General features: G+C 42.4%; 1 protein-coding gene and 1 pseudogene across 1 annotated transcript; one reads left to right on the forward strand and one right to left on the reverse strand.

Moving 5' to 3' along the window:
- The first annotated feature begins 48859 nt into the window (after positions 1-48859).
- Positions 48860-53042, forward strand: LOC111541577 (chondroitin sulfate proteoglycan 4-like). The gene is made up of 3 exons (XM_023210449.2): positions 48860-49377; positions 49641-49679; positions 52881-53042. Exons 1-3 carry the CDS (start codon positions 48910-48912, stop codon positions 53040-53042), a joined length of 669 nt encoding a protein of 222 aa, XP_023066217.2. The 5' UTR covers positions 48860-48909.
- A 3173-nt stretch (positions 53043-56215) lies between these two features.
- LOC111541555 lies at positions 56216-57549 on the reverse strand (annotated as a pseudogene).
- Between the last annotated feature and the right edge of the window lie 6479 nt (positions 57550-64028).

Here is a 64028-nt window from a genome sequence, read left to right on the forward strand (position 1 = left end):
CAGTGGAAACTTAATGAAGACTTTCTGCTTCTGTGGATGCAGACGATGGCAGTGAAGAGGATGATCATCATCAAAGGTCATCTCACATTTGAAGGTCAGTGCACTAAAGGGCTGTTGAGGAATGCAAGGATTCAGCCATTTTCCTGATGAAGCTCTTGGGAGGTCTTCTCATGTCTAGATTCACTGAGGAGTGGACAATTATTTTCCACCCATCTGGCTCTACTCTTTGGCTTTCCAATTTACTGCCTGACTACAGAGCCAATCAGCAGATATTTGCAGTGGAATCTCACGAGTTGGCTGAACACTGAGTCTGAAGCTGTATTTGGAGTGCCACAGGCAATTAACCACACATCTCTCTTTCAATGAACCAGTTTTCCAGGGACTCAATGGTGGGCTGATACCTTGTGAAATAATCTTGTGGATTTGGACAGAGGGTAATGGGCCACATCTCATGATTCAAGACACATGACCCTCTTGAATGTACAGTCATATTTCCAGGCAAATAACCAGAAGTGTCTTAGGGGAAAGTCAGGTGAAACAGGATAGTCACTTCATCATCAAGCAATACCAACCCAAGGCCTGTTTGACATCTCTGGTTGCAGCTAAAGTTCCTGGAGAAAATATATTGAGCTTTTGATGTTGCCAGGGTGCAATTTAGTAAGTTGTTAACATATTCCAAGAAATTACCTAGTGTTCTATTGACAATTCACATGTAGGGATTAGTTTAATTCTTGTCTTATTTTAAAGCAACCTTTGTTTCCCTAAGAGGTACAGCAGGGCTACAGTGATAATAAAATACTAATCTGTGATTCAGCATCCACAAGCAAAATCACGAGGTCCTTAGCAGTGCCCATTGCCACAGACTGAAAAATAATCCTCTCCTTTTTCCAAAGGCATCTAGGATCTGACATTTGCTCACTAATGGTTCATGCTGCTTTCTCCTTCTACCTCTGCCACCCTCACTGGGGCTGCCAGTCTCTAGGAGATGAGGCTGCTTGGTGTCTTGGCCAAAGACTGGCCCAGAAGTCAGAAGATGGATTTATCCCCCAGCTTGGCTGTGTGACCCTGGGTGAACCACCCACCTAGTCTTTCTGTGTCCAAGGTTGGTGCCCTGTCCCTTTCTCTCATCATGTTCTTGCCCTTGGCAGTGCCATAGTTATAGCTGTTAGTCTGCACGGGCTCGATAATTCAACACTCATTCAACAAATATTTACTAACTGCCCACTGTGTGCTAGACGCTGTTTTTAGTGCTTGCTGAAAAAACATATACACTCCTGTCCTCATGGAACTTCTAGATGCAGGAGGTGGAGTGTACACAAGTAAACAAAATACATAGAATGTCAGTGGGGAGGAAAGCAAAGCAGGGAAAGGAGAGCCAGTGAGGGGTGGGGTCACTGTCATTTTAAAGAGAGGATTAGAAAAGCCTTCAAGGAGAAAATGACATTTGAGCAAAGCCCTAGAGTAAGGAAGAGCATGAACCATGAGGATTAGGGGAAGGAAGCTTTCCAGGCAGAGGTTACAGTGAGGGCTTGTAGGTTACACCTCACACTGGGTGGGGTGAGGCTGGGGGCTCTGCAGTGCAGCCAGGAGGCTGATACTGCTGAAGCCCAGAGAGCCCGGGAAGAGGCAGTGGTGGAAGAGGAGTTCTGACAAGTAGGAGTGTGGTACAGAGGTTGGGCCAGTGCCCACCGGATGGGCTGTTCAAGCCCTTGTCAGGACTTTTTCTCTGAGTGTGTGTTTGGTGGGGGGTTTGTGTGGGGATGATGGATGGCAGGGATTTAGCTGAAGAGAGGTCTAAATTATGTTTTAAAAGATCATGTTACCTGCTGTGTTGAGAGTAGACTTGGAGGAGAGGGTGGTGTTGCAAAAACAGAAACAGCCAAACCAGTTAGGAGGCATCTGCCATAATCAGGACAATACGCAATGGTGGCTTGGACCAGGGTAGCAGGGTTAATAGTCAGATTCTGGATTATTTTTAAGGCACAGCAAACAGCATGGGTAGGACAACTTCCCAAGTCAATATTTCCGGTTGACCACTCTCCCAAGGGCCAGTCTAATGGTGTTAAACCACTACTGGACCACTCCACCTGAAGGGCTTTGCAGAGCTTCAACTTTATCATGCCCCAAACTAGCACCCTCTAACACTGCTCCCACCCTAGCCAACTCTCTTCTTATTTTTTTCTGGACATTGCTGTTTAGAATCTTATGAGTCTTCCTTACTCTTCATGTAGAATAGTTGACGCATTCTAAAGATTATTTCCTCATTGCCATTTGAATCCAATCTTTTCTAATTTCTTTCTAATTCTACTGCCATAACTGTAGTTAGACTTCCCTTATCTTGCTCCTCAAGACTCAATTTCACAAATCCTGAGTAGCTGTTACGTGCAAGACACTGCTGGAAGTGCAAGGAGTCAAATACAACCCCAGTCCTCAAGGTGGTTAGCTAATAATGAGATGAGACCATAGTGAGAGAGGCAAGCACCAAGCTGGTCACCAAGCAGCCACCTCAAGGCATGGCTCTCATTCCCGCAATCACACCACAGAAGGGGCTGGTGCTCATACCACCCGTGAATGCTGACCTGGAAGGGGACCCTAGCCCTATCAGGTTGCTATTGCATCCAAGCTCTGGCTGAGTGCTTCCTTGGTCTGCAGCTTAACAGACCCGCAGCCATTATCCCGGAAGACAGAACTGTAGTGCAAGGACCACACCTCTGGATTCACCTACATCAGGACTTGACTGTCAGCTCTGTCATTCATTCCCTTCAGGTCTTTGAGTGGGTTGCTTACTTTTCTCCAAGCAAGTTTTCTGATGCCTAAGGACAGTAAATATAAAGTGGCTCGCACAGAGTTGGCATTTGACAAACAGTAACTAATATTAAATGTCACTGTCTTCCCCTTCTGATCTGCCTTTTACAGTGCCACCAGGTTCATTTGCCTAAAACGCAGGTCTTACATTATTGTATTGTCTGCATGATAATTTACCATAAAAAATGCCTTGATATAAGGAAAATGACTTGATATAAGGAATGCGATGCATGTATGTTAGTAAATTTTAACCCACATCTCTTTCTGAGTTTTTGACATCCTTAAGCATTTTTACTAATAGAAATCATCTAATCTTCTCTTAAAAATAAGCAAATGGTAGGAAAAACTTTTTTTCTTTTCTTTTTAGATTGATCAGTAAAATCTGAAAGTATTTATTATGTGCCTGATAGGTCCATGGACTAGGCAATAGAAGATAAGAAAGATATAATATTTGTTTCCTGCTTTTAAGGGCTTTTTAAGTTGAATGGGAGAGGGTAGAGTCATATATAAAATAATTAGAACAATATATTAGAAAGAATAAAAGGAGTTTCTATGGGAACCATGAAACTCACACTGTGTACTGAAGATTGGATAGATTGAGATAGGTGGAAGGCAGAGAGAGGAATTCCAATTTGGATCAATGATGCTGTAGTCCAAACTTGTCCAACCTGCCCACATGCAGCCCAGGACAGGTTTGAAAGTGGCCCAGTACAAATTTGTAAACTTTCTTAACATTATGAGCCAAATAGGAACAGCTCCAGTCTCCAGCTCCCAGCGCCAGTGACACAGAAGATGGGTGATTTCTGCATTTTCAACTGAGGTACCAGGTTCATCTCACTAGGGAGTGCCAGACAATTGGTGCTGGTCAGCTGCTGCAGCCCGACCAGCGAGAGCTGAAGCAGGGCGAGGCATTGCCTCACATGGGAAGTGCAAGGGGGAAGGGAATCCCTTTTCCTAGCCAGGGGAACTGAGACACACAATACCTGGAAAATCAGGTAACTCCCACCCCAATACTGCGCTTTACCAACGGTCTTAGCAAACGGCACACCAGGAGATTATATCCCACACCTGGCTGGGAGGGTCCCATGCCCATGGAGCCTCCCTCATTGCTAGCACAACAGTCTGCGAACTAACTGCAAGGCAGCAGCAAGGGACGCCCGCCATTGCTGAGACTTAAGTAGGTAAACAAAGCCACCAGGAAGCTTGAATTGGATGGAGCCCACTGCAGCTCAAGGAGGCCTGCCTGTCTCTGTAGACTCCACCTCTGGGGACAGGACACAGCTAAACAAAAAGCAGCAGAAGCCTCTGCAGATGCAAACGACCCTGTCTGACAGCTTTGAAGAGAGCAGTGGATCTCCCAACATGGAGGTTGAGATCTGAGAACGAACAGACTGCCTGCTCAAGTGGGTCCCTGACCCCTGAGTAGCCTAACTGGGAGACATCCCCCACTAGGTGCAGACCGACACCCCACACCTCACATGGCGGGGTACACCCCTGAGACGAAGCTTCCAAAGCAAGAATCAGACAGGTACACTTGCTGTTCAGCAATATTCTATCTTCTGCAGCCTCTGCTGCTGATACCCAGGCAAATAGGGTCTGGAGTGGACCTCAAGCAATTTTGAACAGACCTACAGCTGAGGGTCCTGACTGTTAGAAGGAAAACTAACAAACAGGAAGAACACCCATACCAAAACCCCATCAGTACATCACCATCATCAAAGACCAAAGGCAGATAAAACCACAAAGATGGGGAAAAAGCAGGGCAGAAAAGCTGGAAATTCAAAAAATAAGAGCGCATCTCCCCCTCCAAAGGAACGCAGCTCATCGCCAGCAATGGATCAAAGCTGGACAGAGAATGACTTTGACGAGTTGAGAGAAGAAGGCTTCAGTCCATCAAACTTCTCAGAGCTAAAGGAGGAATTACGTACCCAGTGCAAAAAACTAAAAATCTTGAAAAAAGAATGGAAGAATGGATAGCTGGAATAATCAATGCAGAGAAGGCCATAAATGAACTGACAGAGATAAAAACAATGACACGAGAAATACGTGACAAATGCACAAGCCTCAGTAACCGACTCGATCAGCTGGAAGAAAGAGTATCAGCCATTGAGGATCAAATGAATGAAATGAAGTGAGAAGAGAAGTCTAAAGAGAAAAGAGGAAAAAGAAATGAACAAAGCCTTTAAGAAGTATGGGATTATGTGAAAAGACCAAATCTACATCTGATTGGTGTGCCTGAAAGTGAGGGGGAAAATGGAATCAAGTTGGAAAACACTCTTCAGGATATCATCCAGGAGAACTTCCCCAACCTAGTAAGACAGGCCAACATTCAAATTCAGGAAATACAGAGAATGCCACAAAGATACTCCTCGAGAAGAGCAACTCCAAGACACAATTGTCAGATTCACCAAGTTGAAATGAAGGAAAAACTGCTAAGGGCAGCCAGAGAGAAAGGTCGGGCTACCCACAAAGGGTAGCCCATCAGACTAACAGCAGATGTCTCGGCAGAAACTCTACAAGCCAGAAGAGAGTGGGGGCCAATATTCAACATTCTTAAAGAAAAGAATTTTGAACCCAGAATTTCATATCCAGCCAAACTAAGTTTCATAAGTGAAGGAGAAATAAAATCCTTTACAGACAAGCAAATGCTTAGAGATTTTGTCACCTCCAGGCCTGCCCTACAAGAGACCCTGAAGGAAGCACTAAACATAGAAAGGAACAATCAGTACCAGCCATTGCAAAAACATGCCAAACTGTAAAGACCATCGATGCTAGGAAGAAACTGCATCAACTAATGAGCAAAATAACCAGCTAATATCATAATGACAGGATCAAGTTCACACATAACAATATTAACCTTAAATGTAAATGGACTAAATGGTCCAATTAAAAGACACAGACTGGCAAATTGGATAAAGAGTCAAGACCCATCCATTTTCTGTATTCTGGAGACCCATCTCACAAGCAGAGACACACATAGGCTCAAAATAAAGGGATGGAGGAAAATCTACCAAGCAAATGGAGAACAAAAAAAAAAAGCAGGGATTGCAATCCTAGTCTCTGATAAAACAGACTTTAAACCATCAAAGATCAAAAGAGACAAAGAAGGCCATACATAACGGTAAAGGGATCACTTCAACAGGAAGAGCTAACTATCCTAAATATATATGCACCCAATACAGGAGCACCCAAACTCAATCAAAACTGCTCAACTACATGGAAACTGAACAACCTGCTCCTGAATGACTACTGGGTACATAACGAAATGAAGGCAGAAATAAAGATGTTCTTTGAAACCAATGAGAACAAAGATACAACATACCAGAATCTCTGGGACACATTTAAAGCAGTGTGTAGAGGGAAATTTATAGCACTAAATGCCCACAAGAGAAAGCTGGAAAGATATAAAATTGACACTCTAACATCACAATTAAAAGAACCAGAGAAGCAAGAGCAAACACATTCAAAAGCTAGCAGAAGGCAAGAAATAACTAAGATCAGAGCAGAACTGAAGGAGATAGAGATGCAAAAAACCCTCTACAAAATCAATAAATCCAGGAGTTGGTTTTTTGAAAAGATCAACAAAATTGATAGACCGCTAGCAAGACTAATAAAGAAGAAAAGAGAGAAGAATCAAATAGATGCAATAAAAAATGATAAAGGGGATATCACCACCAACCCCACAGAAATACAAACTACCATCAGAGAATACTATAAACACCTCTATGCAAATCAACTAGAAAATCTAGAAGAAATGGATAATTTCCTGGACACTTACACTCTCCCAAGACTAAACCAGGAAGAAGTTGAATCCCTGAATTGACCAATATAGCAGGCTCTGAAATTGAGGCAATAATTAATAGCCTACTAACCATAAAAAGTCCAGGACCAGATGGATTCACAGCTGAATTGTACCAGAGGTACAAGGAAGAGCTGGTACCATTCCTTCTGAAACTATTCCAATCAATAGAAAAAGAGAGAATCCTCCCTAACTCATTTTATGAGGCCAATATCATCCTGATACCAAAGCCTGGCAGAGACACAACAAAAAAAGAGAATTTTAGACCAATATCCCTGATGAACATCGATGCAAAAATCCTCAATAAAATACTGGCAAACTGAATCCAGCAGCACATCAAAAAGCGTATCCACCATGATCAAGTGGGCTTCATCCCTGGGATGCAAGGCTGGTTCAACATACGCAAATCAATAAAGGTAATCCAGCATATAAACAGAACCAAAGACAAAAACCACATGATTATCTCGATAGATGCAGAAAAGGCCTTTGACAAAATTCAACAGCCCATCATGCTAAAAACTCTCAATAAATTTGGTATTGATGGAACGTATCTCAAAATAATAAGAGCTATTTATGACAAACCCACAGCCAATATCATACTGAATGGGCAAAAACTGGAAGCATTCCCTTTGAGAACTGGCACAAGACAGGGATGCCCTCTCTCACCACTCCTATTCAACATAGTGTTGGAAGTTCTGGCTAGGGCAATAAGGCAAGAGAAAGAAATAAATGGTATTCAGATTTTTTTTTTTTTTTTTTTTTTTTTTTTTTTTTTTCCCGAGACGGAGTCTTGCTCTATCGCCCAGACTGGAGTGCAGTGGCTGGATCTCAGCTTGCTGCAAGCTCTGCCTCCCGGGTTTACGCCATTCTCCTGCCTCAGCCTCCCGAGTAGCTGGGACTACAGGAGCCCGCCACCTCGCCCGGCTAGTTTTTTGTATTTTTTAGCAGAGAAAAGAAGAAGTCAAATTGTCCCTGTTTGCAGATGACATGATTGTATATTTAGAAAACCCCATCATCTCAGCCCAAAATCTCCTTAAGCCAATAAGCAACTTCAGCAAAGTCTCAGGATACAAAGTTAATGTGCAAAAATCACAAGCATTCTTATACACCAGTAACAGACAAATAGAGAGCCAAATCATGAATGAACTTCCATTCACAATTGCTTTAAAGAGAATAAAATACCTAGGAATCCAACTTACAAGGGATGTAAAGGACCTCTTCAAGGAGAACTACAAACCACTGCTCAGTGAAATAAAAGAGGACACAAAAAAATGGAAGAACATTCCATGCTCATGGATAGGAAGAATCAATATTGTGAAAATGGCCATACTGCCCAAGGTAATTTATAGATTCAATGCCATCCCCATCAAGCTACCAATTAGTTTCTTCACAGAATTGGAAAAAACTGCTTTAAAGTTCATATGGAATCAAAAAAGAGCCTTCAGTGCCAAGACAATCCTAAGTCAAAAGAACAAAGCTGGAGGCATCATGCTACCTGACTTCAAACTATACTACAAGGCTATAGTAACCAAAACAGCATGGTACTGGTACCAAAACAGAGATATAGACCAATGGAGCAGAACAGAGTCCTCAGAAATAATACCACACATCTACAGCCATCTGATCTTTGACAAACCTGAGAAAAACAAGAAATGGGAAAAGGATTCCCTATTTAATAAATGGTGCTGGGAAAATTGGCTAGCCATAAGTAGAGAGCTGAAACTGGATCCTTTCCTTACTCCTTATACGAAAATTAATTCAAGATGGATTAGAAACTTAAATGTTAGACCTAATACCATAAAAACCCTAGAAGAAAACCTAGGTAATATCATTCCGGTCATAGGCATGGGCAAGGACTTCATGTCTAAAACACCAAAAGCAATGGCAACAAAAGCCAAAATTGACAAACGGGATCTCATTAAACTAAAGAGCTTCTGCACAGCAAAAGAAACTACCATCAGAGTGAACAGGCAACCTACAGAATGGGAGAAAATTTTTGCAATCTACTCATCTGACAAAGGGCTAATATCCAGAACCTACAAAGAACTCAAACAAATTTACAAGAAAAAAACAAACAACTCCATCAAAAAGTGGGGAAAGGATATGAACAGACATTTCTCAAAAGAAGGCATTCATACAGCCAACAGACACATGAAAAAATGCTCATCATCACTCGCCATCAGAGAAATGCAAATCAAAACCACAATGAGATACCATCTCATGCCAGTTAGAATGGCAATCATTAAAAAGTCAGGAAATAATAGGTGCTGGAGAGGATGTGGAGAAATAGGAACACTTTTACACTGTTGGTGGGATTGTAAACTAGTTCAACCATTATGGAAAACAGTATGGCGATTCCTCAAGGATCTAGAACTAGAAGTACCATATGACCCAGCCATCTCATTACTGGGTATATACCCAAAGGATTGTAAATCATGCTGCTATAAAGACACATGCACACGTATGTTCATTGTGGTACTATTCACAATAGCAAAGACTTGGAATCAACCCAAATGTCCATCAATGACAGACTGGATTAAGAAAATGTGGCACATGTACACCATGGAATACTATGCAGCCATAAAAAAGGATGAGTTTGTGTCCTTTGTAGGGACATAGATGCAGCTGGAAACCATCATTCTCAGCAAACTATCGCAAGAACAGAAAACCAAACACCACAGGTTCTCACTCATAGGTGGGAACTGAACAATGAGATCACTTGGACTCGGGAAGGGGAACATCACACACCGGGGCCTATTATGGGGAGGGGGTAGGGAGTAGGGATTGCATTGGGAGTTATACCTGATGTAAATGACGAGTTGATGGGTGCTGACGAGTTGATGGGTGCAGCACACCAACATGGCACAGGTATACATATGTAAGAAACCTGCACGTTGTGCACATGTACCTAGAACTTAAAGTATAATAACAATAAAAAAAAACCACAAAAAACTCTCACATAAAAAAAAGGTTAAAAAGAAAAATAACTTTGTATAAAAACATTTTTTGATCCATTTTTGTTCTAAAAAAACATTATGAGACATTCTTACTATTATTATTATTTTTTTAGCTTGTCAGCTATCGTTAGTGTATTTTATGTGTGGCCCAAGACAATTCTTCTTCTTGCAATGTGGCCCAGGGAAGCCAAAAGATTGGACATTCCTGGTAGTCTGTTATCTTCAACTCTCTGTTACAATCTATTTTCTCGTTGACTGTCTCATTCAGCAAATTCTGTATTGAAGGTTTAGCTTCGTTAAATATTCTATTGAATTACAAATTGATTTTTGATCTTCCACAAACCTCCTTCTGCAATACTTGGGAATTTCAACCCTCTCTGTCATTTTCTACTATGCTTTGTTGAAAGTAGGACCTGTGTTGCACAAACAAAGCCTGACCAAAAAAAAAAAAAAAAAATCATTCAAGCTTTTCTTTTCACTGGGAGTGTCAACCACCCAAGTACAGCAGTTTTCCCCATGGAACCCAAACAGCTTAGGTTTCCAGTTTGAAGTCAGGAGATGTCTGTTATGCAATTTGTTCCCACTATTTTTCTCATTTCACATTGGAATGTTGATCTTAAGCAACTGTCACTCCTACAAAAATACACAGAGCATCTTTTAGCACAGTATCACTTTTTATTTCATTTGGCTGGTAAAGACAGCTTTGTACAAGGGAATTTAGAACTTGTCAACTGAATTTTGGTTAATCTCACTTGAGTTTAAAGAGACTAGATTCCTGTTTCCCTTCATTTTCCTAGAAGTGATATCTAAATTCAGTTTTACTTCATAGAGCTTGTTGGACATAGGGCTGGCTCCAAACACAGCAAATTAAAGTAGCGGACAGTTATTTTCTTAAAACCTAATGGCGCCCTCAAGCGGCACATTCCATTTCCAGATTTTCAATCTCATGGCAGTCTTTTCAGAAGTTTCGTTTCTTAAAAGCAGGATAAATTTTTTTTTTGAAATATTAAAGCAATCAGGTTTATTATTTTTAAAGAAGACAATGCAAATTCCTCCTTATTAGTCTTCAATCCCTGAAGGTTCAAGATGTTCCTTGCCACCTGCTGCCGTGAGAAGGAAACTTAGAGGCGTGCACTGATGCTACACAGCACGGCCAGGGGATGATTTCTCAGAACATTTCTCAAGTCTCTTGACTTTTAGAATCAGTCCTTCCTGCTGAGTTGATGTTTGAACAAGGGATGGGGCTTGAGAAACTAGGTAAAAAAAATGCTTTGAAACTAAGCATGTGCTGGCCTTCTGTCTCCTATGCATGCAGTTTTAAGAAGGCACAGTGATTTATACTTTACAAGGCAGTAAATAGTGCTGAATTCTTTGGTTTCCTCTGAAGCATCAGTGATCAAGTTACCGGTGGGATGAATGAACCACTTTGGTGATTGTTTCTCCAGGGTGACTTTGAACACAAAATCTTTGAAGTGTTCTAGTGGATGGATTCAGAGCTTCCCACAGGCTGGCAAACCATTCATGAGACCTCCTCACGTTTCCCAGTGCAGTAGGAGTGAGGTGGCCTCTGTGAGAGGTAGGAGAGCCACGGGCTGTGGGTAGTCCAACATCTGTTGCTTGGGTGTTTCATTAGTCACTTGGGCCAAAGAATTGGCTCCCTAAGAGGTTGGGAGGATCTGCATCTCCCTCAGTCAACCAGGCTGAGTGGCCTGATTAAAAGTCAGCACACACTTGACTTGGTACATGCAGACACCATTTGAAGTCTGGGAGGGCAAATTGCTTCTGACAATGTCAGTCATGGGAGGGACCTGGAGTGACTCTCACGCTTGCACCTTCTCACTAACTTTGGCATTTTATACAGATCCCACAGAAGGGTCAAAGCAATTATCTAAGAGCTTAAAAACTACAGAGATGAGAAAAAAAACTTTCAAATTATTATTGCTTTGATAATGGAGCATCAATTTCAATGCAATGTCATGGAGGCTTATGCACAAGTCAGGAGGTGCATTGGTTTAGTAGATCAGAAGGATTTTGTTGCTGCTAAGCTCATTAACATTCCCAGAAGAGCAATGAAGATACCACTCTGCTGGCTATGGCCTTACAGGTGACCACATTGAACATAGATGAGAAGAAGCCGAAAGAGTCAAGAAAGAGAAAACACACATTCGGGTGTGTTTAGTCGGTGTGAAAGATAAAGAGTTCCCTGGTTCTCATGTTCCCCCTTCAGGGAAGGGAACTGTGTACCTTCTTCCTTTTTTTTTTTTTTTTTTTTTTTTTGTTCACGTAAGGTTAATTGCATAAAGTTAAAATCCACTGGAAGATTGGAGGGGTTTCAGCATGAAGGGTGAAAGCTTGCGTGCCATACTTTCATAAATGTTGTGCCTGGGTGGAGGTGACAGAAAGAACAGGACATTCCTGATAGCTCTTCCATGGAAGACTGAGCAAATAGCAGGGAAAGGATAGGGACCTGGAGTCACTCTTTGGGATTTAGGCTCATGATTCATACTGGCCACTGGAGGGTGCCCCGCTGCAGTCATCATGTTCAGAAGCCCAGACTCAAATTCCACTGCTACAGATGCAGCTTTTTAATGTGTTGCAGAATTTCTCAACTTCAGCACTGTTGATATTTTGGCCCAGATAATCTTTATGATAAGGGGGCTGTCCTGTGCATTGTAGGATGTTTAGCAGCCTATCTGACCCCGAACCACTAGATGCCAATAACACCTGACCGCCCAGTGATGACCACGAAAAATATCTCCAGATAGTACCTAATGTCCCTGGAAGGCAAAACTGCCCTTGATTGACATCAGTCAGTCAAATGTCCTTTCCCAAAAGATTCTTGTTTAGCCTGGAGTCAATGGACACAGCATTAGAAAGAAACAAAAGTTGCTCTGGCCAAGTCTCTAGTCATTTTCCAGTTAAACCCCAGCTGCAGGATTCCCAGCCTCGGTGGCTTTGATCAAGTCCATCCAATATGATATAGGGGTCCATCCCACCTTCTCCCTCTGCAGCCATTCCATCCCCTCTTTCAGAGCTCCTCCTCCAAATCCTCCAAGAGTGCAGACTGCCAGGAAGTGAGGCATCTTGTAAACTGCTTTACACTAAGGTGTGTTTGTCACCTGGACTACTGCAGGGGATCATCATGCTGAGGGATGTGCACATTTAAAACAAGGGAATGGCCTGATAGAGAGTATTGTTGAAACTTGCTAATACTAATCTCTAGCAGCAGGATAGCAAGTTTAAACTTGCTAATACTAATCTACAGGCACATGTTATCTGTAAAATGGAGGACATTAATAGTGTTTCCCTCATAAAGCTACTGCATGGAGTAAGCGAGTAAAGCACTTACAGCAGCGCCTGAAAAAAGTAAACACTCTTGAAATGCTAATCGTCCTGTTTTTGTTGTTGTTATTACTATTATTATTTTTCTTATCTATCCAAGAGACGTGTTTGGAAAGAGGTATGATACCTTCAAGCTTGAACCAACTTCCCATAAAGCTATCCTTGTCTTTAGTCTCTAACCTCTAATGCTGCATCTGGATACTTGAAACAAAACCACCATTAAGCAGAACTTAATGCTAAAAAATGAATTCACCTTGAAATCCTCCCCCTTTGAATATATACCTTTGAATATTCTAACCTGAGTCCCAAAATCATTGAATGAATGAATGAATGAATGAATGAGCTATAGGTAAAATGGAAACAAATACTTGTGAAGCAACCATACTATGCAAGGTGCCATGGGGCAATCTAGAATATTAGACATAATTTTATGACTAATAAAGATATAGGCACTCAAATCACCAGGTCACCCCGCAGGGTGTAATGAAAGTTGAGAAGAATATAAGGTGTGTGAGAGTGACAAGGCTGGAGAGGTGATTTTCCCATACAGCAGTTTGGTGGGAAGGCACTTGGGAATTGAGGGCAGGGGAAAGGAGTATTCTAAGCCTTTCTTTTGGGCCCTTGGGTTTTATTACATTACCAGGAAGCAGCTGCCCCTCAATTACAGAGCAAGAGATGCAGTGCAGTGGAAGTGTCAGTTTCACATGCGCCATCTGTAGAATCTGAAACCTCAAACTCATACAGAGACCACAGAGCACTTTCTGAGCCTTCCAGTCACGCCGCCTGCATTCATGTTCTTTGTGGTTTCTGAGAAATGCTGCATAGTGAGCAAATGAACTAAATCACAAGTTGTGCTGAGCCAGAGAAATAGGAGCTTTCTTGGAAGTGCGCAGCTGTTGTCTGATTTTCCCGGTCTCTTCCAATTCAAGCAGAGAAGTGTGTTGAGAATCTGTGTGTGTGCATGTGTACGTGTGCCAGAGACAGAGAGAGAAAGAGAGAGTGCCAATTTTATATCGGAAGGAAGATGAGGGCTACCCAGAAGTGAGAAACATTAGTGTTTATTCCTATTTTAACAGCAGAGATTCAATGTTCTACGGCCCGTGGGTTAATTTACTTTAAAATAATTTGTTTAAGATAAATAGTAGATTTCAGGCACTTATCACAAGCAAAAAAGAAAAAGGTAACAAAGATAATGGGCATGTTACCTCATTTGAATGTAGTAATCACTTCACTATGCATATGGATATCAAGATAACTATATCAAAACACCATGTTATACACTTTAATATATATCATAAAGCAACAATAACAAATAACATAATTTGTTTGAACTACATAATTTTTGTGTACAAGTTAACTCCATTGTTTTAGAGGTGAGTAACAGTCTTTGAAATCATGAGGTTATTAATTAGCTCTTCAGAATCCTAAACAGAAACATAAACCTCAAAAGCTAATTTCTTGGCATTTACTGAAATAAAGCCTGAGAGTGTTTGTAAGTTAGCAAAAGGGATGTCAGAAATAATTTTAAGGGCTGAAATTCATTCATGGTGTGAAGGACAGTTTGACTGGAAGCTTAGTACAGGACTCACTGTCCTTTCATGAACATTCAGTGGCGTATGGGAATGAAGGTTAAGAATCTGAGTAAGCCCAGGACTTTTAACGACTGCTTTCCAGGCTGAAAATCCCTTGGGTTCTGCTTTCGCGGGCTTCTTCATGGAGGACTTCTGTCACCAATTTGACTACAAAGATGAGCATTCACCTGGAATGTGCCTTTCATGGAAGGGATGATTGTGTGGCCAAGAGTGGGACCTGTTCCGCCACATACAGGCTGTGGGACTAAATTGTGACTTTAGGTGGAATTTGCCCCTTTTGTTGTTCTGCACCTGATGGGGAGAGTGTGGTGAAGGGAACATCTAACTCCACCCACTTAGAACCTCCAGAGGATCATCGGCTTTTGATGTTTACCAGAAAAATAGCCTGATGTTTGCAGAATGGCCAAATGGACTTAGGCCAGTTTGCAGCAGCGTAAGCAGCAGCTGCTCAACGGTAACGCAGGACGGGGAGCTGGTGAAGACGTTTTGTTCAAAAGTCTTATTTTGCAATACAGGCTTTCTGAGGAGGAGGGAGGCTGGACTCCCACTGTGTTCTGTGAAGCAGCTGTCTGATACAGTGAGTCACAGTCAGGAGGGTCTCTTGGCTTCTGAGAAAGGTTTGATGATGAGCCACGAGCTGCAACCTCCCTGGACGGAGGACGTGGGCGCGCCACAGCTGTTTCTGGGCAACTGCTGCATTTCAGACGCCATTTACCCAGCGGCTGAGAATGACGGATGCCTTGTAGGTACTGGTCACAGTGCAGGTACCTGCAGTGCCTTGTACTTACCTTGACGCAGGGTATGGGAAGTAGCATAATGTGGTGGCTAAGGGCTTTGGTTTCAGAGAGACTTGGCTTTTCGTCCTGACTCACTGATAGAAAAGGAAGACAAGCAGGAAGGAAATTCACTCCTCATTCCATGGGTTCTTGAGTCAGAACCTATTCTTTCTATTTTGTGAAAATAGAAGCTGTCACCCCATTACTAAATAGGAAGGAGGGATGATGGGGTTACAGGGCTAGAAGAATGAGAGAAACCCAGGTAGATGTTAACGGTGTCATTCAGAATGTCAACTCCCGCAGTTTTTGCAACTGCTCCTGTTACTAGGTGGCCTACAATTAACATCTGTGTAGACTGGGCTGATGGACTAATCCTGCATCTAACCTTGGCTGAAGGAAGTACCTCGTATGGCCTTGAGTCTCCAGAGCTGACTGTCAGAGGAAACAGAAGAAATCCCCACTGGCTCCTGTCAATCCACAGACCTGCTTTAACTTTCTTCCGTCATTGTAAGGTCTTGTTCCCATATGCTCTGTGAGGACAGTCGTTGAAGTGGCCATCATTGATTTATATTTCTGTGTGAGGAATTTCAGCCCCTTTCTTCAGGGTAGGTTTTTACTCTGAGAAATTATGAAGATGGCAGAGGAATAGAAGGGTTCCCATGGGAACAAGAGCAGGACTAGCATTTGGGGGTATTAAGATATGCACTTTACTGACTTCCAAATTTTCCTTGAGGTCTCTGAGTTCTGCTGTAAAATAGTGTGGCTGGCTTTCAATAACTCTCCTATGAAAATGATAAACTGACAACTACAAATAGAAAAAAGTTTCAAGTTAATTTCTTCATTGATTCATCAAATACTTATTGAGTACATGCTGTGTCAGCCACTGGCCCAGACGCTGGGGAGATAACATAGCATTGATGGTCACTTGGATTAGAGCAGCAACAGAAATGGAGAGAAGCAGATTGATCTGAGTCATGTTTAGATGTAGGGCTAACAGGGCTTTGGGTATAAGGAAAAAAGATGAATGAGTGTTGATTCCTAACGTTTGGACTTGAACCATGAGATAGATGGTGGTGCTATTACAGATACGAAGGAGGTGAGAGGAGGACCAGGCTTGCAGAGCAGAAATCAAGGCTTCCATTTTTGTCACATTAGTGTTGAGATGACTATTTGACAACTGGGGGAAAATGGCAAGCAGGCCTATCTTATTCAGTTCAGGCTGTCATAACATAAGGCCCCATGGACTGGGTGGCTTAAATAACAAACATTTATTTCTCATCGTTCTAGAAGCTGGAAAGTCCAAGATCAAGGTGCCCGCATATCCAGTATCTGGTGAGGGCATTCTCCTTGGTTTATAGACAGCTGTCTTCTCATTGTATCCTCACATGGTAGAGAACAGAGAGAGGAAGCTAGCTCTCTGGTCTCTCCCGATAAGGAAACTAATCCCATTAATGAGGGCTCCATTTTCAAGATCTAATTACCTCTGAAGGGCCCCACTCCTAATATCATCATATTGAGAGTTAGGATTTCAGCATATGAATTTAGGCAGGGAGGTGGGGAAGAAGGCCAGACATTTGGTCCACAACAAGGGCTTTGTATACACAAGTAACGCTGAAACCCAGGGGGCCCCTCAGAACCCAGAAGTGTGAATTTGGGAGTCCTTTCCATGTAGTACTTCAAACCATGGGGTGGGAAAAAGTTTGTAGATGGAGAAGAAGAGAGCAGGCAGGGCTGAGCTCTGAGGCACTGCAACATGCAGAGATGGCTTAGAGGACATGGAGTCAGCAGAGGAGAGTGAGCAGGTGCAGTCACTGAAGTGGGAGGTTAACACAGAGCCTGTTGCTTTATGGAAGCCAAGAAAGGAAAGGATTTCAAGGAAGTAGCAGTCAGTTTGAATGCTACTGAAGGCAGGGCGAGATGAGAACAGAGAGTACCATCAGGTGTGGTGATTGACACTTTCTGCTCTCATCTCATCCTACCTTCAGTAGCTCAGCAGGAAAAAGAAATTATACTGCCCTGATTGGATGGGTGCAAAGAAGAGGGGACATCGTGTGCTTCAAAGAGTTTGGATCAGAAGAGTAGGGGGGAAGTTAGGTATGGTGAGGGGACTATAATATCAGGAAAGGGGTTTTTAGGATTAGAATATCCTTTTTAAAAAAGCTGGAAAAATAGAGAGGAGTATATTGAAGATTACGAGAGAGAGAGAGAAAGAAAGAGAGAGAGAGAGAGAGAAAGAGAGAGAGAGATCCTTGAAGAGGCAGAAGGGAATGGGATCTAGAGGCAAGTGGAGGTTTGCCCTGAATAAGTAACTCCAGTGCGTGTAACAAGAATAGATGCTGGGAGCAGGGATGACGAGGTGGGGTTGAGGTTGGTCAAAAAGAGACCAAACCCCAAAAGAGATGAGAAAGTGGAGACAGTGAAAGGAAACGACGCTTTCCCAAAGAAGACCCCTTTCTCTGTGCTAAAGGAAGGGATACATGTTGGGCTATGGAAATGGGACGGAATTTGGAGTTAAAATACTTGAGTCCCAGGACTGAGACTCATCTCAAGCTACTGAGTGTAACTTACCTGCCCAACAGATTTTTCTGAGGGGAAAAAAGGGGCAATTCACCTACTCATAAGATTCAAGATGTAATTATTCTCTTAGGATATCTCCACAATTTGATCATGAGGACTTATCAAAATTTCATGAAAACAGACATTGCATGAATACTCTTAGTATCCACTTAATCATTCATTCATTCCACAAATAGTCATTGAAAACCCATTATGGCCCAAGCACTGCTGCAGGCATTGGGGTTACTGCAGTGACCATACCAAGTCTCTGCCACATAGAGTTTACATTAGAGTGGGAAGGAAAACTATATAAGGATCTCTGTATACCAGATGGTGATCAATGCTGTGGAGAAAAAGCAGTTTATGCAGAATGGAGGAGTTGTTTTCTATGGTGACTATGGGAGGCCTCACCAGTTAGAGTACATTTAAGCAGAGAAAGCAACATGGGACAAGCCATGAGGATGCAGATGCTCCCCATTTTATAATGGGGTTATGTCCCTAGAAGCCCATCAGTAACCTCATAAGCTCATCATGAGTTGAAAATATTGTTAGTCAACAGTGTGTTTTCAACTTAGGGTATTTTCAATTTACAATGGGTTTATCCAGATGTAACCCCATCGGGAGCTGAGGAGTGCACTGAATGTGCATTGCCTTTACACCATACTAAAGCAGAGACATTGTAAGTTGAACCTTGCTAAGTTGGAAGCTATCTGTATTACAAGCATCGCAGGCAGAGGAAAAGACAAGTGTAAAGAGCCTGTGTCCTTGGAGTGTTTGTCTACTGTGAGATTGACTCTTCTTTTATACTCCACTCTAGACATATGTGGCATCTTGTTGTTCCTCAGAGCTTCAAGTTTGACAAACTACTATACAGAAAGAAAAATTAATGTCTAGTGAAATAATACATTGCTAAAGTTTGACTAGGAAAAGTATGTAATTGCCACTCCTCCCCATGGCCCTTTGAAATTTGCTAATTTAGGATTATAGTATTTGCTTCCTCTGGTAATCCCTAGATTTCCCCTTCCCTGACTACCACAGTATCTCCCCACCTCTGCCTATGAATTACAAAATTCCTGCACCCCTCTTGATGCATAAGGCAATACTCAGGCGGTGGAGGAGGGGGTGTCTTTGGTTGTATCAGTATGTAAAGAAAGTCTGCAATTTTTATGTGTTAAGGATCTGGGGTGTGCTGTTCGCTAGACACCTAGACACTTCGTTCCCTCCTTCCCACAGTGCTGTCCTTATGGTAAATTCTGAGGCTGTGGTCTTCTTTTCCACAGAGCAGTAAATGAGAAGGAGGTGATAGAAGGTCAGAGGTGGGTGCAGGTCACTCAGGGCTTTGTAGACCATTGTCTACAAAGAGCACTGGCTTTTCCTCTGAGAGATACCTCAAACCACAGTGTTTAAGATGTTCTTACCTATGTGGAGGAGGAAGCATTGATAGATGCCATTGTCCCCATGCTACCCAATCACCAGAACTCTCAAATCTTAAGTATCTCTAGCCTGCTACTTCACCTGCCTAGAAAAACCCCAACCCTAAATCAATACTATTTGTGTCTTCTGGGTCTGATGCAAGGGTCCGTATTACAGGAGAAAATGCCACAGTTGTGCAGGCTGACAAAACACCAGCCTTGCCCTCACTCACACACACACACACACACACACATGTATATAGAGTGACTATTTTCCCAAGATATCTCATTAGGTACATGAACGTACGTTAAAATAAAAAAAAAATCAGAAATTTGAAACACCAGAATTTCAGAAAATATAATTTATTGTTCCAACTGGGACATTGTTGAGAATGAATAATGATAACAGAGCAATAGGCATAAACTGGGACTGTCTTGGACACACTAGGAGTAATGGTCAACCTACTCGTAAACAATTTTACATAACAGAGGGAAAGGGAAAGAAGTTCAGACCTAGGATAATTCTAAACCGTCCAGGCTTGTATTATGCCCATCTACACTTTGCATCCCATTCCATAGAGAAAACTGAGGTTTCCAAGCTCAGTTTCTTGTACTCTGACCTATAGACTTGTCATATATCCAAATTCATCCTTCCTTTGTCCCTTGTTAAGGGCAAACCTCCACCTGCCTCTGGATTCCATTCCCTTCTGCCTCTTCAAGGTATCACTCTCTCTCCCTTTCTTAATCTCCAATATCTCCTTCTCTGTTTTTCCAACCTAAAAGCAGGTTCTAATCCTAAAAATTCCTTTCCTGATATTATAGTCCCCTCACCATAACTAACTTCCTTCCTACTCTTCTGATCCAAACTCTGTGAAGCACATGATGTTTCTCTCTCTTTGCACCCATCCAATCAGGGCAGTTTAATTTCTGTTTCCTGCTGAGATAATAAAGCTACTCACATCAAGGTTAGCTCTATAGCTCTAGCCTTCAAATGGTCAAAACCACTAGAAAATTTCCATCCTTATCTTACTTGACTTCTCGTGATGCCTTTAGCATTGCCGAGTGATTCTAAGGGACGTTCATGACTTCCTCATCGTCCATGGTTCTCTTGGTACCTCTCTTAGGCTGCCTGTTTGTTGTCCCCTCTGTGATCAATCACCACCAGTTGCTGAGTTAATATCACATAAAAATACCGGTGGAGAATCCTCAATCTGAAAATCTGAAATCCAAAATTCTCCAAAACTGGAAACTTTTTGAAGGCCGACATGATTCTGCAAGTGGAAAATTCCACACCTTACCTCATGTGACAAGCTGTAGTAGAAAATGCAGTCAAAACTTGGTTTCATGCACAAATTAAAGTTATTGTGTAAACTTACCTTTGGGCTATGCATATAAGGTGCATATAAAATACAAATGAATTTCCTGTTTAGACTTGGGTCATATCCCAAGATATCTCATTAGGCACATGAACATACGTTAAAATAAAAAAAAAAAATCAGAAATTTGAAACACCAGAATTTCAGAAAATGGATACTCAATCTGTATAAAACATCTGGCTGTGTCTACTTCCTGCAGATGGCACCAGAGACACAGGATCATAAGCAGGTGGACCGGAAATTGGCTTTGGAAAAGCACACAGTTCCTAGCTACTCTGCAGGCTGAGGTGGGAGAATCATTTGAGCCCAGGAATTCGAGGTTACAGTGAGCTATGACCACACCACTGCACTACAGTCTGATTGACAGAGTGAGACCCTGTCAGGAAAGAAAATGAAAGAGAGAGAAAGAAGCAAGCAGTTCTCTTTATTTCTGACTTGAAAACACTCTTATCTCTGAGTCTGGAGGGGCCAGGGAGGTCTCTTTAGTGTACATTTCTTTTCAAGTCTCACTCAGTTGTGGGGCGAAAGTAGGACTGAGTCATATGTGTAAATTGTATAAAAGCGAGTAATCAAGACAGCTGTAAGTGATTCTTTGGAAAGCAGAATGCAACAATTTTAAATCAATTGTCTAGTTTTAAGATAGCTGAAAACAGTTTCCTGTGGCTTCTTGTATTTCTTTCGCTAGGGTTACTAGAGGCAGCTTTGTGTTAGAAATGCAAGTTCAGCAGAAACATGTCTTCCCCTAATGAGGCCTGGTGCCTGCTGGTATTATGTCTGAGCCCCTGGGGCTGCTCCATGGGGAAGGGTGGTAGAGGCACTCTCTGGCTTTCCAGTGGCTGAGAAGTTGACATATTAAATGGCCTAAACCACCAAGGGTTCCGGTGGGTCCTACCTCCATATGGACCTTGTGGGTGGGTTTGTGGGGAGCAGTTTACCACTCAGAGCTGGCCATGTGAGCCCCCTCATTGCTCGATGGGTGGCTTCCCCTCAGAGCCTGTGGACTGATGAAGACTTGATTCTGAGCAAAGCTAAGCAGAAGATGAGACAGTCAGAAGCAGAGGACTCTCCAGTTGTAGGGAGTTTATAAGAATTCCCATTGTGACTACAGACAAGAGCCATCTTTGCATGTTCTGTGTTGCTGAAACTGCTCTGTAAAAGTTCATTTGTGATGGCCCAAAGATTCAAGTCATCATGGAATGTCAGAGCTGGCAGGGACCTCAGAGACCAATTAGCCCCGTCTTCTAATTTTTTTTAAGAAATGCTTCAAAATGCAGTAGTGATTCAACCCCCATAATTGCATCAAGTCATATGATATAAAAATTTTTTACATTCCTAAAATGGCAAGCTATTTGTCACTGGCAGTGAAACAAGAAGTGATAACCAGGTAAAACATAACGGTTTTTCAAAGTTAAATTCCTCAAATCTATATCACACCATCAGCTTCCAGAACTTCCCCACTCCTCTGTTCACCCATTGCCAGCTGACATTTGTCGTCACTCTCTACAGAACACTTTCTTTCTTTTTAATATTTTTATTTTAGGTTCAGGGGTACGTGTGCAGGTTTGTTACACAGGTAAACTTGTGTCACAGGGTTTGCTGTACAGATTATTTTGTCTCCCAGGTGTTAAGCCTAGTACCCAATAGTTATTTTCTCTGATCCTCTCCCTCTTCCCACCCTCCACCCTTAGGTAGGCCCCAGTGTCTGTGGTTCCTCTTTATCTGTCCATGTGCTCTCATCATTTAGCTCCCACTTTTAAGTGAGAACACGCAGTATTTGGTTTTCTCTTCTTGCATTAGTTTGCTAAGGATAATGGCCTCCAGCTCCATCCATGTCCCTGCAAAGGACATGATCTCATTCTTTTTTATGGCTGCATGATATTCCATGGTGTATATTTACCATATTTTCTTTGTCCAATCTACCATTGGTGGGGATTTAGGTTGATTCCACGTCATTGTTATTGTGAATAGTGTTTCAATGAATGTGTGCATGTGTCTTTATGATAGAATGATTTATATTCCTTTGGTTATATACCTAGTAATGGGATTGCTGGGTTGAATGGTAGTTCTGCTTTTGGCTCTTTGAGGAATCACCACACTGCTTTCCACAATGGTTGAACTAATTTGTATTTTCACCAGCAGTGTAAAAGCATTGCCTTTTCTCCTTAACCTTGCCAGCATCTGTCATTATTATTATTATATTTGACTTTTTAATAGTAGCCATTCTCTCTGGTGTGAGATGGTATCTCATTGTGTTGTTTTTGTTTGTTTGTTTGTTTTGTTTTGTTTTTGATGAAGTCTTGCTTTGTCGCCCAGGCTGGAATGCAGTGGCTTGATCTTGGCTCACTGCAAGCTCTGCCTCCCAGGTTCACGCCATTCTCCTGCCTCAGCCTCCCGAGTAGCTGGGACTACAGGCGCCCGCCACCATGCCTGGCTAATTTTTTTGTATTATTAGTAGAGATGGGGTTTCACCATGTTAGCCAGGATGGTCTCGATATCCTGACCTCGTGATCTGCCCGCTTCAGCCTCCCAAAGTGCTGGGATTACAGGCTTGAGTCACCACGCCTGGCCCTCATTGTGGTTTTGATTTGCATTTCTTTAATCATTAGGGATATTGAGCTTTTTTTCATATGCTCATTGACCACATATATGTCTTCTTTTGAACAGTGTCTGTTCATGTCTTGCCTACTTTTTAATGGGTTGCTTTCCCCCCCCGCCCCGTAAATTTGTTTAAGTTCCTAATAGATGCTGGATATTAGACCTTTGTCAGATGCATAGTTTGCACACATTTCTCTCTCATTCTCTAGGTTGTCTGTTTACTCTGTTGATAGTTTCTTTAGCTGTGCAGAAGCTCTTCAGTTTAATTAGATCCTATTTGTCAATTTTTGCTTTTGTTGTGATTCATTTTGGTGTCTTTGTCATAAAAACCTTGGCCATTCCTAGGTCCAAGATGGTATTGCCTAGGTTGTCTTCCAGGGTTTTCATAGTTTTGGGCTTCACATGTAAGTCTTTAATCCATCTTGAGTTGATTTTTGTACATGGTGTAAGGAAGGGGCCTAGCTTCAATCTTCTGCATATGGCTAGCCAGTTATCCCAGCACGGTTTATTGAATAGGAAGTCTGTTCTCCATTGCTTGTTTTTGTCAGCTTTGTTGAAGATCAGATGGTTGTAGGTGTGCAGCCTTATTTCTGGGCTTTCTATTCCGTTCCATTGGTCTATGTGTCTGTTTTTGTACCAGTATCATGCTGTTTTGGTTACTGTAGTCCTGAAGCATAGTTTGAAGTCAGGTAGCATGATGGCTCTAGCTTTGTTCTTTTTGCTTAGGATTGCCTTGGCTATTCAGGCTCTTTTTTGGTTCCATATGAAATTTAAAATAGTGTTTTCTAGTTTTGTGAAGAATCTTGTTGGTAGTTTGACAGGAATAACATTGAATCTATAAACTGCTTTGGGCAGTATGGCGATTTTAACGATTTTGGTTCTTCCTGTCCATGACCATGGAATATTTTTCCATTTGTTTGTGTCATCTCTGATTTATTTGAGTAGTATTTTATACTTGTCTTTGTAGAGATCTTTCACCTCCCTGGTTAGCTGTATCCCTAGGTATTTTATTCTTTTTGTGGTGATTGCGAACGGGATTGAGTTCCTGGTTTGGCTCTTGGCGTGGCTGTTGTTGGTGTATAGGAATGCTAGAATGATTTTTGTATGTTGATTTTGTATCCTGAAACTAGGCTGAAGTTGTTTATCAGCTGAAGGAGCTTTTGGGCCATGGCTATGGGGTGCTCTAGATATAGAATCATGTCATCTGTAAACAGGGGTAGTTTGACTTCCTCTTTTTCTATTGGGATACCCATTATCAGAAATAGTTTTCAAGATGTTATCAGAGACCACCCAGTGGGCTCTTCCCAGGGTAGGAAGTCAGTCTCTGAGACCACAGTCAGTCCTTGAAGCTCTCTAATCTGTTAACTTCAGAGACCCCGCACTGTCCTAGTACTTCCTCTCTCTCTCTCTGACTATATACCACCCTTCTGGTGACTTCAGGCTTCGTGACCCAGAACCTGGATAAGCTGAAAGCAAATGTTCAGGATGTTTCTGAATGCCAAGTCTTTGATCTGGGCTCTGAATTCTAGAATTGGCAGAAAGATAGGCCTACTAGCCTTACCCACAATATTACACTGTAACCAGAAGTGACTGGAGTCATAGTTTGAGATGTTAATTTAGTTTTTCCTTTTGTGAGCACCCTTTCACTTATCATTCAAACAAGCAATCTTTGTGCCTCTGAATCCCATACCCATAAGCGTTAAGATTTTCGTAACACAAAAGCTACAATAGCTCAGGGGCTCTTTCTACTCTCTTCTGGGCTGCAACCCTCTATGAGACAATGAGCAAAAACACAGCCAAAAGCAGAGGAAGAGAGCAGATTCTCACCCATGTCAAAAGAGATTATTATCCTGCGCTAGGGAGAAAAAATGACTAGGTATTTGTGGGGGGTGGGGGGGAGAAAGAAGAGAATAAAATAATGGGGGTCATGAGCTTTCCCTGACAGTTGACTCTGAGGAATTTGCCAAAGATGCCAGATGGCTGGATCTGGCCAAGCATGGAGAACTTGCCTCTTTGTGAGCCTCAGTCCACAAATTGTCCAGTCTCCGTCAGAAAGAACCCACCCTGTGCCTGTGCTATAGGGCCAAGTGTGCTATTCCTTCTATTACTGTCAAGTGAGGACTTTGCATTTGCTGGCAGTCCTCAACTAGACGTTGAATCAAAGTCCTTACTTAGTCCCCAGTTTCATTCATTGTATGAAAATTGCCTCTCACAATCCCTACTACCCTTGAAAGATCAAGAAGGGGTGAAGCACTAGCCATATGATGAGAGTGTTGCCAGTGAGGAAGAACCCATGTGTGTATGTGATGGGGAGAAACTGAACAAGCTTGAGAAATTGCACAAACTTCTGACATCCTGAGATGCTACTCTTCCTTCTCCTGTTAGCTCTCGGACAGAAACTGTCTCCTGAGGAGGAAAGAACGGGCTGGAAGCACCAGGCTCTCATGTCCTCCTGCCTTCTAGGGCCTTGTACAACATTTCCATTGACCCAGGCTTTAAAATCCAACTCACATACCCAAAAAGGCTCTTGCTCTCCTCCTGTTTATCACATGGGACTCTCCTTTCTAGTTAAGGCTCTTTCAGTGGGGTTCTGTTCCTTGCAAGCAAACTACTACTGTGGAGTAATATTTCATAAAGAAACAAATCCCTGCAACTCCCCACACCCAGCCATTTCTTTTTCTCCTTGGTGTTTGCATGTCTTTGAACAGTATTTTTCAAGGAAGAGATATCTCATTTTGCTTAAAGGCAACAGGAGTGGTTAACAGTCAAAATGCTGCCTACCATTATGTCTCAAACATATTTTGTGAATGATCTTATTTAACCATACAACATCCCAGTGGAGGTAGGTACTACACTATGTCCATATCTCCGCTGGCAAAACTGAGGCACAAAGGCTAAGTAACTTGGCTTGCTGAGTGGTGAAGCTGGGATTTGAACCTCTAACCACTCATAGAGTGAGGGGTTATAAAGCCTCTGTGAAAAGCTGCCTCCCTAAATAATGGGGCTGTTACCTCAGCTGCTTTTTAGATACATAATTCTCCTCCTTCTGGTAGTTATTATTTTAACCTGGGCCTTGGGGGCTCTCTGGGCTCAGAGGGGACAAGGGAGCTGAATGAGTTAGGCTCCTGCAGAGTCAGCCTGGCCCCAATCTAGTTCTCTTCTGGTTTCCCAAGCTGCCTTTCCTGGTACCAAATATATCTCAGTTTCCACGTTATTAGTTCTGGGTCTCTTTGTGGGTAGAATCTCCCATAAAGTGTGTATCTTCCCATAAATCAAGGAAGAACAGAATCCATTAGCACTTTTCTACTTGGAGAACATTTCCCCTTTTCTACTTGGAGAATATTTCCCCTTTTCTACTCAGAGAAGCTACCTGGAAATATTCCCCTTGGGGCTAGGCAGAATTTTCCTTCTAGCTGGGATATAGATCTTTTCTGCATGTGCTCCAGGTCACTAAGTTAATGTCACATTAAGGGGACGTGTGGGTTCTGCAGAGTAACAAGGGACCTCTTGGTTGCTGGAGGCAGCCAGTTCAGCTAGAATTGCTCCACTCTCCTTGGGAAAAGGTTCTGGGTTTTGAGAAATTGGAATCCTTGACAGAGGTCCTGAAGAGATCCGTGTCTTTCCTGAGGCAGCTTCCCAGAAATTAGAGAATTTAATCTCTGCAGAAAACTCAGAAGTTTTCATTTGGCCATTCTTCCTTTTGTTGACTTCCTGGGAGACAGAAAGCATCCTGAGGTACTCTTTCAAAGACTGTTTTTTCTGAAACCAGCAGTGACTTCTGAGAGTCTACCTCATTTTCACACATCAGTGCTCACTGAGGTCACAGCCATTGCCTCAAAGACATTGGCTCAAATTCAACCATTTGTTAACCAGTCTGGGAGTAGGGTAGGTTCCATAAGAATTCTTAGTATTCCTGTGTAGGCCCCTTAATGTGGCAAATACAAGTCCTCTTGTCTGTAATTCAAATCTGCACAAATGATACATTTATATTATAATAATCAAACTCATGATTTTACACTTTATTTTGGTGAGTGGCTAAAACCCCATCTTGGTTTATGCAGCATTTCCTCCTTCTCACTACCCAGCAGGTCAAGAGGAAAAGGATTTCCTGGGTTGGGGGACAGAACAGTCAAGGCAAAATGGTCAGTGCGATGACACTGGTGGGCCTTACAGAAAGTCAGAGACCCATGGAAGCAGCCCAATCCCACAGCTAGATGAATAGGGTCCCAAAGGACAGTAAGATTCCAAGAGAGAAAATGTCTATGTGGTGAGCATTGGTAGTTAGAGCCTTACCCAGCCTCACAAACAGCTCCTGCACTAGGGGTGGCCCGAGAGCATTCAGAGTAGCTAGGGAGAAATGGAAAACATTGCTGACCTGAAGGGACCATTCAGATGGGAAGGAGGCGGTCTCCATGGAGCCTGCATGGACTGACACCTGAAGACCACATGGGGTGAAGAATGTCTCAGGGGGGCCTGCATAAGGGTGAGAGTGTCTTGCAACAGACAACTGCCACACCCCTTCTTCAGTCATCTTGATGTCTTGGCACTACATTAATTCCACAGAACTGCAAAACAACTTGGGGCAGGGATGCAGGAAAGAATCCTTCAACTGGCTGAGTTGTAGTTTTGCATCTGCAACAGATTTTGAAGGTCAAAACAGAAATCAAGTTGAGTTTTGGAAAAATATTGAAAGTCATAATTTGTGCACACCAGAATCTGCGAAGCTAGAGTTATAGACCAGCTCTAGCAAAGTATGGATTTATTGAAAGAACCCAGAAGAATTTCATGGACATAAAATTCAAGAAGTACATCTGGACTTCACAGGAATGAGAAAACCACCAGGCAACGATGTTCTGTGGCTCTGATTGTCTCTTACAATCAGCTTTTCTCTGGAACATGGTACCAATCTCCTCTCTGCAAAGACCAAGACAGAGGCAAGTGGCTTCTTCTGCTGACTTGTAGTCCCTATTCCTCCATAGCTTGGGTGGAACTTGGATCTCTTCTGGTATTTATGAAGGCACCACCTCCACATGACTTACTGGTTCCGTGACTGCCACCAGATCATTGCATTCTTTATGCTTCTTGGTTGAAAGTTTTGAGAAGGAATCAGCTTTGATATTCTTGTTCTCCAGAGTCATGCCCTTTAGATGAGGAATTCAACTGGTCCAACTGTGTGGGGTCAGAGGGTGAGGGGCCATGCAAATGTGACACAGCTGCTCAAACTGGTCACATCAACAACGGTGTATGGGTTGGACAGTTCCAGAAAGGAGACATTTGAGCCCAGAGGCATGACTCAACTTCCAATTCACTTTTATTAAAATTACTGCTGTGCATGTCTTATGTCTCTCTCTATGTTGCAGCTTCCTAGAAAGCAGAGGCTGTAACTGATCTCTGTGTGCACCAGGGCATCTTTCATGTGCCTTTTGCATTTGAAAGAGTTCAGTGAATATTTGTTGAATCAGTGAATGCATATCCCTATATTTGTGTTCTGCTCTCTATACCTTCATTTCTGAGTGAACCATGTTCAGGCTAATATCTGAATAGGATAATTCCTGTTGCTGGGGTATAGCAGGAGAGTGCCAGTCAAAATGACTAGGTTAGAGTGTGGCCCTTATTTGGGTGGATTTCCTGACCAGACACTACAAAGAAACATTCTTAGAGTCACCACAAACATGGGTTTTCTCTAACAACTGAGCATCTTAACTTCCCATTATTCTAGAGCCATCTTAGCTACCATGGAAATTGGCTGGAGATCACATTCAATCTTTGAAGCATTTGAGTGATAAGTTAGAACTAATTCAGATAAGAGGAGCGAGTGGTGCCCTACAGGGAGCAAATTCCCAGTTATCTCTTTTCAACATTTTGAAAGATGTTTCTACATTAAAAGCTTCGCGTTATTGGCAATCACTACCTTGGTTTGTGTAAAGAAATCCAAACTTTACAAGTTTCCTTGTGTGCCCATTTAAAGAGCTGTATTTAAATGGGGGAGCCATCTGACGCTAATGATAACCAATTAGAATCATAAAATGTTGAGCCTGAAGGGAATTTATGGATCATTTAGTCCATCCCTTTCATTTTATAAGGGAGGAAGCTGAGGCCGGTGCAGGATATGTGCCTTGTCACACATCTAGGACCAGAGCTATAACTCCTACCCATCTGGTCCGGGGTTCTTCAACCCCTAGAAAATCCACACTGCTGTGGACAGCTGGAAGGTGCTGGAGATTATTAACATGGAGAACATGAGTAGTCTTTAGCAGTATACATGGCTAAGTATACAGAAACAAAATGAAACAGTCCTCCATGCTGCAGCAAAGATGAGAGATGGCTCATTCTCAAGTGTCTGAGGCTTGGGATTGAGTAAGGGCTACTCAGAGGCTGGCAGAGAAGGTCCACAGGCCCAACTGGGCCCCTAGGTATAATTATAGTGCCCAGAATTCTTACCATGAGCCAGGTACTATTTAATACTCAATCCTCATGAGTTCACTAAACTGCACAACACACCTATGGAATCAGAATGATTATCTGCATTTTACAGATGAGGGGACAGCTGGGACATTTGAGTGATTTGGCCAAAGTCACAAACCAATGTCACTTACTAGTATCCAAGGTAGAGTTTGCACTCAGGTCTTTCAAACCCCTGAGCTTGTGTTCTTAGCCAGAGATAACCAATATTTGAGTAGGGGCCGCTCTGGGAGACATTGGTGATAGCTTGGGCCTCTCTGGGTAATCTTGTTCTATGCTACCTGTGCTTTTAAATTTATATGGATACTTGAGTGTGCCAGGATAATTTCTGCATGCTTGGATTGATCTGAGCTGAACTGGCCTTTCAGACCCCAGCAGACTTCCCAAGCTACACCTCCAGCACTCTGGTAGGACACAGCCCAGGGTGAGGCCAACTTCTATGCTTATTTCTTCACATTCCTTGTGGAGAGGCTTTCCATTTGCTTAAAATGCTAAAGTTTATGAAGGACTGTAGAGATTTGGTGTGATTTCCACTTTTTAAGAAGGAAAAAGCAGAGGCACAGTGTGTTTAGTTTACACTGGGCTATGTGGGAGACCATAGTGGCTGGGAGTAACAGGTTTGTGTGGAACCTGGAAAATCTAATTAATCCTTTTTGGCTGGTTCCCCTCTTAGATGCTTCTCAGCCAGCTGATTACTCATTTCTGGCTTGTTAGAGAAACAATACTGACAAAGTGCACAACATTCGATTGGGATGGAGGGGCAGATAGGACACAAAGGAACTAGGAGATGTAGATGAGTCCAGCAAGGCCAGGAGTAGAACTCCAACTGCCCAGGCAACTTTAAGAATTCTTTCCAGGGCTGGTTGGGGACCCCTAACTAGACTCTTCAAGCTACTTTGAAATCCTGTTCTGATTTAGTCTGAAGCTAAAGAACTACTGTGACTGTCCTTGAAACTCAGCAAGGAAGGAGTTGTAGAAAAGGAAGTTTGGATTCACTTGTATATCAGGCACAAAACCACCACACATGTCAGTGGAATCTCTGCCCCTTTAGCTCCATTCTGAGACTTCAAAAAGTCACAACGAATCCTCACAACCATCATATGAGGTAGGAACTATCACTATGCCAATTTTGCAGACAAAAAGCATGTGGCAGGCCTGGTATCAAGGCCCAAAGAGGCTAAGGGACTTGCCCTGGGGCACTGAGGTAAGTCTGGGATGCAAAGTCAGTGGCCAGGTTCTTAACAACAAATCTGCTGCTTCTACTTCATTCTCAGAAGTTCCTTCCAACCCACAACTTTTTGTTTTGGGACTACATATGCAGTTCCACCAAGTACTCACATTAACGAGCAGGTTACCACCATGGGTAACTAGAGCCTAGTCCTCTAGGAGACTATTTAGATCCCACTTTGGTGTTGCTCCACCCTAGGGTGAGGAAATTTGGATATTTGTCCACCAATTCCCTTCCATAATTGGTTGAGGGCTGCTCCTGTGAGCATCCACCCCTGGCCTGTCTTGGGCATACAAAGGCGAGGCATGTTCCTACACCCAGAGAGTAAGCCCCATGTAGAGAGCTGCAGGTGCTTGCCGGAGAAATCAACAGTGTGTAAGGCAGTCATGAGTGCCAGGGGAATCTGGGCTGAGGATAGTGATCAGCTGGAATTCAGCTCCTCCTCTTGGGGCTTGCAAATTTGTGGCCTGCAGAGCACAAACCATAGCTAGTGTGATATAAATCATGCTTGGATTGAAGTTAAGAAGGCTCTTTTGCTTACAAGTAATGGAACCCTACCTGAGCTAGGTTAGGTTGAAAGGGGACTTGACTGACTCATGTAATCAAATTCCAGAAAAGATAATACTACTGCTGGCTTTGTGGATGAATGGAGAGGACAGATCTCATTCATCCCAGGCCCAAGCTGCAAATCTTTTTGTCTGCTCTCTTCTCATTTAGAGGCTAGCTTCTTTGAAAAGGCAAACAGTTTTACCTATAGCTTCTCTGCCTCCCCTCCAGAGAGGAGCAGACCCTTGTCCTTTAGAAACCTTCCCTGAAAGTCTTTAAATAGAAACTGGCCCTGCTCAGGTCAAGAACCCACTCCTTGACTTATCACTGTGGCTCATGAATGTGGAGACCAACTCTCATTTTCTACACATGGTCAGAGCAGGAGTAGACAGTCCCTTAAAGAAAGAGGGTGAGGTTCCCAGGAGAAGGGAAGATGCTGGGTAGACAAAACATTCCAGCTCAGAAGTAAAAACAGTGGTCTCACAGGTCATCTGCTGAAGAAATGGTCAAAATTTGATTCTATGCTGAAAAAGCACTTCATTACAGAACCAAAAAAGCGAATGAAGGGGAAATGACATTGTTAATTTTATTATGAACAAAATATCACTAGCATTGATTGTTCTTGTAGCTCATGTGTTGGCATTTTGACAAACACCCATGTTGCAGAGAACACAACTGAAAGAAATGCTTCCCAGAGGAGCTGATTCTAGAAGGTCCCTGGCGCCTCCCTGTCAAGCACTATCCTCTTCAGGCCCTGCTTAAGTGAATTTTTACCAGTAGCGGCAGACCTGAGTGGAGGCTTTTCCTCTCTATGATCTATGATCACGTGCCAAAACTCAGGGGCGATATCCACCGGGTGGGGACTCTTGGGTCTTCGGATAGAGAGTTGCTTCAAAAATCCAATGGGATAATTTAGGGGCCGTGCTTTCAAAGAAACAAAAATAAGACTCACATTTAAGAAGGAATGATTAGGTTGCCTTCTCTTCCATTCATACTCATTCAACACCTATTTACTGATGCTATGTGCCAGGTACTCACTTAGGATGTAGAAATGAGAAAAACAAACCCTCTGCCCTCCTGAATCTCACCCTGGTCAGGGGAAGCGGTTGCCTCAAGGCCAGATGATGGTCCTATCTTCTCCAGGAATCCTTCTGTCTCCTCCCAACCCTCCAGCCTGCTGCCCTCACTCTTGACTTGTCACAATCACCTGCTCTCACATGCATACTTCACTCCATCGCAGATTTCGGCCGGGTGGGGCAGGAGCCGCTTACTCTCTGCCCCTTTAGGTGCCATTAGGCCAGTTTGATGCTACCAGCGGCGGGCTGAAGGTAAGGATCTGGGTAAAGGCCCAGCTCGCTCCTTGCTCTGAAGGGGCACAACAGGTTCAGGCTGCAAATGGCTCTCCCCGCCCCGGCCCGGCCCCCGAGGTGTTGGGGGCGGCGCCCCCTTGCAGGGCTCGGGGTCGCGGCAGCGCAGGTAGCTCGGCCGCCGCTGGGAAGTGAGCGCCGCGTGCGCGGCCGCCGCGGAGGGATGGGCAGTTCGGGACCCGCCACCTCTTACTACTGGCCGCCTGCCTGGGGCTCTGCCGGGCGCTAGGAGGTACGCGCCCCCAAACTTCCCCTCCCCGTCCCATCCCCGGCCGTGCGGAGCCCGCTTGGAGAGGGTGGGCCAGCGGGGAAGAGGGCCCTGGCGGGGAGACCCCCTCGGCGCCCCTGCTGGCCCCAGGCAATGCTGGGCCAAGTTCGCCACGCCGCGACCGCGACTTTGACTCGCAGGCAGGGCATTTCTGAGCCGGGCAGCCGGGGGATGAGACTGCTCGGTCCTGCGCAGTGACTGGGCGCCGCCGCGAAAAACTTCCATCTCCGCGTCGGTGCAATGGACGCCGGACGCCTCTAGGGCAGGGCCTGTTCCTCACCTCCGCGTGGCCTTCTCCGAGGATCGGAGTTTTAAAGTCGGCCTCCTGACTGCATTCCTACCAGCAGAATGAATGATTCCTGCTGTCTTGCCTACTGATCCTTCTTGGCTCTGCCCCTCACCCCGCCCCGGCGAGTTACTTGGCCGCAAGTGAGCGGCAGGGCTCGGGTTGCCATAAACTCACCGCTGGAATCGTCTTTGGCCACCAGCCCCCTGTCCCATAAGCCCCTCCACCTATCAGCATACATTTTCTGGGTTCCATTAGGAAGACGTGCTCTACATTTCTGTGGCGCTTTTCAGAGGTTAAAGATTGCTAATGACGTAATTCTTTGACTTTTTACTACGTGATTGAGCCCTGTACTTGGTTCTTCCCTCCCTTCAAGGCGTTTTAAAATTGAATTCGGTTCGACAAAAGACTCCCTTGGAGGCTTTTTAAGAGAACATTCTAAATCAAAGGCCCTGTATCGCTGTAGTACCTGGACAAAATTCTAAAGTCGTATTTACTGCATTTTAGGCGTAGACAAATAGTGTCCTTGCTGCTTACACTCTTGCTGATTTCATGGGAGCTTTGCAGCACCTTCCAGCAATGACCCGCCCCTGGAGTAGAGGACGCCTCACCTTCCCCTTGTGGCGGTGGGGAGGCCGGGCTCTGTTCTCAGCTCTGCTCCTTCCTTCCTGGATTTTCCTCTGCCCACTTCCTGCCTGGTTCCTAGAGTGGATAGGACAGGGAATTGGAGGCCTGGGGCTGCCGTGACTGTGGCTTTGAGGGGAAAGGTGTGAGTTGCAGGCCAGCGAGATCTGAGAGGGCAGTGATTGCCACGTGGGGACAGATCGGGTGGTGATGGGCGAGGAGCCAGTGATCCAAGTGGTCAGTGTAGGGTGATAAGAAGCTTTGCGGTCAGATGGACGTTCTGTATTCTCAGAATTTGGGGAAGTTACTTCTCTGAGTCTTGATTTTTACTTCCGTAACATGGAGATGATGATACCTTCTTCAGAGAGGCTTAAATAAAATACTATATAAGACTGCCTAGCAGCCTGAGAACCACTCATTAATACTCATTTCCATCCTTTCCTACTCATTACCCTCCTTTCCTCCCCATCTGTGCAATTACTTTGGGTAAGTGCCAGTGGATTAGAAATTCATTTAGGGGAAAGAATGTGGATAATGGAGATTTATTGAATAAAGATTTCCATAGCATACATTTTAGCATATACGCTGTTCTTCATCCATGGCACCGATGGCATGACAGATATTGAATACCAAAGTCTTATTCAAATCTACTTTGGTGTACTTGGAAGAATATTTTCTTGAGTAGCCAGATGCATTATATGAATTTAGGTTTTTTCTTAGCTCCTTGGGTGATTCAGACTATTGCCTTGAACAATCTTGGCAACTTTCATCACGATGGGAAGCCACCTTTGTCTAGTGAAAAAATACTGTCTAGATAGAAATATCTTTAGCATACAACTCCAGTGTATCTCTGTAAATCATCTATCAGTGCTACCAAAACTAGACCACTCAGCATTAGACTCAATCAATGGTTCAATAGTTCAATAATTTCTCATTGTTTGACTACTTTATTGTCAAATCTCCTTAGCATATTATTGCCTTACCTTGTAACAAGGCTGGTGGAGAACTTGTCCAGGAAGAGAATCACCAGCACCACTTGTTCCTTTGCATTACTGGTCCTTACATTATTTGTATATAGCTTTAGCCAGTGGTTTGTTTGGAAGAATTTTGTAAGTTCCTGATCGTATTTGTCAGAACTTGTTTAGTTACAGTGAGATAACGCAATTAGTAGACCCAGTTATCCAGGCAAACCTGCTGGTGGTGTGTACTGGATGTAGGGAGAGAGAGAGGGCATCACAGTCAAGCTTTCTGCATTGTAGAACCCCCACCCATCCCTTAGGAGACTTGTGCACTGAGCAGATGAAACTCACACTCAACAGATGAGGCTGTCTCATGCCAGTTGAGACAGGATGTCCATCATTCCGTAAATTAAAGATGAAAAAAATCTTCAGTTCTTACTTGTTTTTAGATATAGCAACCCCAGAAGTCCTAACATTTTCTTTCAGTTCCAAAGTAAATAACTTGGCATCTCACTTTACCATTTCTTCTCCAAAGCTGTGGTGCCCAAACCCAAATGTTTTCAGGAGCCAGTGAGTCATAGTGAGCCAAGCAGCCGCTAGTGTGGCAGGAGGTGACACAGAGTGGTGGGTACCCTGTGGTTAAAGCATCCACACCCCATACATGGTTGCTATGTTGTGGAACTAATGAGTCCTAAGGTGCCCTGACCATCTGATTTTTCTAGAGAAGCCAAAAAGTCCATGTTTTTCTTTAACATCTTCTGGTTTTAACTTTTTTCTTTTTAAATAGAGCTGTACAGGGCATACAAATCACCATAAAACCCTCACGGCCTTTGCTCCAGAGGCCTTTATGCTACTGCCTTATTGACCTCTGTATTCCCAGGACATAGTCCAGTAACCTACAAATAATAGATGCTCATTAAATACGAGTGACTGAAGGATAGAATGCCGCTGGGGAGTGTGATAGGCAGAAAACCAGCTCCTCAACTAAGTTCATGTCCTAATCTCTGAATATGTGAATATATTGCTTTATATGGCAAAAGGGACTTTGTAGATATGATTATATTTGTGAAATGAGGGGATGATCCTGGGTTATCTGAATGAGCCCTGAATATCACAAAGGTCTTTTAAGAGGGAGACAGAATAGTCAGAGTTGGAGGAGGAGATGGGAAGCTGAGGTTGGAGAGGTGTGATTGCTGGCTGGGACCACAAGCCACGGAAAGCAGGTAGCCTCTAGAAGCTGGAAAAGGAAGAAAATAGATTCTCCCCTAGAGCCTCTAGAAGGAAGGCAGCCCTGCCCACACCTCGATTTTAGCTCAATGGGACCTCTTTTAGATTCCAACCTCCAGAACTTGTAAGATAATAAATTTGTGTTGGTTTAAGCCACTCAATTTGTGGCAATTTGTTATAGCAGCAACAGGAAACTTATACAGGGAGTTTGTGTCTTAGTAAAATGGATAATTCAACGGCCATATAATCTTACAGAGGCATGAGATGGCGATGCCATCAGAGAGGAATGAGGGGCTGGAATAGCCACCAATGTTAGGCCAGGGGCTTTAGGGAAGGTTCTGTCCCTGTGAGGAGCAAGCCTGGCTACAGCACTGACTCCCATGCCTGTGACTGGGGCCTGGCAAACTCCCACGCTAGCTGGGCAACGAACACAGGAACACATAATTGCCACACATAGGGCATACAGGATAGGACACAGGTTTTGCGACACCTAAGAGAGAGTTATCAGCTCAGCTGGGGTAGACTGGGCACCAGGACTGCCTCACTGCAGAATTCCAGTGGGTGCTACTTACATCAGAGACTCCGGGAATAGCTTCTTCTCACAATCTGAATGGCCATGCATAGTGGATGTGGGGTCCTGGGGAATGCCCTGTTGAGAGGAAGTAAGGGCAGGGTACCTGCTGTTTTTCTTTTTGTTACTTAAGATCTCAGTACAAAACAGTTTCAGGAAAGCTAATATTTAGAGAATGAATGAATAGATGAGAGACTGGTGGGTTGTGTTCTGCAAAGCAAGAAGTCTAGGGCTATAGATTGCTTTGGCTGTACCTGGAAACCCAAGATTTGCATCTTCACTGTGGGCCTGGGCCTAGCACACTCTCCTCTGCCTTCCCCCAAAAGTGTCAGCAGAGGGATGTGGCACCAGAGCTTTCCCCTCACTCCAGCCCTCTGAATATCTGGTCAACTGCCTGTCCTGTAGCCATGGAGCAAATATCTTAGTGGGCCTGAGTTTTGTGGCAGAGACTTTTAGAATTTTGCCTGTTGGGGTTTGCTTTCAGTGAATAAAGGAGATTGAGTTTCCCAGGGCATGTTGGATGTTTGTGCTGAGTTCTTTTCTTTCTTTTCTTTTCTTTTCTTTTCTTTTCTTTTCTTTTCTTTTCTTTTCTTTTCTCTTTTCTTTTCTCTCTCTCTCTCTCTCTCCTTCCTTCCTTTCTTTTTGACAAGAGAAAAACAGGTTTATTTTGCCACCAGTACATTAGCACACTAACAAGTATAGGACTTAATATTCCAAAGGAATATACCCATGCTAGTGGGAATCATTTATATTTAAATGTATATACCTACCATACCTCAGTCAAGATACAGAACATTTCCATCACCCTAGAAAGTTCTTTCCTTGCCTATTTTTTTCAATTTGTTGTTGTTGTTCTGAGACAGGGTCTCACTCTGTCACCCAGGCTGGAGTGCAGTGGTGTGATCTTGGCTCACTGCTCCCTCGACCTCCTGGCCTCAAGTGATCTTCCAGTGCTCGAGTGATCCTCCCAGTTCTCCCCCAAGGAGCTGGGACTATAGGCACGTGCCACCATGGCTGGCTAATTTTTTGTATTTTTTTTTTGTACAGACTGGATTTTACCATGCACAGGCTGGTCTCAAACTCCTGAGCTCAAGCAATCTGCCTGCCTCGGCATCCCAAAGTACTGGGATTACAGGCCTGAGCCACCGTGCCCAGCTCCTCCTTGCCTTTTCCAGTTAATCTTCTTCCCTCTAGAACGGCAACCACTATCCTGATTATCTATCCCCATATAATCATATTAATTTTAATTTTTTAAATTATGAATTTCATCACTACCATGCTGGTCATAACACTGCTATAAGTCATTAGAAGCTGTTAATGTATTTTCATTGTTCAAATTTCATCTACTTCTCTGGATCCCAGATTAATTGATTTTTTTAAAGGTCACATCTGCTTGTTAATCTGCAGGTCTAGCTCATAGCCCCTTTGACAAATAGAAGGTATACTAACATAAATGTCATACATGATTAGGTAATATAAGTAACCTGGTCTTTCAGAATACTATTGAATGATATTAAGCTACTTAAAAATTAATTCCTAGAATTCCAACCCTTATATTTCCATAGCGAGTAACATGCATTATCTCAGGGGAGAGTGGCATTTTCAGTTTACAGATGAGAAAATGATTCAACAACTAACTGACTTTTACAAAATTCCCCTTACCATAATCAGTGGTGACAGTACTAGATTTTTATTATTTTGCTCATTCCACTATCCTAAGCTGCATGTACACAAGGAAAGAGGCAACTTGTATTCCAAAAATTCAAATTCCTTGTCTCTTCTCTGAAAATTCATAGGTTACCCATTCTTTCCATCCTCAGCATAGTGTTGAACACTGTGAAACCCTGTGATATTACAGTGTCCAGAGCCTTCTTGCTTCTCACTCCAGCTAAACAAGAAAACACCAAGTTGTCAGATTTGGATGGCTTTACTTCATTGTACTTCTCTTTGAAGTTTCTTGAGTTCATCTGTAGAACTTCACCTACCTCATCTGATGGTATATTGATAGACCCAGGGATTTTTCCATACTCCAGAATTTCCCATGTCTCTCTAACATCAATTAATGTAATAATTTTAGAATTCAATAGGTTTTTTAAGTTCCTTATAAGTGATGTCTTTAGAAATAGCAGTATAAAAATTGTGGCAATTTCCATTTATTAACCTCAGACCACAGAGTGCAGCCTCCATGCTAATTTTTATGTTTTTGGTAGAGATGGGGTTTCACCATGTTGGCCAGGCTGGTCTTGAACTCTTGACCTAAGGTGATCCGCCTGCCTCGGCTTCCCAAAGTGCTGGTATTACAGACATGAGCCATCATGTCCAGCTGAGATTCTTAAGGATAGATTTGTAATGCAAAGTGTGGTGTTCCTTTCCAAGTGAAGTCACTAATCTCAGATGACACAACATAAGTAAGAGCTGCTTTATTAATGCAAGACCTCCTCTTAAGACCTCGTCTTAGGACTTGGTGTAATGCAAATAATTTGTCACAGAAGTTTTTTTTATTTTAATTTTAAAAATAAGTTATGATATCTGCAGAATATATTTGGAAGAATAGCAGTACATAAAGAGGCACAATTATAAAATTAGTGAAAATACGATATGAAAAGGTAATTCTAATTTTCCGTAAAAGGAGATCTAAAATCTTTTTTGAAATACTTTCTAATCAGTTTCCATCCTATGCTAGTTTTGAACTCGCATAGCTATGAGACTGATTGATCTTTCTAAAACCCCAAACTGATCTGTCTCTCTTCAACTGAAAATCATTTGATACTTGCCTATTGTTTTCAGAATAAGGTTCAACCTCCTTAACATAGTTCATAAGGCCCTCCCTGTCCGTGGGGGTCCAGTTGGTGAGTCATTCGCTTGCTCCCCAGAAGTGCATTGAGAATTTCTTGTCACATATGCATCAACAAAACAACACAAAATGAAACCAAAGCTTCTCCTCCCAGGTTCCTTGTCTCCACTTAGTAAGTGGATACTAAGCCCGAAACCTAGAAATCAATCTGAATTGCCCCTTTGTCCTCTCCCTTCTCCCTACCCTGACAGTCCTATCTAAATATTTCTTGAACCCACCCTTTCTCCTCCCTTTCCCTAGACCCAGCTACTTGCTGAGAGTCTGCGTTTCAGCCAATCATCTCCTAAACTGCAATCTGATCATGCATTTTCCTATTTGTTCCCTATCTAGCCCTCTTTGCAGATGTAGTCTGACCTTTTTAACTTGCTTTCCAAGACCATCATTTATTTAGTGAGTACTGTTTGCCAAGCACTTGTTCTAGGCACTGAGAATTAGGCAGTGATCAAGACTAACAAAAGCTTCTGGCCTCAGAATCTTACATTTTATTTGGGGTGGTGTGGTCTTGGGGCTGGATAATAACCAAGAAAGCAAATACAGAAGGTAATTAGAGATTATTATAAGGGCCTTGAAAGGAGTAGCCAGCCACCGACCTGTGTGCATTTGCATGTATATGTGTGAGGGCACTTTAAACAGAGTGGCCAGAGAAGGCCTTTCAGAAGGGCAAGGTGGGGTTTGCTCTCTGACGTTTGCCCCGTGACCCCTCACATCCCTCAGCCTCCACCCTGGCTGTCCTCTCCTCACATTGCCCTCAGCCAGACTGGACTGTCAGGTGCTTGTGTTCACCTCTCTCCCTTCTCTCCTGTCTTCCTGTCTGCTCCATTGCTCAGGTCTTTCCAGAAGCCATTGCCTGAAACTCCCTGACTCCACACCTCCCTTGATTAGGCCCTGTGCTTCTGTTGTGTGTTTCTCAATTAATAATCAAGCAACTGTAATAACTTGATTAGCAGTCTCTCATGCTCTCATGCTCACCATTGAATCCTCAGTACTAAATAAGATGCTTGGTATCACTTGTGGACAGAATAACCCATGCATAGGATAGGCCACTTCAATCTACCCCTTTCCAAGTGAAGTCACTAATCTCACTTTATAGATTAGGGATAGGGAGAGACACTTTATAGTTGGATTGCTCCCTCCCTCATATCGCAGGTGACCCCAGAGGTACTTCTGATGGACCAACTTTCTAATATCACTTGAGTGCACACTCTTCTTTCCAAGTGGCTTTCTTCTCTGGTAGGCTACAGGCCTCTTTGTTTTATTGATTCTGCATCTTCAACTCTGGCAATACCTGGCACATAGTAGGCACTCTATAAATAGTAAGCCAAATAACAAAAGCACAAAACCAAAATAAACAAAAAACCAGAGAGATGTAGTTTGGAAGAAGGAATGGGAATCACTTCTAAGGAGGATATAATGAATAAAATAATCACCCTCCTGGGAGAAATTGCAGAGCAAACTAAATGTTTTATATATTTTACCAGTGGAAGACTCTGGCTCCCACTCAGGCATTTCATCATTTCTTTAAGCACGCAAAACCAGGAGGTTATCTAATTATTGCTCAACTTTGTTTCACTAATGCTGAAATCACACTTTTTCTTCGCTGAAGGTAGGGATCCCATTTCTTTTTCCAGGGGCCAATTTCACTCGTGTTTCTATTTGCTCTTTATTATTATTTTGAGACACTTATTAGGGGCTGCAAAAGATAGGATCTACTTAGAGGTATGTGAGGACATGAACCAGCTTCAGGCTGTCAAACCAGGTTTTAACCTAGTTCCTTGCTTTTCTCCAGAGGCAATGGAAATTTCTGGCCACCAGCTGGGACTACAATTGATTTAGTGCCAGCGAGGTGAAATGTGGGAAAATATACGGATATTGTTTATTAATGTTACTTAGTCATTCTCAGCGGTAGCTTTTATGATTTAGAAAACATTTCCTGGTTTTGAAAACTTAACAATACAGCCTCTGAGTCTGTCAGAAATTGAGGTGGGGGCATTCAGTAATGGGGAGGCCTGGAGGATAAACTCAGCTAGCCAGTGGGTATGTAACTGCCATCTGTCAACTTTAATGACCTAGCTCTACATTCTAGTTCTATTAAGTTTAATTATTAATGCATATTTTAATGAGAGAAAAGGGTGCCCATGCATATTTGGGAGAGTCTGTAGGGATCATATTCATCTCTGTATTAACTTCCTGTCTTCATAAAAACACTGGATTGACAGTGGGGAAAGCTTGGTTTGTGTTCTAGCTCTGTTTCTAACCAATTGATGACTTTTTGCAAGTCCCTAAGCTTTTCTAAGTCTGAGTTTACTCAACTATAGAATAAGGGGTTTACTAGGTCAGTATAGTTTGGTTCAATAAATGCTTGTTTACTGCTTGCCTGTTTTAGGTCAGTTTCCTTAGTGAGAAAGCCTGAGTGAGGGATTGTGGTGCTAGTGAATCACTGAATGCTTTTTTCCCAGTAGAGAATGTAAGGAAGTGAGGGAAACAGGACAAGGCAGGAGAAGATGCCAAGCGAAGATGTGGTTTCAGCTGATGTAACCTCAGCCTGATCCCAGAGGGGAATCTGGAATATGAATGGCAGCACAGAGTTCTACATATTTTATAGCTCAGTTCCAATCAATCTTTGGCTGTGGATTGCTCTCCAGGGTAGGGGATGTGATTTCACTGGAGTTTTTGGATAAGGCAGTTCAGCAACTGAAGGATGTGTGCACCAGCCTGTTAAAAGGGATCGAAATGGGACACCAACAGAAACTATGACACCACCTGTGTGCCAGGCACTGTGCTAGGTACTGAAGAGATGAGATATAAAAGATATGGTCCCTGATCTTAGAAAACTTACAGAATAGTGCAGGAGATAGATGCATAAATAAGAAATTTCAATGCAACTTGGTAGGTTCTAGGATAAAGACATGCACAGAGGAGCAAAGAGGGGAGTAGATATTGCAGGCTAGATTCCCCAAAAATTTGCTTGGAGCTTGGCTACTCTGATGATTAATTCCTGGGTCTGAGTCTCAGCTTATTTGCCCTCCTGCTGTAGGAGATGAGAAGGACTTTGCTAACAGGAAGGTCTTCTGGCTTTCATACTTAGTTTGTAATTGTCAACTAATCTTTCCCAGCTTTTCCTTATCTTTTCCAAAGCTTCATTCAAGCTTGGCAATAGGCACCCAATTCCACTGTCTTCATACTTACTCTGTATTTGCCCTGTTTTTAATACCTCGGTATTTCAGAGCCAGGCCTAATGTATTCCTTTCTGCTCTTACACCAAGCCAGCTCACCACCAGTGAAGTCTGCAGTCATTGCCAGGGCTCTCTGTGGTTCACCTACCACCAGTGACAGCGTCGTAATTACCATTTGAGTAGTGGTGGTCCAGCTCCAAATCTCATCTTAGCATCTGCTTTTTCAGACCACTTCCAGTACCAGTTGTCACAAATTGGGCTTCTGGGGAGGCAGAATCTGAAATGGAACTTAGCATGCAGGAGGTTTATTAGAGAAAGCTTGTAGGATCAACTCCTGTGGAAGGGAAAGCAGCATTCTGGGGTAGATGGAGGAGCTGAATTGCAATTTCATCTCAGTTTAAGCCTCAGCTACCTCTCTTGAGAATTGTGAAGAGGGAATGACTGTTCAGAGCTTTCCAGAGTTGGGGTGAGAGAACACTGAGCTTTTTATAACCCATGTCAGATCTCTGGGTCACCCCAGGAAGCAGATATGGCCTTGGGAAAGGCAACTTTCTTCACCAGGATCAGTCCCTGAAAAGAGATGATATAGAGTGGAATAGTCATTGCATAATAAATTTACTAACATCTTTCTTTTGTTATTTTCCCCTTAGCATCTTTTTATGGTGAAAGCTATGTGGAGTTCAACATCATAGAACTTTCCTCTGAGCTGTCTCTTCAATTAAAATTTCATACCAGCAAACCACAGGGTTTACTTTTTCTTGCAGCTCAGACAAATGACTATTGTATAATATAACTTAAATCAGGAACCTTACAGGTATAATTTTAAATCTTTAAAATACATATAAGCATACAATTACTGGAAAGAAAAGCAGTGAGAGAGAAAGAGAACAAAATAGCTACATATATTGATTGCTGTTATTTCCCTAGAATAAAATGATGGGCCATTTGTATAGGTTGGGATCTTCTCCAGTTTTACTAGCATGTCTTAAGTATTCCAACTTTAAAATTTTCTGAGTTTAGTACGTAATCTATAAGCATGGGAAGAGTTTTCATGCCCAAATTTCTCTCTTCTTTTTCTTTTGTGAAAGGCCCCATTTTCTCAATAAAACAGTATGAAATGAAAAGTGAGATGGGATTGATTAATTATGATTCTTTCTTTTTCAGGTGAGAGTAAATTTGGGTACAAGTGAACAAATGCTCCTTTCTGAGCAGAGATTTCATATGGATGACTTGATTTGGCATTTAGTGGAACTGCGCTATGTTAAGCATAGTATTTCCTTTGTTATTGACAAACGTTATGAGACAACTGGCCACATGGCAGCCAGGATGCGTAATTTGAGTTTTCAACATGGAATGTATGTAGGAGGCCACAGGGCACTCGATGTACCTTATCTGGATGGAAAGCTCCCCAATTTTTGAGGATGTATGAAAGATGTGGTATTTAACCAGAGGGAGATCCTTATGTCCCTTAGATCTTACCCTGGTTTTAAGAAGGTTTATGAGGTGTCACTAGGATGCAATGATGAGTTTTTTTGCAGGGGAGGATGAAGCCATCAATTTCTTTAGCTCCAGATTCTCTGTCACTTTTCCAGAATGGAGAGTGCAAGGACAAGGGCTATTGGAATTTACTTTGCAAACTGTAACTCAGCAAGCCTTGCTTTCATTTCAGTTGGGTAAGAAAGGAGATTTTCTTGCTTTGGAAATAGATGAACGTCTATTGAAGGCTTATGTAGAAAGGCTTAAAGTAAAACTCAGCTTTCTTCTTTTAGTTTTGTCAGTGACAACAAGAGGCATGTTATTCAATTCAAATTCACAGGGGAGTATCTGGACCTAACAGTAGATGAAAAAAAGGTAAGGAAGTCACTGCCTTTGCAAAGCAAACCATGTGTATCTGAAGGAGCCCTTTTTGTGGGAGGTCTTGATAACCAAATATAGGAAGAAGTAAAGAGGTTAGAATTTGCCTCTGTGCCTGGGAAATTTGCTCGAGGAAACTCTTTCAAAGGGTGCTTAAGAAGCTTGGAAGTCAATTCAGAAAAGAGAGCATTAAGGGATGCCCTCGTTTTCAAAGGTATTTCTGCTGGTGTAAAACTGAGAGTGTTGACAACACAAATCCTTCCATAACAGCGATAGAAAATCTGCTTCAGTCAGAAGTTTTCCTTTCCACTGTCGTCCGTGAGGTCATCAAGCCTTTTCTTCAAGATGAGAGTAGCGATTTCTTGGTTTTGAATAACTTGGGGGTCCAAGAAGGTGGACCTTACTGGAACAAAGGCACATGAAGCTGGATGTGAAATTTAAGGATTTGAGTATCCATCATTCTCAAATACTATTTAAAGTACAGGAAAGGCCTATACATGGGTTCCTTCCATTAGATGTGCCACCTGAGCAAGAAATGGAGATGGCTTTTACCATGTTAGACTTATGGCAAGGAAAAGTTTGGTATGTCCACGAAGATTCAGAAGAACCTATGGATTATTTTACATTTTTGGTTTCTTCCAATAGCAAGAAAGAAATGCCATTATATCTGCAAGAACGTGTTCCACATATGTTTAACATTATTGTCATTGCAGTCAATGATGCCCTGTACCTTAAGGTACCAGAAGGAAACTTGCTTCTTCTATTTGAGAACTCTAAGAAACAACTGACCCTAAGTATGACAGACATGTCAGACACTGACACAGATTCTTTGAGTCTTAGGATTTCAGTTCTTGGCAACTTCAATTCAGATGCTGGGTTTTTAGAAAATGCAAATGATCCCGGGAAAGCCATTAATCATTTTACACATGAAGATTTAAGAGATGGCAACATTTTCTGTGTGCACAGGGGTCATCAAAACTCTCAGATTGTTCTGAGAGCAGGTGATGCAGAGCTTCTTAGTAATACAGCAGTGTTGTGGATCATGGCTGTTCCTTGGGACTTTGCAGTGGCCAATAGAATTGCTGTGGTCATAGAACAGGGTGGCACTCCTCTGATTACACGGAGTAACTTGTCAGTGGAGGTTAATGGTGAATGGCATGAGATGGAGACCTGCTCTGACATCACTCATCCACTTCAGTATGGCCAGATCCAGCAGCGAGGGTCAAGGAAATGGAAACAAGTTAGTTCCTTTTCTCAGCGTTCTGTTGATCAGAGTCAGGTCCGGTACTGTAGTACATTCAAAGAATTGCAGCTAGAAAATGTTACATATCACTTTAAATTTAAAGTTAACATAGAAGGAAAAGTCGGTGAAAAGCTGATATTTCCTGTTATAACACAATGGCTGAAGTTTAATCTTCTGAAAAATGTTCCTCTAGAGATCAGTCAACTAAACAAGCACATATTAATTCTGATCATTCGCAGGCTGCAACAGAGGGTGTGGAAGTAGTTGAGAGGGAACTACTTTTTAAGTTACTGATCCCATCTAAGAAAGGAAAATCGCTACTTGACAATAAAGTTCTAAAAACAAACTCAATCTTCAGCCAAAAAAATATTACAGACTCTAAGATAAGTTGTGAACCTCGTGAAAAGCCAAGGGAAGACTCACAGGATACTTATAGGTTTTTGGTTGTTGCAAAATAGATAGAATCAGAAGATCATACTTTCAGAATCAACTTTAAAGCAGATAAGACATACGTTATTTTAACAGATTATTTTTAAAAGAAGGAAAAGGGAAATTAATTACAAAATCAGAACTGTTTGTTCAAATTTTGGACAATCAGATCTTCCAATATAAAATCTCCAAAGGCTCTCAACATGGGAAGCTGGAACTGCTTAGCTTGTCTGATTCTCTGGAAAGAAATGACAATATCACTGTGTTCACAAATCAAGACAAAGTGAGTGAACAGCTGATGTATGTTCAAGATGACTCTGAAACTGAGTGTGATGAGTAGTTCTTTGTTGTGGCCTCCACCAAAGGACCAGGGGGAACAGTCAGGTATCTTGACTCAGAGCATTCATCTACAGAAATAAAAGTCACCCTTTCCATTTGGTTAAAGAATGATGAGAAACCAGTATGCATGAGAGATAAGGTCTTTCATGTTGTGCGGAATGATCAGCACTTATTGATCCTGGCAGATCTCTGTTGCCATGACCCTGACTTAGATTTTGACGATGGGCAGTTGCTGTACACCCGGTGGGGCATCCTAAATGGGGATTTGGTGTGAGCCAGCGACCCCACTCATAAACTCTACCAGTTCAGGCAAGAGGACCTGTGGGAAGGGCACGTGCTTTTCGGGCATCAGGGTGCAGACTCGGCCTGCTTTGTGCTGTTTGTGACAGATAGTGTCCACTACACATTGTCTGTTCTTGAGGTCAGTGTGTCAGACCCTTATGTCCAGATAGCCAACAACAGGGGGCTGTTCATACAGAGAGGAAAGGATGGCAGCCTCACAGTGGCCAACCTAAGTGTCACTACAAACCAAGATGTCAGAACAGACCACAAGATTGAATTCCACATTGTACAGGCCCCAAAGCACGGCAGGATCCTGGGGTCAATCATTCTGCTTCCCACTCATTTTCTCAGGATGACTTGATGACATGTGATTTATAGATACGATGGTAGTGGCAACTTTGATGTATTCAACCCGACAGTGAAAGTTAAAGCCACATGCTTAGAGGTGGGAGTGAGAGTCTGTGTTCAAGTGTGTGGAAGGTCACCCACATCACACACAGGTTCTGCACATCAAGACTCTTGTAGTTGAAGAAAGAAAACCAGGAAAACTGAATACCAGAAGGCTCCAGGTAGGTAATTATCCTATCTATAGCACCAAGAATTCTCATTCTCACAGGCGCTAATAATCTGTTTGCTTCTGAAAGCTATTTTTGTGATGATTTCTACCCTGGTATTAGGAGTGAATTTTTAAAAATATACATGCCATTGAGAAGAAAACTTGGAAGGTTTCATGATTTTGATGCTACCAATTTTCCTATAGTTGGAAATGGAATGTAAGCAATGCTCAGGCTTATTTTAAAGCTGGGCTCACGTGTGCATGTATATGTTTAGTACAGTAAAAACTTGGACTAAGGAAGAGAGGTATATATTATGGTAAATTAAGAGATCTTTTATTCATTATTCATAGCAACACTGCCAATACTTCATTTGATTTGAGTTATATTTATGAGGTGCTGAAGCACAGTATAAAAACTTGGAGTAATTTAACAAATGGAAGAAACATTCCTAAGATAGCTGCAAACACTATATTATATAGTTTTTTAGTTCTGAATGTGGCTTTGTTTAGTATCCTGAAAATGATGGTTAAAACTAGCCTAGACCAGTGGAATGTCAGAGGTGAGACCAAAAGTCACCTGTTTTCCTGGGGCTCCTACTGGAAACTTCCAGCAGGCACAGTCATGCTGATCAGAGTTAGGAAGGGGTGTACTTCTTTTGGGTAATGCTGTATAGGATGTGGGATGTGTAAGCTGTGATTTATAGCAACTGGCCACAAATGCAGGCTATTCTGAATCTACCCTCAGGACTGCAAACAAGTTTACTTTTTTGCTAGATGCAGCCAATAAAATTAATTAAAAATGAATTCAAATCAGAATGGGTTCAACAATGAATTTTGAATAAGAGTTTGAATAGTGAGTTTTGAATAAGAACTAGCTTTTTTGTTCTTTTTCAAGAGCTTATACTTAAGTTTCACCACAAGGGGGCATATGCAGCCCAATGACTACACATCAGTTATAATCAGATTTGAGATAGAGTTTGCTGAATAAAAAAAAAAAGTATTGAAAATGCTGAGCGAGTTAAAATGGGGGATGAAAACTTTCCTCTCAAGGTCTTACAGGTTTACTGACCCAACTGCTGCTTCTTCTACCTTCTTTCACCTCAACCTTCGAGTCCTGGGGTTTTTGCTGCTGTGAATGACACTTGGTTGATACATTAGTAGCTACTCAAGTGTTGCTGACCATTACTTTTGTTTTGTAACCAGGGCCGATATTAAAAATGTTGGCATGGGCACCAAAATAGACTGAGGTTTAAACTGTGTATCAACCCTAAGTACAACTTAAGCCAATTGTGGACGTTAATGTAAGACAATGTGGTTATCAACAGTCTTGACTTTTACATTTATTAATATGTTTTTCTTTTTGTGTCTATGTATTGTGTGTGTGAACTCAAGGCTGGGCATGAATATAATATTCCTTCAGAGGCAGTGTTCATGGTTAAAACTCCACCAATGCATCGATACCTCCAAAAATTTATACCAGAAGAAGGCAGCTTGGGTGCAGATGAAAAGTCCCCTTTGACTTTTACACAACCGGATGTGGAGGATGGCAATATCCTTTATGTGCGGACAGCCCCCATCCAAGAACAGGACTGTTTTTCCCGGGATGTGATGAATGGTTTCCAAGTTGTAAGCAGAGTCGAAATCTTGGTCGGTATCGTGCCTAAGTGGATTCTTCTGCAGGTGCAGAATTTCACAGTTCAGGAAGGTGGCTCCAGAGCACTTCTAGAAGACTACCTCAAAATTCCAAGCAAATATTTTGAGGGACTTGACTGTGAATTTGTTCTGCTTGAACCACCAAAACACAGTGATGTCAAAAGTTCTAATTTTCCAAGAGGAAAGCTAATGAAATTTACCAGGAAACAGGTAATAACTCTCAGTTTATGTAATTGGGAATGTTGGGTAGGAGAAAAAATGGCTATTTATTATTTAGATTCATGGGAATGATGGGACTTTGCAGGGTGTCTAGTCGACCTCCCAACAGATGCTAGAAGCCCTTCCACAGTATCCCTATAGAGAGCTCATTCAGCCAGTGCTTAAACATCTTCAGTGATGGGGAACTTACTGTTTGCGGAGATGTGCCCTTCCAATGTAAACATGCTCCAATTTTCAGATAGTTATTTAGGCTGAGCTGAAATCTGCCATTTAAAAACTTTTTCTCCTAGGTCCTGGCTCTAGTACCCCAGATTTATTCTGTACCAGAGGTACGTCTGGTACAGAATAAAACATACGCCTCCTAGATTCATTCATAGTATGATTCTTTTAGAATCATACTATTCTGGTACAGAATAAATCATACACATCCTTTCATGAAAGCTTTTTAAGTATTTGAAAGAAAAGGTTATCAGATTTCCTTGAATTTTATCTTTTTGAGGTTAAACATCCCTAGCTTTCCAGCTTTTGCTTCTATGCCATGGGTTTCCTGCACTATCCTGGTTGCCCAGTTCTAGATGAGTGCCACGTTGTCACTGTCCCTCTCAGCAATGTCGGGGTAATGCCCAGGTATTTAACACAAGTATGCTTTAATCATTGGTGGATTTTTTTATTCATTCATTTTCTCACTCAACTAACAGATGCTTACATGGTACATTTTCCATATCACACCCTATGATGAACATAAGCTCTCGATAGTTAAAATGGTCCAGTTCCTGCAATCAGGGATCTGGGCACAATTGCCAATTTGGCATCCAATCAGCATAAAATAACCAAGGACAACTGCAGGCTGCTGTCAGGTTTCTTTGCTTTGGGTTAGAATGGTCTTATTGTCAGACTGTACTTTCTTATCATGAATAAAAGAATGATTTCCATTACTTTCTTTTTAAATGCTGAAAAGTAACTTGCAGGTCCCCATCATTTCCTTTATAAGACCCTAGGAACATACACTCTCCAAGTTGGAAAACATTAACAACCACCTACCATTTTAGAGTGTCTTTGTCTAGTCAGCTAAGAACACACATTTGATGCTTCATTTTGCTTCTAAGAATTTCAACGCATCCATTGATTTGAATCAATTTACTAAACATCCTGTTCGAGTTACTGTGTGCAGTTACCATGGTCAGTGAAACATATTCCTCACCCTCAAGAAATACTGCTGAGCAATCAGGGGCACCAGGTTTAATATAAGGTGCACTTTTCTTGCCTCTCACGTTGCATTTTCACAGTGGTGCAGTGGGAATAAAGATTCTAACTGAAGCTCATAGGGGAACCTTCACAGAGGAAATACTGTTTCAGCTAGACTTTGAGGAGAGAGTGAAAGAGCAGGGAGATAACAGAGGAGGAAACAAAGAAAAGCAAGGCAAGCAAAGGGAACAGCATGGCCAACAGCATTCTAGGTGGATGGGGAGTTGTCCAGGAGGTGGAGGAGTGGCAGAGTGCACTTGGAGCTAGTCTGTGGAGGAGTCCTCCCCTTTGACCACAGGAGATGTAACCTGAATTACACGTCAAGGAGGCTAGACTTAACCAGGGGACTTGGGGAGCCCTGGGGAGAAGCAGAGAATACTGAGGATTGGAAAAGACCTTAGACATCGGTGCTTCTCAGCGGGGGTCCTAGGGAGGGTGACACTTTGGCGACCTCATGCAGGTGGGGTCCCAGGGAAGGTGATGCTTTAGTGACCTTGTGCAGGTGTCTTTCAGTCATGGCTTCTCCCTCAAAGGCTGGACAAACCCATCTAAGACCATTTCAAACCTGCTCCACTGTGAGTTGAATGGAATACTTCTCTAAAAGTAGTTTGTAAATTGTAGTCCTATCTTCTGAGCACTAAATTTTGGCCCGATCCTGGTCAATTCAATGATTAATTGTGCTTTGTAAGAGGCATGTATTTAAGAATGACTGGTTGAAATGTATGTGTCGAGATGCAGGTGTTCCCTATGCATCTGCTGTGACAACATGCTGTTTATGTTATCAGTAGCCTTGCTCACAGAGAAGAGTCAAAGTCACGGGTCCTTGCTTTTGAGGTGACCCCTTCACATTGTCTTTCCCTAGATGACTCCTGGGGTCACCAAGTTTTGAGACACAGTCATTTTCACTTACAGTGACTCTAACCTCTAAAAACTAGTGGCTGCAGCCTTTAGTGACTGGGACAGGGAGATTCCCTGGCCATTCTTGCCCTTCATTCATTCAGCAAATAGTTTTTGAATATCTGTTTTGTGACAGGGATGCCAGTTCTAGGTACTGGGGATAAATTGGTGAACTAACCAGGTGATAATCCCAGCCCACAGGGAGCATTTTTCCTGATGAGGGAAAGAGAGAGGCAGGAAGAAACAATACATAAAATAAATACATGAAATAAATGGCATGTTGAATGATTTATGCGATGGAGAAAAATAAAGCAGGAAAGGGAGCTAGGAAGTGCTGGCAGCTTTACTGAAGTGTGTGTGTGTATTGACATTCAGTTTCTAATAGAGTGGTGAAGGAAGGCACCATTGAGAAAGCAGCATCTGAGCAGACCCCGGAGGAGGTGATGGATAGGTAAGCTAAGTGTATATGCAAAAAACATTCAGGCAGAATAAGAGCGAGAGCAACAGCTTTGCGTGAGGAGCACACCTGGTGTGTCCAAGGAGCAGCAAGTCACCCAGTGTGGCTGGCGCTGCAGGCATGGTGGGGAGCACAGCAGATGAGCCAGCAGATCAGGTGTGGGAGGGCCCGAGGCTTCACCTTTGACCCGGAGTGAGGAGTGAGAGGGGAGCACTGGGGGATGAGAAGGTGTGAGCAGAGGAGCATCAAGTATGTCCCCGAACAGAGTTGGTGACAGGGGACCAAATACTTTTGAATCTGTCAAGATTTTCCATTAGTTTGTTTTATCCTTTAATTTCAGGCCAGCAGATATTGCTCTGGTTTTAGAAGTCTAGGGAGAGACAAATCCCCAACATACCCTCTCTTTGCCTTCAGATTAATATTATTAAATGGCATGTCATTTTGGGAAATGCCATTCCATTAAGGAAATGATGTATTTTTCCAGGAGAAATACTCTGAACATGACTGGTATTCAAAGGTTACATTCCTTTTTTTTTTTTTTTTTTTTTTTTTTTATCGTTGTTTTCTTTTGAGACGGAGTCTTGCTGTGTCTCCTGGGCTGGAGTGCAGTGGCCGGATCTCGGCTCACTGCAAGCTCCGCCTCCCGGGTTTTACGCCATTCTCCTGCCTCAGCCTCCGGAGTAGCAGGGACTACAGGCGCCCGCCACCTCGCCCGGCTAGTTTTTTGTATTTTTAGTAGAGACGGGGTTTCACCGTGTTAGCCAGGATGGTCTCGATCTCCTGACCTCATGATCCGCCTGTCTCGGCCTCCCAAAGTGCTGGGATTACAGGCTTGAGCCACCGCGCGCGGCCAAAGGTTACATTCCTATAGTGCATTAAAACTTCTCCCACCTTCTGCTCAGAACCATCTTCCATGTTTGTTTTCGAATAGCTTAAGATAGCATGTTCCAGGAGCACACTCACAGGCCATGATCTGGAATTCCTCTGCCCACAGAACTCCAAAGAAATTCTCATAGCACCTGTGTACGAGTGGACACAACTTTCTCTTGAGACCCTTCATGAACTTTTCAACTCTTGTCAGAAACACCTCTGAAAGATCAAAAGACTTTGCTCAGAGGAAGTACGCCACAGGAATGGGCGAAGTTGAACTATTAAAAATTTTGGCTGTATTTTATCAAAATAAACACAATCCCACATACTTTTTCAGAAGTTCTGCTACTCTTGGGGTTTGGAAGTTCTCTGCTGTATATTTTGATCACAGACTCACTGCAGCTAAGTTCCCTTTGAGTTTTATAATCCTCTTGGTCTCTGATTTTGATTCTGTGCTCTTCAATATTTCCATACGAGTTTTAAAGACATGAAAGGCATTTTGATCAAAGTTGTGGTTATGAAAAATCCAAGAGAAATAACTAATTCTCTGGAGGACGATTTCAGAGCAAACATTAAAAGGATGAAATCTGACCAGTCTGGGCAATGTGGTGAAACCTCCTCTTTACCAAAAATACAAAACATTTCCTGGGCATGGTAGTGCATGCCTGTCTTCCCAACTGCTTGGGAGGCTGAGGTGGGAGGAGCGTTTGAGCCCAGGAAGTGAAGGTTGCAGTGACCTGAGATCATGCCACTGCACTCCAGCCTGGGTGACAGAGTAAGACCCTATCTCAAAAAAAAAAAAAAAAAAAAAAAAAGATAAAATATAACAGAAGTAAAATTAAATGTTTGCATTTGGATTATTATAGAGAGGGAAACCTGTATTGTTAGAGTAATTTGATTTCGGTGTAATTCATGACAGTCTGTCCACAGCAGGTGTATGTTAGCTAGTTATGCGTAGCATCCTTTATTAGTTGCACAAAAACCTATTGTATTCTGAAGGAGAAGGAGCAGGATTATAGGAGTATAACCTCAGTAGGAAGTATAACCTCACATACAAAGAACAGTTAAAGGAGCAATGCATATTTAGTTTAGAAAAGAGAAATTTGGGCAAACTTAATAGTTGCTCTGGTCCATATGTCTCTAAAGGAGAAATCCAAGCAATGGATGAATAGAAGTTTCAGAGCTGAAATTTAACAGTTTGAATTGTCAAACAAAGCAATTAGCAACCTCAAAAATTAGTCACTCACAACACACTTTCATGTTAGAAGTAGCACTTTTACCTCACATCTTCCGATGATCAGTGCAACATTCTCTCTGCTACACCACATTGCTCAATCGCTTTGTTCCTCCTTAATCTTTTTTTTTTTTGAGGATGCACAGGAAACATTCAATAAATTCAAGAGGAATTCAGCCTCACAAATTATGAAATATTGGGAAATCATTCATCATGTAAAAACTGGATATAAAAAGAAACCTTTCCTTTGGAGATAGCCTCTTCAAAAAATAAAAAATAAAAAATAAAAACCTACAGCCAAGCCAATAAAATGGAGCACATATCTCAGCAGAATTGCAGACAGTTATGCTGGTATTACTACTTTTAGTTGGTGTTGTGCTGGATGTTGAAATCAGTCCAGTAAAGCAAGAAAAAATATATATATATAGATAGAGATAAAACCTAACTACTAAAGTGGAAAAATAAGAACCATTATTTACAGATTATGTGATTGCCTATGTTAAAAGGGAAAAGAAGAATATTAAGTACTTTGGACTGAACAATAACTCCCAAAATTCATATGTTGAAGCTCCAAATCCCAGTGTGACTGTATGTAAAAATAGGATCTTTAGGAAGTATCATGAAATTATGTTGAGAGATGGCAGGGAGGAGACAGAGAGAGGAGAGAGGAAAGAGGAGAGAGAGAAAGAGGAGAGAGAGAGGAGAGAGAGAAAGAGAGAGAGACAGACTGACCAACCTATTTGTTGGTCTCCACCATGTAAAGACATGAGGAAGTGGGCATTTACATACCAGGAAGAGAGCTCTCACCAGAAGTTGACCATGCTGGCACTCTGATCTCAGACTTCCAGCCTCCAGAAATATGAGCGTATAAATTTCTGTTTCTAACCTCATTTATTTAAAATTAAATGAATTTGTGAGCCATTTGGTCTGTGGTATTTTGTTATGGTGGCCTAAGCTCATTAAGGCAGATTTTGGTACTGAGAAGTGAGGTATTGTAATTAAAAACAAACAAAGAAACAAAAAGCTAAAAATGTGAAGCAGTTTTGAAACTGACAAATGAGTAGAGGCTGGAAAAATTCTGATGTGCAAGCTGGAAATAAGGTTGGTAAGGGTGATTCTGGTGAGGTGTCATTGGGGAATGAGGAACATGCCATTGGGAAATGAAGAAAAGACAACCCTTGATATGAAGTGGTGAATAGCTTGGCAAAACAGTATTCTAGCATTTTGTGGAAGGTAGAGCTTGAGAGAGAGAAAATTAAGTATGTATCACTAAGACCTGTAATTAAAGTGTTAAAGTACACAGGAAATTTCATTCTTCCTGACTGCTTACAGGAAAATGCAAAAGAGGAGACTTGAATTGTAGAAGAAATTGTTAAGGAAAAAGGAACCAGAGCTTGGAGATTTGGAAAATTCTCAGCCTATCCATACTGCAAAAATTAGAAAACTTGTGCTGAAGAGAATCCTGAAAGTGTGGCTGAACAATCATCTGATAAAGAGATCATGAATGAGATTTATGGACTATATCAGCCATCTTAACAGAAATGAGGAGAGAGACTGGATTATGCTAGAAGAGACATTGCCACTTAGATTGTGCCACCTAAAATAGACATACAAGGTAGAACAAGCAAGGCTGTCACAGTTCTTAGATTTTACAAGAAGGGGACACAGAAATAATCGGCTGTGAAAGTTTACTGGCAGTTATGGATGGTTTCATTCCTGCCATGCTCTGCAGGATCCGTGGGAACAGAAGAGATCTTTGAAGGAGCATCTTTTAACAATCCGCCTCTGGGGCTTACATCATCTTGGCTCCTGGTAAATTTTGACATGTATGTGCCACACTGGCAGCTACTAACCAACAGGGGCTGGGACCAGTCTGCATGATTTATCTCATACAGAACTTGTTAATGCTATGATCTTAGGAATCTAATCACCAAGATGAGGCAGCCTGCAGTACTGACCTTACCATCCATGACCCTTCTTCACAGATACCCAGACTCAGGCAACCATGAAGGAGTTGTATTCAGAACCTGTAGGTTTAATTTCACACCCTCGGGATGGCATCTAAGGCCAATCCATGAGCCGTTAAACCTCCTCAAGGCATTTAGGACAAATCTGATAATCTTTGGTGTTAGTGCCAATAATTAAAGATGGCAACTGATTGGCTAAATGATAACACTCATACCCTTACATTCATAGGGTTTCTCTGCAGTGTGAATTCTTTCATGTCTACTTAGGTGTGAGGAAACAGCAAATGCTTTCCCACATTCTTTACATATGAAGGGTTTCTTTCCGTTATGAGTTCGCAGGTGAACATTAAGGCGTGAGGAATACAGAAATGCTTTGCCACATATCTTGCATACAAAGGGCCTTTCTCCACTATGGATTTTAAAATGTTTACTACGACGGGAAGAAGTAATGAAGGTCTTCCCACATTCAACACATTCATAAGGCTTCTCTCTTGTGTGAATTCTTGTATGTTAAATAAGACTTGTGGGCATAGTGAAGGCTTTCCCACATTCCTTACACTGATAGGGTTTCTTTCTACTGTGACTTCATATGTGTGTAGAAAGGCCCAAGTACCGAGTGAAGGCTTGGCCACATTCCTTACATTCGTAGGGTTTTATTCCAGTGTGAGTTCTTACATGTTCAATAAAGTTGATTTGATCTAGTGAAGGCTTTCCCACAGTATGTACACTTGTTGGTTTTATTCCAGTGTGAATTTGAATGTAATCATTAAGGCATGAGGAATTTCTAAAGGATCTTCCACATTCTTTACATTCAAAGGACTTCTCTCCTTTATGAGTTTTCACATGTGTGTAAAGTTGAGAAAAATTAGTGAAGGATTTCCCACATTTCTTAGTCTTTTTGAATTTCTTTCCTGTGTGAACTGTTACACACTGCTTTAGGTGTGAGGAAGCTGTGATGGCTCTCCCACATTCCTGAAATTCACAGAGTTTTTCACCAGTGTGGATTTCCATGTGATTATCAAGGCTCACAAAATACTTAAAGCCTTTTCCACATTCCTTGCATTTGTAGGATTGTCTTGCATTGAGAATTTCAAGATGTACAGCAAAGCCTGCAGTTAGAGCAAAGATTTTTCCACATGGATTTAATTTGGAAAGTTCCTGTCCAATAGAAGCTTCCTTGTGCACACTGAGGACATCTTTTCCATGACAATTACCCTGAGAAGTGTTCCCTCCATTCTGAGCTCTCACATGTATCTTAAGGCAAAACTGTTCACTGAAGACCTCGCCACAATTCTTACAGTCACAGAGTTTCCATCCACTATAGGCTCTTGTCATTCATATCCCATTGAATATTTGATTCTTCAAAAAACCCTGCTGAAGTGATAACCATTTGGTTCTAGGATGTACTTCCCTTTCTGATAACCATTTGCCAGGTAGTCCACCACCATCCTTTCTACCTTTGTCTTTTCTTCAAAAGGGCAGATTGGTTCCCCAGAAAAAAACCCATGGGACAAATCAGTGGCTGCCATCCTCTGAAGCTGATGGTGCAATGTGCCTCAATGCTCCCTTCCTTGATGCCAGGATCGCCTCTGGGCAGCTTATGAATCTAGGTGGATAGAGGCAATCTCCATTCCTCTTTGTACAGGGTTATTTGCGGTCCACAGCTGGGGTGGACTCCACCACCATAAAGGCAAAACCATGCTGACCAAGCGGAGCCAGTGCTGGAAAAGCTGTTCCTCCTTCATCTTATTTCTAGGATGCAGTATCATTTCAGAAAAACTATACCATCCATCACAGTTTGCACTCTGATTATCAGACTGAAACGTCACAGGATGAGGACGTGCTTTTGTGTTTTAGAGAGACTTTAAAAATTGGGATTTCTTTTATTGCCGTTTGTTCATATTTTTAAGTCACATTTCAGCAAACTGGTGATTTTGTGGTTTGTTATAGGTGGAAAATGAATTGATTTACTATGTTCATGATGACAGCGCGAAGCTTCATGACAATTTCACCATCTTTGCAAATAGCGCAGAGCTTGCAAAACAGTCTTCCTCAAATTCTTTTTGTGACCGTTGAATCTGTAAATTATGATGCTCCGGTGGCAACAGCCAATAACATCCTTCAGGTAAGTGCTACCTGCTTTTGACTTATCGTAAGAACCTGAGGGCTACCAATTTGATTTTCATTTATATTATTTCTAATGATATATAGTAAGACCTATGATTCTGTGTATATAGTTGACAAGTTCCCACTGGTTTTAAATAAATATTACTTATTACTTGGGTGTTCTGCTGGGTACCGTTAGGAGACGAGAAGGAGTCACAATGAGTTACCTTCATATTCTGTTTCATAAGCAGCACCACCCTGAGGCATGGCTGTTTCAAGGCAGGTGAGGGAGGTGCATGCATGTGGGCAGCCTCTGCCAGGCTGGCAGCATCATGGTTAAGAGAACGGCTCTGTAGTGGATGGATAGATCTGGGGATGAGCCCTGGCTCCCCAGTATCGGCTACGTGACCTTGGGCAAGTTACTTAGTCTGCTAATTTGCTCTCGTATGAGTAGGGGGAAATGGAGGCAGAGCTGTGCGGATTAAATGATAAAATCATGTGAAGCTCTCATGCAGTGCTTGATACATGGTTAAGGCTAAATGATAACTCTTATTACTAAAAAAAATGCTCCAAGGCCATATCAGTTTTTGGGTAAAATAAGGCCACTACTGAGTCATGGGACAGTATTTTTCTGGTTCTGGGAGCCTCAGTCCCCCTTTGCTGGCAGATGATCCCCCAGGGCTACTTCCCAAGTGCTCACAGTAAGTACCTCTTGGTTGTGCAGGGTGTTTGCCATTTTACACTTCTGAGCAGGAGCCCCGAGGTGATAGCTGCTGATGTGGCTTTTGTTGCCCACACAGAGAGGATGATGTGCTGGAAGCCTCCTGACACCAGTGGCTCCATTCCCTGCCACATCAGCACTACCTGCTACACTAGCACCACCAGCATTGAAGCTGGCAAACCCTTCCATGCCAATTTACACTCAAGTATCCAAAAACTTCAATTTAATAGATTTTCATGGTTTTCATGTACCCTTTCTTGCTGTCTCTTCTTCTAAGAACCTGTGCATGAATCCATAAGACTGGCTTGAAGAAAAACTGTAACTAATACAATAAGTGCTCAAAAAGTAAGTATTTGCTGTAATTATGTGTCAGGTACTTCTCTAAGGGCTTAAGCCAGCTGAGATATGTGCTACCATTTGTCTTGTTGGACAGATGAGGGAACTGCATGACCGCTGAACAACAGGCTGAGGATGGAAGGACAGCATGGAAGCCTGATGGTTCCTACATGCCTCTGTCCATGGTCTCCAGCAGTGCCTAACACAGGGTAAAGAGGAAATATTTGTTGAAGGAATGAATGAATGGAGATATAAACCATCAATTCCCCCAGCATTGGTCCATGTTTTCTAGACCAGGTTTCTATCTTGACTCTCTTCCTTTTGTGACTGTGTTTCTGGGAGAAGCCTCAGCCTCACACAAATGAGCCCATAGTGGGCTCATTCATCAGGTTTGTCAAGACATGGGAATCTGAATGTGTTCAACTTGAAATTGGGTTGAGATGAATGTTCCCACATACATATTTCACAATTTCAGCCTTGTTTATACTGCTCATGAGGGTCAATAGTTAATAATAGATTATTTAGAAGATCAGAGGAAGTTGTATGGTCAGAGGTGCAGAAAAGGTGGATGTGAGAAAGATTCTGTGGTTCTGTCTGGCAATGGTGCCTCCCTTTGGGTGATGGAGAGCTTGAATATGTGGTGGGGCTTTTTTGTTATCACATTGACTGGAAGATGCTACTGTATTTAATGCCTGAGGGCCAAGGATGCATACTATTTTCAATGTATGGGCTAATCCTACAAAATGAAGGAATGACCCACCCAAAGTGTTGATAGTGTCCTGTTGAGAAATACTCCAGGAAGAGAATTTGGAAATTACAGTACACAGGCCCCATCAGGCTTGCTGCCTGCTTGTTTGCATGGTCTACAAGCTGAGAATGGTTTTTATAGATGAACATTTGCAATCAATTTAATTATAGGAAGCATTAACTTTGAAGCCCATGTAAGCAAAATGTTTTCCCTCAAAAAAGAATTCCATTCTTCTCAGTAGTAGGCATCTATTACAAAAACAAATTACATTCAATTATTATTATTATTATTATTATTATTTTGAGATGGGGTCTTACTCTGTCAGACAGGCTGGAGTGCAGTGGCACGATCCCAGCTAACTGTAACCTCCACCTTTCAGACTCAAATGATCCTCCCACTTCAGCCTCCTGAGTAGCTGGGACCACAGGCACATGCCACTATGGCTAGCTAATTGGTTTTTATTATTTTTGATAGAGGTGGCCCAGTCTGGTCTCAACTCCTGAGTGCAAGTGATCCTCCTGCCCCAGCCTCCCAAAGTGCTGGAATTACAACTGTGAGCCACCACACTTGGCTCAATTATTATTATTATTATTTGAATTTTATCGGTAAAAAATTTGTGAAAAAACTTTTTTCTTGTTATGTAAGTACCCATAAAATATCCTCTGTTTTGTCTCATGGCCCCAAAAGCCTAAACTTAGTTCTGGGTTTTTGTAGAAAATAATTGCCAGCCCACATATATACCATGGAATGCTATGCATTCACTTAAAAAAATTAGTTAATGTCCTTTGCAGGGACATGGATGAAGCAGGAAGCCATTATTCTCGGAAAACTGACACAGGAACAGAAAACCAAACACTGCATGTTCTCACTCATAAGTGGGAGTTGAACAGTGAGAACACATGGAAACAGGGAGGGGAACATCATACAGCAAGGCCTGTCGGGAGGTGGGAGCAAGGGGAGGGAGATCATTAGGACACATATCTAATGCCTGAGGGGCTTAAAACCTAGTCGACAGGTTGATGGGTGCAGCAAACCACCATGGCACATGTATACCTATGTAACAAACCTGCATGCTCTGCACATGTATCCCAGAACTTAAAGTAAAAAAAAAAATAAATAAATAAGAAAAGATAAAATATTTGCCAACCCTTGCTATAGACCAGCACTATCTGGTAGAACTTTGTGTGGTGACAAAATGTGGTATCTGTGCTTCCAATACAGTAGCCACCAGTCACATGCCGTTGGAAAGTAGTTGAAATAAGACTAGTATGATTAAGGAATGAAATTTTAAATTTTATATAATTTAAGTAGTTTACATTAAATTTAAATAGTCTCATCTACCTAGTGGCTACTGTATTGAACAGTAGTATTCTAAACAGTAAGGGATGGAGCAGATTCTGGTAGGCAGAGGCAAGAATGTGTGCAAAACTACATTTACAGGGCAAGGTGAAAACCAACCCACTAGAATCAAAGATCCATGTTTCACAGCATAGGCTGGAAATGAGAGCCTTGGATTCTAGGAAATGATTTGGACGATTTTGTAGCCATGGGAGAACATGCAGATATATTCTATCTGTGTGGAGTGGCTGAGGGAACATAGAGCTTCCAAAGCCACTTTACCCTCATAATGTTTTAAAAAAGAAAAGCATGATATTGTTTTCATCATTTGAGCAATTTTCTCCCTTTCCTTCAGACAGCCTTTCATCCTTTTCAGTGTGATTCCAGATTGACTTTTAAAGTACATCTGCATTTATGCTTCCTCCCTCTGTTTCTGAAGTTCATTACCATCATGGCTAAAGAATAAGAAACCGATGTAAGTCTCTGACTGGCCATGTGGCTGGATTTACTTTTGACAGTGTTGCGTAATAGCCATTGATGTATCAGGTTGGTGCCAAAGTAATTGCAGTTTTTGTCACTGAAAATAATGGCAAAAACCACAATCACTTCGGCACCAACATAATAGATCAACCGATCTAAAAGAAACACATCTATGTATTGTATATTCTATAGTATATATACTATTTTCATATGTATTTATAAATGTATAATGCATATGCATATACCAATATGATATAATATTTTTTATGTATAATCTCTCAGTTAAAAAGAAGACCAAATATTATCCCTAACCTTGTTTTACAGGTGAGTAAACTAGAACCCAGGGAGTAGTGTGCAGCCTAAGGTGCTGTAACTGGTTGGTTGTAGGGGTCTCCTGACTTCTTTTTTTTTTTTTTTTTTGAGACGGAGTCTCGCTCTGTCCCTCGGGCTGGAGTGCAGTGGCCGGATCTCAGCTCACTGCAAGCTCCGCCTCCCGGGTTTACGCCATTCTCCTGCCTCAGCCTCCCGAGTAGCTGGGACTACAGGCGCCAGCCACCTCGCCCGGCTAGCTTTTTTGTATTTTTTAGTAGAGACGGGGTTTCACCGTGTTAGCCAGGATGGTCTCGAACTCCTGACCTCGTGATCCGCCCGTCTCGGCCTCCCAAAGTGCTGGGATTACAGGCTTGAGCCACCGCGCCCGGCCTCCTGACTTCTATTCTGAGAATTCTGTGACCCTGCTTTCTTTACTGTGCTTTTTTGGGAGGCTATTGTGGAGGATTTAGAAAATGGACCATTTTAACTAACAGAACAATGGTTAGGGCTACTATTATTCTAACACAATAGATCTCAAAGGTTATTTTCTAAGTGGCAAGGATGATCTAGACCACCAAGCTACAGACTGGCACAGCAGATGCACCATCTCTGGGTGGTGGTGATACAAACAGGAAAACAGTCTTTGGTGAGAGTGGTGGCCACATAGGTAACAGGGAGAGACAGAATGACAGCAGGGAGAATAGCGACGATATACGAAGCAGTAAACCATTGACCTTAATTTATAAAGCACCCTAGGGCCAATTAAATGATTGTGCAGGCATAGCCAGGAACTCCCCAGAGGCTATGTAACTAGTGCACTTTACATGGTTAAAAATTGTAAGGGTTTTTATTTGTTCAAAACAAGTGGATCTAGAAATAGGCTTTTTAGTGCTTTTAGTTATCTTAGAGCTTGATTGATTATTCAGCCTTTATATTTTAAGTGAAAAATTAATAGTGTTTTTACCTTAAGAACTTGTCACATTATCTTTTGACTCCACAGTATGGCTCAGGTAATCTGGGATGGTCTGTTCCAGTTGGTCACAATTTAGGCTGCCCCACTGTTTTCAGCCACATCTCCCCACCCCACAGATTCGTGTTGTAGTAATGCCTCCTGAACTCTCTGCAAAGTGATCTGGGAAATAGGTTGGCAGCTACAACGAGGAATTTTAGGTGTCAATTTTTATTAAACACACTTATAGAAGTTTACATTTATTGTGTGCTTCCCAAGTACCAGGCCTCTTCGGTAACTGATGTCATTTTCACAGCCCTCTAAGGCAACGTCTGTGATTCATAACCTTACTTATACTGCAGGAACACTGAGGCACAGAGAGGTAAAAAGGAGGCGTGGACTTGATGCTAAGTCTGTCTGAACCTGACATTTTGCCCCCACATTCTGACACTTTTCTCTGCTCCTCTCGACTGACTCAAGCTCTTTCAATGCATCCAGTTGTCAGGGGGTGTCTTTATTAGCAAGAAAAAGAAAAGTACCAAAGCTGCTGTGCCTCTTGCTTCTACTGAAGTGGCTTTTATGGGATAGAGCTGTAGCAGTTGTTATCAGCATGTATGGGTTTACCCAGGAACCTCAGTAGAGGCTTTGGGCATTTGGCTACATGGTACAGAATTGCAGGATGAGAGAGTCGCAAGAGAGGGAATAGGGAGGTTGAGATGTAGAAAGATACTGGAGAAGTGCTGGAGTTGACCAATGAAGGAGAAAACCAAAGCATAAGTAGTAAACTCTTCGGCCTCTTTAGGAATTGAAGCTCCAATTTGGGCTTGGCTTTCAGTTCCTAAGTATCATATGATGCACCATCAGCTTAATATCAACTTTACGATATTAAATATACCTGTCAAATTAGGATGTTCAGAAACGTTAAAACGTGAGAGGGAAACTATGTACCCTAGACTTTGTCTCTGTCCTTCCTTAGAATTAGGGAGAAACAGTCTCCATCAGACACTGCAGGGTTGCT

The sequence above is a fragment of the Piliocolobus tephrosceles genome, chromosome 4, assembly GCF_002776525.5.
Source record: "Piliocolobus tephrosceles isolate RC106 chromosome 4, ASM277652v3, whole genome shotgun sequence".
In the NCBI taxonomy this organism is placed as follows: Eukaryota; Metazoa; Chordata; class Mammalia; order Primates; family Cercopithecidae; genus Piliocolobus; species Piliocolobus tephrosceles.

Bases quoted from the DNA above. Each gene is read 5' to 3' on its own strand.
- LOC111541577 (XM_023210449.2), top strand. From the start codon at position 48,910: ATGGTTAAAACTCCACCAATGCATCGATACCTCCAAAAATTTATACCA. The intron at 49,378-49,640 runs GTAGGAGAAAAA...TTTTTCTCCTAG, and splicing joins TATGTAATTGGGAATGTTGG to GTCCTGGCTCTAGTACCCCA. The intron at 49,680-52,880 runs GTACGTCTGGTA...GTTTTCGAATAG, and splicing joins AGATTTATTCTGTACCAGAG to CTTAAGATAGCATGTTCCAG.